We start from the raw sequence: 72,089 nt of genomic DNA, 5'->3' as shown, positions 1-72,089 counted from the left end.
ATGAAACTGTTTACTATATCTTGACAATAGAATTCTGGACTCTCTGCCATTGTCCATGCCCACAATGATGGACATATGACTGTGTATGAAGAACTATACTTTGGTAATGATATAGAGGAACTAGGTGGGGAGGGGGGGGAATTGGGGCTGGGATAAGGGAAATACCAGGAGCCTATGGAACTGTATCATAAATAATAAGAATAAAATGTAAATAAATAAAATCTTTTTAAAAAAGGAAGTAAAGCAAAGCTTCAAAGGACACGGATTCTCCTTGTTCAACCCCAGCTCAGCTTTGAGGGTGTCACTGCCATTGCTCAAAGCCAACCCGCTGCTGGCTGTCACTTAGAACCCACCCAGCTCTGGCCAGCACACTCATACCATCTTCCAAAAAAAACCATACAACTTTATTTACTCTAAAGGAACATCAGAATACAAAGAGCAAGAGCAAATTAGTAGTAATTAGTAATAATAATGATAATAAAATGTAAAAAAAAGTATTTTAAATTATTTTACTTGAAATATTTTATAGTAGGGGCTGGCAAATTTATTCTACTGACTAATCCTTCACCCCCACACACTGGCATCCCATAATGACACCCACATCTTGGCTGTTCCACTTTCCTTTCAGCTCCTTGATTGTGGCCTGGGAAAGCAGTTGAGGACATCCCAAAGCCTTGGGATCCTGCATCTGTTTGGGATACATGAAAGACGCCCCTGGCACCTGGCTTTGGACAGGCTTGGTTCCAGCTGTTGCAGCCATTTGGAAAGTGAATCAGCAGATGGAAGATCTTTCTCTCTGTCTCTCTATCTCTGTAAATCCACCTTTCCAATAAAAATAAATAACTCTTAAAATATACTTTATAATAATCCTAATTTTTATAGGATACAGTAGTGGTAAAACAATTAACTAACCATCTTTTAGTGTGACATGTCCAGCTCCTATGGTTTCCACATCATGGATTTTGGATACAATTTATTCCAGCTGCAGATTCCTTTCCATTTCTCCCCTGGATTATCCATGAGCTTGCACAGCTGTCACAAGCTACTTCCTCTGCAGCTTCACATTCTCCTGTTACAGACTCTGGATAGCAGTGCTTCCAGAATCTAGTATTCCCACTTCAATAACTCCCAATTTACATCTCTATCAGCTTACAGGGAACTTAATACCTTAGTCTCTACAGGATCGCCCAGAATCAAGCTTAAGCCAACCACCACATTTGATTACCTTAGCTCTACTCACTGAATTAGAAGAAGCATAAAGATGAGCCTAGAAAGTTAAGAAATGTTTGGTTGTCTAACATGTACTAACAACTAAATAGATTGTTCACGACAGGTAAGCAGTGTGTTTTCCTCCATTTCATAACTTTTTCACCAAGTACTTGTGGGATTGCATGTGGTCCGGACTAAAATGCAGTCCTTAGTAAGTATTATAAAGGAGAGAGCATTTGGTGCAGTGGTTATTTCATCTTCTCTGGAGCTTATGTTGGAGTCCCTGGATTTGAATCTTAGCTCTGCTCCCAGTTCCAAATTTCTGCACTCTGGGGTGCTGCAGATGCTATCTCAAGTACACCAGTCCTGGAATGAGTGCTATGGTTCTTGCTTCAGCCTGGCTCTGTCTTAGCAGCTATGGGCATCTGAGGCATGAACCAGAGGAGAAAGACTACTGTCTGCTGGCCCTGTCTCTCTCTTTTACAAATAATGATAAGACAAATTTTACAAGGGTCATCCTGAGGGGGAAAAATGTGATATTGGGAAGGCAGATTTATAGAGAAGGAGAGACAGAGAGAAAGATCTTCCATCTCCTTGTTCACTCCCCAAATGGCTACAATGATTGAAGCTGAGCTAATCTGAAGCCAGGATGTTGGAGATTCTTCCAGATCTCCCATGTGAGTGCAGGGTATGAAGACTTTGAGTTATTGTCCACTGTTTTCCTAAGCCACAATCAGGAGCTGCAAAGGAAGTGGAGCAGCCTGTACAGGAACCGGCACCCATATGTGATGCTGACCCCCAAGGTTGAGGATAAACCAGTTGAGCCATCACATTGAAAATCTGCTCCAATTGCTTAATACTGGAGCTCAGTAATTAAGACATTGATTAAATATTTCTCTAATATTTTTCTTGTTATCTTTCTTTGAAACAAAATGTACATTAGCCTGACATCATGACATTTCCCTTCAAGTAATTAGTAACCCTACAAATCTATCAAAACACATCAAATAAAATTCCATGAAGATCAAAGTAATCCAATTTGAATAAATCATTGCAAGAATTCCTGTCTTTAAAAAAAAACTTTTGTCAGTTTTGATTATTTTAAATAAGTACAAGTTTCTTGATAATTCTCTAATTAAAAATTGTGTACTTAAATGCAAATGGGAGTTTCACTTGCTCACATAAAGTATTGGTGGAGATGATGCTTTGGGGTATCCATGATTAAGTCATCGCTATGCAGCTTCTGCCTGGTGCTCTTGTGCAATGACCATGAGAGGATCCAGCTGCTATAAATATATTTTAAAGCAAGTGGGCAAGAATTTGGCACAGTGAGTTAAGCCACTGCTTGAGATGCCCACTTTCCATACATGAGTGTCTGATGAGAATCCCAGCTACTCTGTTTCCAATACAACTTCATGCTTAAGCACATTCTCGCAGGAAGCAAATGATAGTCCAAGCACTTGAGACCCTGTCCTCCACGTGGAAGACCCAGATGGAATCCCAGGCTCATGGCTTCAGCCTGTCTCCATCTTACAGGTGAAAGATCTCTCTCTCTCTCTCTCTCTCTCTCTCTCTCTCTCTCTCTCTCTCTCTCTGCATGTGTGTATTTATATGTGTTTCTTGGAGTATTTTTTAAATAAAATTTTAAAATAAGTAAATAAATAGTTATAATCAGACTAACTTAAAATTACCATTACATAATGTTCCAGTAAATGCATTTCTGCTGAAAATCCTACTGAGTCTGATCTTCAAATCATCCATTCTGCATATCACACAGTTTAAGCAGACACCATCCACTCCTGCTCTGGCTTACCTAGCCTTCAGAAATCGTTAGAGTTATAAAATTGCTATTTTGTGACACTACATTTTTAAGAGTTGGTTTTGCAGCATGGTAATGAATTCTGTTTATTATACAATGGTAGATCTTAATTTTTTTTCTCTGGTATGCTTCAATAATTTTGTGTCTGGATACACTTTTTATTATATTGGGGATTTTAAGTCTTCTTGAATCTTTAATTAATATCCTAAATAGTTCTGGAAAACCCAGCCATTGTTATTTCATCATATCCCGCTCTGTCTTACATATCTGTAGATCTACAATTAAACATGCTAAGCATTTTCACTGTGTCTTACTTACTCTTCTGAGCTATGTCATACTACATAATTTCTTCAGGTCATCATCCAGTTGACATATTCACTCTTCAACTTAGTCTCCCATTAAATTAACTATATTTTTAAAATGTGTTACAGCTTGATGTTCAGTTTAGACATTTCCAAGCTTAGACCTATTAATATTTTTCTGAACATAATAGGCACAGCTGATTTGCAGTTCATGTCTTCTAACTTTTTTCGCTGAGATCATGGCAGGTCCATTATTGCAGTGTGTTAATCTGGTTCTCACTCATGCCATACTGCTCCACCTACCCTTAGTCATTTTGATAACATGTTGTATGTTTTGTTGAAAACGTTGTTTGTTTAAATAATGCTTGGCCATTGGTCATAAAACCTTTCCTTAGATAAAATTTGTGCTAGATAAATGAAACATCTTTTAAACATGAGATTTTAGTAATTTCATTTTATATTTCACTTGGTTTTTAAAAACATTTTATTTGAAAATTAGTGCAAACTATCTACCACATTATTGTTTAAAACATAAATTCAAGGTCAGGCCAACTAACAGAGATCAACATTTTTGCAACTTTAAGATACATATAAAGTCAAGTATCATATGTCCCCTCTGATACAAGACAACTTTCATGCAAAATGCAAGATCAGCCTTGGGACCATGCACCTGCATGGGAGAACTGGATGAAGCTCCTGGTTCCTAGCTTTGGATCAGCATAGCACCAGCCATTGCAGTCACTTGGGACATGAATCACTGGATGGAAGATCTTCCTCTCTGTCTCTCCTACTCTCTGTGTATCTGATTTGGCAATAAAAATAAATAAATCTTTAAAAAAAAAAAGAGCTGCTGTCACTTATTATTAGTTATGTAACTATTTTGTCACTTCATAGTTCAAATTCCAAAGTTTGGAAGTTTAAAAATAATTACATTTAAAATTACTTGCCACATGTTAGACATTAAATGATAACTATATATTCCTCCATAGTAACATCTTAAAAATATATTTAAGCTCTAACTTAAGACTTTCTCCAGGCATAAGTGCAATGACTTGAGGCATAACTGGTCTAGGGAAAAAAGATGCTTTTAAAAGAAACAACACTATTGCATAAATGTTGGAAAAAATAGAAAAGTAAATTCACTTACGTCTTCTCATTCCATTTTCAGAAAATCGATGCTCTTGGTCAGGAACAATGAACCATTTGATCACACCATTCCAAAGCTGAGACAAACATACTTGGTATAATTAACTAATAAATTTTATTCGTTTGTAATAACAAAGGGAAAATGAATTCTTCCCATAGCCTCAAAGTAGGTCATTCAACGATTCTTTTTAATACAAATGTGGTAAGCATAATCAATAAAGTTTTACTGAGAAGACACAAATGTCAAAATACAAAGATAATTCCCCCATATTTCTACTCTGACCAGTGCAGACACAATCATTAATAATTATTTGTGAAAATAGGCTCCACAAACAGATCTTCCCAGAACATTTGTTCATCCCAGCAGAGCCGTACACCAGTGTATGTCTAACACTGCTGCAAATAATCACTCAGCATCCGTATCACAAACTTAAAAACAGAATCTGCTTTCAATACTGAAACATATGCTTTCAAATCCGCCTGGGACGATGCCCACGACTGCCTGCACTCTGAATTCAAGGAGAATGCTGCTATCATATACATTGGAAGTTAGTCGTATAGGCTTGGGAAACTCCTCGGTTGTGTGTGTTCACAATGTCAACTCCAGAATTTCCACGGAGTAGGGCCAGTGTAGTTATTAATGGGGATTATTAAAGTAGATACAATGGGAATCTGTTGGGTTTGAACGTGCTTTAGCCTCCTCTTGCCCACACTCTCCTACCGCTCTTTCGTGAAGCACACAGCATCCTGATGAGGGTCTCTACCTAGCACTAGTACCTGCTCTTAGCAGCGGTTTCATCTCTCATACATGATTTCAATGAAGGAGAAAAATATGTTAGAACTGAATCCTGTCATCTGTTGATCCCTTTCCTGGCAATAAAAGAGAAATTGTGGTTGGTTTGTGTGGGCATCTGTTCAGATTTTGTTATGCAGAGAAATAATATAAAGATAGTTCTATCCAGAAGAACAGAAAGTGCTAACTTTGACAATCCCATGCAAAATATCCTTTAAAGTCACTATGTGGCTGGCCCAATATGCGTGCTGTGACCTTGGCTTTTTGAGACCTGAAGTGTGAATGCCACATTAATTGTTATGCACTAAGAAGCATGATTGTACTGGAAATATTAAAAGTGTAGCAAGGTTCCCGCTCCCTAGAAAATCATTCTTGCAGGCAAATAACTGAAATACCTACTGATCAGAGCAATGTTCACACAGTAACACAGGTTTTTTAACCATCTTTCTCTGACAACATGTTCAATTTTCCAAGAAAACAAGGCATTTCAAACTTGAAATTTGTTCCAATTTATATTAAATCTCTCTTTATTGTATTTTCAAAATCATGAAGTAATCGAATTTTAGAATTGCAAGAAAGTTAGATACCTTTCTGTAACAAAAGCAACTTGCACTGATTCAGATATTACCTCAGACACGCCATCTGTCTTGTTCTAACCTACTTTCAATGACAACATTTTATAAACTGCAAAACCAAATTTATGCAGAAGAAATTACACCAAGTAGATTTAGAAAAGGGGAGTATTTAATGAACACTTTAATTTTCCTCCTTGAATAGGCACTTAAAACTCAAGGTGCAACGTGTTAATATTCAAATATAACATTAAAATTATATATAAGTATTAGATAAAATCAGCGATCAAAAACATCTGTGTGCCTCTTCTAGAAAAGTGTTTGCATCTTCAAGATCCTGGTTTCTGTGGCTCCCACAAACCAGTCAAGACACCCAAAAAGTAAGAATTCTAAGCAGACAAAAAAAAATGAAAATGCTAATTTCCTTTGTCTTGGTCACGGCCCTGGTTTGGCTGGAGTCACTGCTGCCTAGACACCTGATTGCATTGTGCAGTGAAACTTCGACTACATCCGTGCTGTCCAGCATGGTGATGGCTACTGCTCTATCTGTGGCTTGCAATAGCTGCAGTGCAGCCACTCTGAGGAACTGAAGTCTTAGTTTAGCTATTCAGTCAGTGCTAATAAGATTGAAACCTGAATTAATGAATGTACTTGAACAAATAGAGATTTGAAGCATGTTTTTGATTCAAAGTCAAATCAACACTTTAAAAAAAATTTTTTTATTAATTACATTGTATTATGTGACACAGATTTATAGCCTCTGGGATTTCTTCACTCTTCCCAAAACCCTCCCCCTGTGGTGGATTCCTCCACCGTGTTGCATTACCACAGTTCAAGTTCAGTTGAGATTCTTTCATTGCAAGCATTTACCAAGCAGAGAGTCCAGCATCTTATTGTCCAGATAAGTTCAGCGGCTTCTTGGGGAGACCATCTCTGTTCTGAAGGTAGAGCCAGCAGAGTATCATCCCGATCAATTAAAAGCCCCGACATTACATCAGTAACAATTTATAATGTTATAGAAATTAATTGACAAAATATTGAGTAATCAATATGTTTAAAAAATGCAAGTTCTTAACCACATCCTGTGACTACTTCATTGACATTTCAATTTTAGTTTATATACAGCCGGGTTCTATACATTTTAAAATGGCTATAGATTACTGTTCAGCTGTCTTATGTCTATTTTCATTATAATATTTAGTATTTTATAGCGTTAAAGCATAATTTTGCTGAACTTGGCATTTTTTTGGGTAGTCTAGACTGGCTTATAATTCTAACAAGACATATGTCAACAGTTTAGGTGCAGAACAGTTTTAGGAGGGATGTGCAGAGAAACCTTCAATACCCTATTGAGGAGTAACTAATATTTCATGTCTTCCTCACACCTTCTAGGGTGATGGAAGATTTCTCCGCTCTCCCACCCATTATGGAATAACATAGGGTATTAAAAGTATATTAGGTTTTATAATTCTTTGTGTAGATCATAAGCAGTCTGACTCATTGATTGTTGGTTTGTTGCAACTCAACTCTTAAAAAAATGTAGCCTTCATCATTGTGGATGCAACTATTAAGGGTAAATGATTATTTAAAACATATATACATATATACATATATCTATATATGTTTAGTTATTGGATAACTTTTGAATAAAGTTTAAATAATTTGAATGTAAGAATCTAATTTTGTAACTGGAAAGCTTATGAATCCTAAGTACAAATCAAGTATTATGCTATTTCAAATAATTTAGGAAAACTAAAAAAAGTTTGTTTTGATGAGAAAAACCTTTGACACCCATATATACAAGGGGCATACAAAAACTGACCATGGAAATTAGTATTGCAAAAACTGTGCACAGATGTCAAAATTTTCAATTCACTTTTGTCCTAAATATTTCGAAATTCTACCATATTAAAGTCTGCCTCATTGCTACTCCACTATAAAAAAAATGTGCTCATTAACATTTTCTTCTGGAGAGAGGGTTCATGGAAAGTTCAGTCTATGGAACTCTCTGTGTGATGAACTAATTTTACAAAGTAGTGACACCACACAGCTGTGGCTGGGAAATGCAGGGGCCTGAGGGAATATCTGTTCGATGCTTGTGAAACCTTGACCTCAGGACAGCCTGTCTTCTCTTCCCCAGTCAAGCCATCATCCATCAGAACCACGCTGATCTAGGACACAGTGACCATGGGGATGAGCCTTGATGTGAAGTGGTATATGAGCCTTCCAGAGGACACAGCTGCCCTAAGGGGTCAACTAGTCCTGTAGCAGGCTTTGCACAAGTGAGAAATATATCTGTTTTGCCAGCATTCTGAGACATGAGAGATTTTATTTCTTTTAAAACCATACTCTTCTCTATTTTGATTGACTACTAGGTTATATTTGATACATGTTTTCCACGTGCCTCCCAGGGAGATGACTTCATGCTCTCGGTGCCTTTCATAATACCCATGTTTTGACTAAAGTAATTAGCTATTTCTGATTTACATAGGCAATCACTTCCAGAAATGATGAGAAAATTATCTCAACACCAAAGCATATATAAAACTGGATAACCAAAAAAAAAAAAAAAAAATACGGATCCATTTGGAGTAACTGTCTTCTACCGTGCTACCTAATGGAGTCACTTCAGGAACAGTTCTTTCAAGTTCCTCTAATCTGAAATCTCACACCTCACCTGCAAATACCAAATTGTCTGGTCCAAGGGAGGACCAAGATATAAATATTTTTCTAAGATCCTTAGTTTCAACCTCAATGGATTTGACAGCTGATTTGAACTCCTGGGCACAATGAAGTCTTAAAATTAAACATAACATTCATCTAGGCTTCCAGTTAACCAAATGGAGCCAAACGGATGTGCTTTTCTCCTTCCTGAAATTATCATAATATTTTACATGATTTCTGTAATGCTACTCCTTGATGATCCTCATGCATTCACCTGACCAGAAAATTACATTTCAGTGATTATATTAAACAGTAAGCTACCTGTATTGGACTAGTGTCTGTAAATCACCTGAACTTAAGGAGATTCTCTTCTATAATCTGAATGAGCCTTAATTGATCAGTTACAGGATCTTAGCAGAGGAGTCATTGTGGCTTTAGCTCGATCCTGCTCCTGGCCTGGCTTCGCCCAGCCCTGCCATTGGGACCATTTGGGGGAACAGGTGGTAGAGCTACCAAGCTACCAACCAGCAGCTGGTAGATCTCTCTTTTTCTGCTCTCCCTCTTTCTCTCTCTTCTGTTTCTCCCTCTCTCTCAGTAACTCTGTAACTCAAAGACAAATAAATGTGTTTTTTAAAGAAAGGTAAATCAGAGAGCATAGAATAGCCATTTGAAAAAAAATGCTATTGAATTTACAATGAAACTAAACAATACTTATATGCAAAGACAGGAAAATTTTTGTTATAAAGTGAACTTGAAGCATGGAGATTGGGGCAGAAAATAAATAATAGCAAATGGTATATTCAGACAAATTGTATATACTGGATTGAACACAGTATTCACATCAGCAAATGGAGAAAAATAAATTGAAAAAATAGACCATAGAACAGGTCAACCAACCATCTCAGCTATATCTTGGCAGCGAAATACAGGGCAAACAGAGACTCTATGATGGACTATGGCAATCAGTGGATTCTTGGATGCTTGGAGTAGCAAAATTGGCAGCGATTCATAACTGTTGAAATATCAAAACCATTTGAGCAAGACCCTCAGAGCATACCCTACATCCGGGACCTGGGGAAGGTGGGAAATTGGTTGGGCCTTCTCCCTAAATACCCCCCTTTAATAAAAAAAAAAAAATTAGAAAAAATAGACCATAACCAGATTTTGCATAATTAAATGCAGAACTTTTTCACTGAGCTGCTGTCTCCATCTCCTTCCCCTCCCTCTTTAACACCTACCATCCTTTCTCTCTTTTTCTTGAAATGTAATTTATTTGGATGCTAGTTTTTTAAAATAAGACTCCTCTGGTTAAACGAAAGTAGAGGAAATAGGCTCTATGTGTCCATCGTCTCATTTACTCGGCTGTAATCAACAGCTGACGTGTCCCCCTCAAAAAAAAAAAAAGTTTGAAAACCAGTGTCAACCTAATAAAGCACATCGGTATTCAGTCATTTATTCATTTAGTTCACAAATCAACCAAACACTAACCACCTATAATTCTCTAACTTCCACATTCTGAAGCAGATCAGACTTAAAACAAAAAAGAAGAAAAAAAGAAAGAGAAAAAGACATGTCTCCTGGTATTGGAACTGGTTTGAAAGGCGATGATTACTCTGCCAAAAATGCAGATTGCTCTCAACATATCCAGGGTTTTGAGCCTCCTTCCAAGAACTTTCAAATCGATCTCAGAGACAATGAACCCCTGATAAAGGAGACAAACTTTTGTAAGAAATACAAAAATAAAAATAAACAGTGGATGCAAGATTAAATACTTGCAAGATTTTTTTCTGTAACCTCATCTCTCCTCTGTGAACTTATGACAGAGCCCTGGTGAGAGAAGGCAAAAATAAAAGTGTTCCATCATAAAATTCTGTGTGAAACATCAATGCAATAGCAAAGCTACCTCATCGCCTATGCAGCGTTATCGCATTGCAGGCGGGACGCCACAAGGCCCTTGGAGTGGAAGGGATTCTAAAAATGGAAAGTGAAAAGAGGTCATCTGTCAGAAGGAAAAAAAGTGGGGGCACAGTGGCTAGAGGCAAGAGCACTTCTCACCTCGCCTGTTGGAAGGAAGCAAGACGGTTGTCAGAGCCGTAACAGACCAAGCAGAATCCAAACTCTACTGCTTGGTTCATCTTGCATAACAAACTACATTTCCCTACACACACCCCCAACCTCTTCATGTCAATGTCCTGGGCTCTTTCTTTCCAAATGTCTCTTCATCATCATCCTAAAGGGTTTCTCCTCAGCAAGCTCTCTACAAGACTGAGTCTCCTCTTCGCTGTTTTTCCCTGTGTATCTCTTCTTTACTCATTGCCATGCCCATTTCATATGGATCAGCTAAGACAGACACAACAGTGACAGGACCAACCATGAACTCTGCAAAAGTACCAGTTTGGGTAAGGCTCTTAGAAAGCTGAGAGCCTCAAACTTGTTCAATGTTGTTGTCTGTTTTAGGGCATGCTGACCCTCAGTGACTTTCGCTTTGTCTGTTGAGATGTTACTGCTTTTAGAATTAACAGATTGCTACCATCGACCACCCTGCTGTTGTACACGTAGCATGATTTTCACCTTGCTCTAATGCATATAGTGCATTATTATATATAGTGCTATATATAGTGCTATATATTATTATATATAGTGGTATATTCACTTTAAGTATAGAATCTATCTACTTTCTTTTCCCTTGCTGCACTATGCTGTGAGATAATTGCCACCCTGCTCCACAATAAATTCATTCTCCTTGAAAGGTTGAAGACTCTGAGTTCTGATTTACAACACCCATTTCTTACTGTGAGCCAAGAGAACCTTCCCACCATGCTTTGCTCTTGGTCTCTCTGCAGACGGCCAAGCCAGGCCACTCTTAAAATGTGCCTTCAAAACACCTGCATTGCCCATCCAAATGCTACAGCAGAGAACCACACAGTTAAAATGCTAGTGGATAAAATAAATCTATGGTGCTTTGTCTCAGCTGGCCCTTTGATACTGCTCAAACCTTTTCAGTATCCAGCATTGCTAGCAAATGACCCTTGGAGACCACCACTTATCTGAGTCTAGGTGTTGTCACTGGTCTGATGCTAAGGCCAGGCCTTAGTGTTCTGCAATTGAATGTGACTTAACAGAACACCAGCACAAGCAAGATTATTGCATGACTGTGATGAAGAAGATCAAAAAGTAAAAGCAGTCCACAGACACAGGAACTAAGGCAAGAATTGTCCAGGTCATAAAAATGACCAAGCATCCCTGCGTTGCCTTCCTAATGTGACGGCTGAGGTCCTTTACCAAGTACTCTATTCTTGTTCATTAGTCTGCTTTTTTTAACTTGTTTTTTTTTATATTTTTAAAAATTTTTGAATTTTATGGTACAATTCCAGAGGGTCTGGGATTTTCCAGCCCCCTCCATGCTACGCCCCGAATGATATTCCCCAAGTTATTACACTAGTATAGTCCTTCATAAGCAGTCATAAGTCCATCAGTCTGTTATTTAAGTGTACCCCAAGATTTCTGATACAGACAATGTCAGACATCCAGCATCCCATTGTTTAGACATGTCCAACAGTTTCATTGGGAGTCCATCTTTGATTTGGAAGTAGGGATGCATACTGCATTGTATCTTCACATCTGAATATGATAGTCTCTATTACGCCACCACTATACATTCCCTCAAATGAGAGGCCATGAAACAAAGTCAACAACAGGTATGAAGTTAAAATTAAAATGTACACCACTATGGAGTCCAAAAAATGTGCCACTGAATAACCACCACACGGGTGAAGAAAACATAAGAGCCTCTTGGATAAAATGATGCCACCATGCAACCAAAGGGTCAGTGATGATTTCAACAAGAGAAAAGAGGTTATTTGGAAGAAATAAAAATGAAAATAAAACATCAAAACATGTGTAATGCAGTGAAATCAGTATGGAAAGGGTTAGTGATCTTACAATTTGCATAAAGGCTGCCTTATATCAGAGAGAATATATGGTATTTGTTCTTTGGGGATTGACTTATTTCACTAAGCATAATGATCTCTAGTTAGGACCATCTAGTTACAAATGGCATAATTTTTTACAGGTTGAGTAATATTCCATGGAGTATACGTACCACAGTTTCTTTATCTATTCCTCTTTGGACAGGCATCTGGGTTGTTTCCATGATTTTGCTATTGTAGATTGTGTAGCTGTATATATAGAATTATAGATCGATCCCCTTTCTATATGTGGGTTTTCATTTCCTTCAGATGTATTGCTAGGAGCAGGATACTGGGTCATATGGCAGGTTTATTTGCAATTCTCTAAGTACTCTCCATACTGATTTCCACAGTGGTTGTACTAGCCTACACTCCCACCAGCAATGAGGAGGATGCCTTTTGTCCTACATCCACATCAGCAGGTGTTTTTAGTTGAGTTCTGAATGTAGGCCAATCTCACTGGAGTTAGGTGGCACCTCAACGTGGTTTTCATTTGTATTTCCCTCATTGTTAGCGAGCCTGAGCATCTTTTCATATGTCTATTAACCATTTGAATCAATTCTTTTGAAAAAATGTCTGTTCATTTCCTTCACCCATTTCTACACAGGTTTATTTTTTTATTCTTTTACTACCCCTGAGTTTCTGAAGTTCTTTGTAAATTCTGGATATTAGTCTCCTATCACTTGTGTAGTGTGCAAATATTTTCTCCCATTCTGTTGGTTACTTCTCCACTTTGTTCGTTGTTCTCTTTGCTATACAGAAGCTTTTTAGTTTCATACAGGCCTATTTGTTTATTTCGTCTTTGGCTGCCTGTGCTTTTGGCATCTTTTCCAAGAAGCCTTTCCCTGTTCCTATATCTTGGATAGTGCTTCCTATGTTTTCCTTTAATAGTTTGATGGTGTCTGGGTGTAGATTTAGGTCCTTGACCCATGTAGAGCTATGGTCTCAGAGCATGAGCTGTTTCTCCTTTTAATGTCAACCTGCCCGTCTCCTCTTTAGCTACCTACTCTGACCTTCAACACATAGTCCTGGTAAATGTTATTTCCCCCCAATTCTTTAACATCCCTTTGCGCACTTGGATCATAACCTCAGTCCAAATTCAGGTGTTAACTTCTTTCTTTCTAAATGCAAACTATAGCTACCACCAATGAACCCATGTTTCCTTCACTGTTTCCATTTGCAATCCAAGTTTAGGAAACCCTAATTCACATTGGCAAGAAAACATGAATCAAAGGAATGCATTAACGTAAATTTAGAAAACTATCTTTGTCCCGGTATAGGGGTGGAAGACACTTGGAGAAGATTTCAAGAAAACAACACTGTCTGGAGTAAATCCTAAAGTCCTGGGTGGGTAGTAGGAAGAATTGTAAAGGAATTTTAGAAGAGATAAGTAAAAGTAAAATGCTAGACAAAATCATGGCACAGTTTTTGAAACCGATAAAATAGTAGGCTATCTGTGGTATTAGTATGCCACGTTGTCATAGCAAAATCATCATGGGCTTTATGGCTTCAACAGCAGGAACATTTTCTCACAGTTCTGAGGCGGAAGTTCATGCTCGAGGTCCTCACAGGTTCCATGCTCTGTAAGGTCTCGCTCCTTGGCTGGTGTATGGGCTCCTGCTGTGTCCTCACAGGGTCTCCCAGTGCACACACACCTGCCTGGTGTCTCTTCTAAGGACTCAGACTGGAGTATGATCCATTTTGGATGTCTCAGTCTATTTTTTACCTCAGCAAAGGCCTTCTCTTCCTGTTTTTTACCACAAAATGCTGTGTGTCAGGACTTCTTCCATTTCTGGCCCCTTGTTTCAAGCCTAAATTAAAAGATCCTACAGATGTTTAATATATTCTATGGAAAAAATTATATAACCAATGTTAAAAGAAGCTTTTATTATATCCTATAAGCATTAGCTTATATCCTGTAAGCAGCTGTTGTTCATCCAAATAGAGGCCACCTGCATTTCTCAAGGGAGTCAGGAAAACCTGAGAGTGGCTCAGAGAAGCGCATGACAGGAGGGAAGGCTGAGCCATGCCCTTTTGGCAAAGGGCCTTCAGAAGAACAAGGAGCTGCCCCTTCCCAAGGTTCAGTTCAAGTAAGCTCAGTTCCCATATTCCAGGCCAGCCCTGATGCAGCCTGGGGATGCACACGCTTAATGGAGAAAGAAAAGGTCAGGGCACTCACTGATTGTCAAGCTTACTACAGGCATTGAACCAATATTTTGTCAGGTTTGTTAGCTCGCTTCATTCTATCATTAGGTCTTCATTTTTTACAGGAGTGAGCAGACTCCAAAAGGTCCAGTGAATTGTTTACAAGCAACAGCTCAGCAAGACAAACATTGTCACGGTCTTTTCAACACACCAGGTGAGATGAGTTTTCTTTCCCAGGCTCACTTATGGTAAAATAAACATCAGCTTTGGATTTACTTCTGCCATCTGCTCTCTATAGCAGACAGTAGGCTGCAACAATGGGGCATGAACCATCGTCAATGATCCAATGAGGTCAAGCCCGGGCAGAGACTCTCTGCCTGCATACAAACAGCAATGTTTGAAGTTGAGTTGGATGCAATTGTTTTTATAGAACAGAAATTACATTTAATTCAACCTAACTGTTTGCTCATAGTAATAAGCCAAAAGCTCTAAAACTGTCATGACAACTACTTTCTGTTGGAGATTTTCTGGCCCAAAAAAGTATTGTGTATGTCTTTTAGCCCCAGGCATACCTAGAACTCAAGTTTCTTCTTGCCTGGGGAAATAGGCTCAAAATCATGTACTATTCCAAGAATGCATACTCCTCTGGGAAAACAGAGAAAAATCATATTGAAATTGAGCAGAAATTCAGGCATTCTCCCCAATAACTCTTATATCCATATTTAAAGATAGGAGTGCAGTGTGTCCTAGGAAATGATACAATTGACAAATGTGCATATGAACAATGAAACTCTAATCAAGAAAGTTCCAAGAGGACATTCACGGGTTTGGCAAAAAAAAACATGGGTTTTGGCCTAAAACACTAGAGGTGCCCCTGGGAAGTGACCATGTCTTTCCTGTAGGCTCAGAGCTTTCACTGTCACGGCAATTACAAATCAATTTCTGCCTGTCATCTCCCCAGTGCACGTGTCACTAAAGCTTAATAAGTACTATCAGGACACCCTACAGAATATTTCCACCTTTAAAGTATTTTATAAGTATTTAGTATATTTCCTCTAGGTTTTTTTTAAATCAAAATACCATCTTAAGTACCGAGTTTCAAAAAGAACTTTGAGACTTCACTTAAAAATGATATTTATGTTGATCTCATTACAACAATTTCTCTTCCTCAACAAGTTAGAAGAGACTTTTAAACTTTCCCCTAGGTTCAGAACTTCTTAAAAGGGAAAGGGTGCTAAAAATTGGGTTGATCCAACATCACCATGTGCTTATTAAATTGAACAAAAATCATATGCATATCCCTGCATTACATAAGAATTCCTGAGATAGCATCAGCTGGCAGAAGCTGGCACTGGGGGCTAGTTCTGTCAAGTCAAACCACAGAACTATCTGGAGAGAGCCCAATCCAGGAGTGGGAGAGGCCTGGGAGGGAATTAGTGGGCTCCTCCCTCTCAAGTTACCACTTCCATGAGAGGGCATAAACTTGGACAGGGGCTGCGGTGGAATGGGGTGTGGGACAGACTGGACTACTGCTACACATACTGGCAAACCAGGGTAGGGGGCCTGGTGGGGTTATTGCGGGTCACTCCAACTAGGCTGCAGCTCCCACTGGTTTATGCAAGGGCCGAGTATGTGCTGGGCAGAACCAGGCTGGACTGCAACACCCATTGGTTCCAGTGGAAGTCAGGACTCAAAGCAGAACCAACCCAGCAATTGCAACCACCAGCTGATTGGGGTGATGGACTGTACCAGGTCCTATGCTTGGAAGTACATGCAAGAATCTGGTTTGAGAACACCTCAGACAAAGTTTCTTTGGAGATTTCCCCAATCAAAATACTGGACTCAGAACCCTAAACAAGAGAGAAGACAGAACAGGTCAACCAACCATCTCAGCTATATGTTGGCAGCGAAATACTGGGCAAACAGAGACTCTATGATGGACTATGGCAATCAGTGGATTCTTCAAGGACCTCATAGTGCTTGGAGTGGCAAGACTGGCAGCGATTCATAACTGTTGAAATATCAAAACCACTTAAGCAAGAACCTCAGAGCATACCCTACATCTGGGACCTGGAAAGGGTGGGAAATTGGGTGGGCCTTTCTCCCTTAATACCCCCCTTTAAACATGAAGGAAACAATATGGAAAAAATACTAGTCTTACCCACTTTCCTGTAGCCCTTGAACCTTTTAACCCTAATTAACTATGTAAAGATTGTCAAAAGAAAAAAAAAGAAAAAAAAAGAATTCCTGAAATATAACTGAATGTTAGATTGATAGACCATGTGAGTACACAATAAATCACAACATAGTGTTTTCAACAGAGACCCAGAAAAAATATAGAACCATCTCCCTCACCGTGTTAGTGTGGGTCTTCACATGTTGTTGGGAAAATGTCATTTCCCTAGAGCTGCCAAGGCAGTCCTAAGCTCTAAGCTGCTCCACAGTCTTACATGCTGGTCTGTGTCCCCACACAACCCTGCTCTGTAAAACAGGAAAGGATTCAAAGTTTACTCTATTTCTATTGGCCTTTAGCAACTCTGAGCAAAGAAGATAAACACTGTCCCCAGCTGAGCTAAAAGAGCAAATAAAAGTATGCAAGCTTAGACACTTATAAAACACTGCCACATCTTAAATTTTTTTTAGCTTTCATTTATGAGTGCAATGAAAGACATACTCTTTATTGCTCCATAAGATATTTGAACATCTGTCCCAAGGTGACAAACATTTTTATGTTTTGAGATAATATAGTCAGAAATATAATAGGAAATGTAGTATGACAACTGATGGTTTTGCTCTGACCTGGGTCAGTTGGGCAGCACCCCTTCAGCTTCATCATGACCTGCTCCATATTACAAGAAGTATATAGTACAGAAATTATTTATAAAACTAGAGTGTTTCCAGAGTAAGGCAAGCAGGTGGTAGGGGAGAAAGAGGCAAAAAGTCAAACATGTGTTAACTCCAAATGTGTGTGATCCATGTTGAATTAGGGTTCTAACAGCTTGTATCATCCTTCCTGTTAAGCAAACTTATTTGCGCAAGCATTTTAAAAGCTGTAAAATATATAAATAGTTGCATTTTTCTATTTTAGAAAGAATTTGATAAGGCAGAAGAAGGAAGCTAAGGCAATTAACTAAAGCTTATTTCAGTTTGCAAAGCCAGAATGATAATCAGATGCTGCCTTACTTATTAAAGTAACAGTAAGACTGGACAGCTGGGGTTTAATTTTTTAGTTGAGGAAGGTGGTTGTGATTTGGTAAGTAGGTAGAGAAAAGAAAGGAGGAAAAGTGAATGATGATTCCATTGTTAACAGGAATCATACCAGTACGATGCTTGGGCACATGATAAGAGCAGGAAAGGTGATGGACAGTTCTCTTCTGGATTTGACAAGGTTTAGAGAGGACAGAGAAGTAGGTGAAGAACGTTGTGGTCCTGCAATCAGCAGGGGCGTGCAGAAGGACAGGAGGCGACAGGCTGTGGGTGCACAGTGGGAAGCCTGCAGACCCCACACGCTCAAGTCATCATACCTCTGGACAAACATCCACCTTGGGTGCTGGTTTTGCTTTAGTGATGAATTCTATTAGCTGTGGCCAGAATCATTCTGGTACATAGTATATCCAAATAAAATGCAACTGCAACATAGAGCAGTTCTGCTAAGACAGTTAGAATGACTGCAAATATTCCAAGTCAGTTCACAGTTCTTCACATTTGAGATCTTTACTGTTTAATATATTAGCATGGTCTACTTAAAATTTTACCTTCAAATAGTAAAAGCAAAATTGTTTGAGTAGCATTGAGCAAGAGAAAGAAATAGAAATAGTGCTGATATTTAATAAAAGTCAGATTTATAGATAGAAGCAAAAACAAACAAAAAAAATCTTCTGTCTACTGGCTCACTCCCCAATTGGCCACAATGGCCAGAGCTGAGCCAATCCAAAGCCAGGAGCCAGGAGCTTCTTCCAGCTCTCCCATGTGGAAGCAGAGTCCCAAGGCTTTGGACCATTCTCTTCTATTGCTTTCCCAGGCCACAAGTGGGGAGCTGGATGGGAAATGGAGCAGCCAAGACATAAACTGGCACCCATATGGAATCCCAGAGCAAGAGAAGAGAGAATTTAGCCAGTGAGCCACTGCACTGGCCCTAGCTGGTAATATAAACTCATTGATGATGCCTTTAAAAAGCAAAGTAGGACACACATATACAATGGAAAGATTTGGTTTAAAATCATTTAACCAAAAATTATACCATGATCTATTACAGTTTTAGATGTGAGTTGTTAGAAAAAATATTTTATTTTCAAAAGGATGTTACACTTTTATAAAGCCTAGTAAAATGATTTATATCTCAGTTCCTCTGTTCAACAAAGATTTATTTTTTAAGAGTTATTTAGGTAAAAGGGAGTGTGGGAGAGATGGAGCAGATATGGGAAAGCTAGAGGAGAACAATCTCTCACCCTCTGACTCATTCCCCAAATCATCAGAGCCAGTCCAGGCCAAAGTCAGAAGCAACTGAGATCAGTCCTCATCATCTTTATTAGACTCCTTAAAGTTTGTAAAAAAACACAATACGGAAAAGACAGTCTCTTCAAGAAATTATATGATGATGTGCATCTACATGAAAAACGATAAAGTTTAAGTATTTCATACAGAAAAACAAAAATCACTTAAAAGTATATTCAGGAGTTAAATGCCTTAAAATAACCCAGAACAAAACAGGGAGAAAGCTCTGTGGTGTTGCTCTTAGCCTTGATTTTCTTTTGCTGTGTTGCCAAAGTACAGCAAAAACAAAATTAATCGAATGCATCAAGCTTAAAGGTTTCTGGCCTGCAAAGGAAACAGTCAACGGAAACACTTTCAAATCTTAAAAACTGTAAGAAACTCATAACCTAAAAGAGCAAAAACCCAACTTAAAAATAGGCAAAGGATCCGAATAGACATTTTTTTTTATAGAAGACCTAGAAATGGTCAACAAGCAGATGAAAAGGTGCTCAGCATCACTATCGGAGAAGTGCAAGCAAACAGCACAAATTGTCCCACACCTGTTAGGATAAAGGATGTCTAACACTGGTGAGAGGTAAGGCTTGTGCAGCCATTATGAAAAAGAGATTGCCTTAAAAATTATAAATATAACCACCATAAGGACTGGTAACTGCACTCTTTGGCACATATGCAAAGGAGAGAAATCACTGCTGTAAAGAGATATCATATTCATTTGCAGCACTATTCTCAATTGCCAATATATGGGTGCCTAAAGTGTCCCTTCTTCCAATGGATAAGAAAATGTAGAAATAAAGAGATATAAACAAAATATAAGGAATGCATAAGGAAATAAAGGGAACATGTCTATTCTGTATTATATACTCTTAATATCCAAAGAAAATGAATGCATGTATCAGATATGTAGAAACATATTTGAACATATGTGTATGTATAGCAGATTGTATATGCAGGGATATACTTGAAAGTTTATTGCAAATATAAGTCTAAACATACAAGGGGAAAATAGAAATTTATTTTAAAAATAAAAGGTTTATTTTGCTGCAAAAGTTTTGAAATTTGGAAATTCCATCTGGTGCTTTTCTTTTTCCTTTTTTGTAAAATATATTTTTTCCATGAGCTTCTTGAAGACCCTGTAAAGTACAGATTTTTACAGCAAAATACACTTTGACTCTCATATTCCATGAAGCTCATGGAATACCTTATATATAATATCTGTTTCCTCCTGTGGTGCCATCATCGGTGGCAAATTTCTGTTCATTGTGCATTTCTCACCACCATGAGTCCTGGAACTCTACCTGGGTAAAAAGGACCAAGACCTTGATCCATTATCTGGTGCCTGGAGAGTTATTGCAGAGACTCAAACCAGGCTTCAGCTACGGAATGTGAGCGTCTGAGCAGCACCTGCACCTGCAGCACCGCCATGAACTAACAGCTCATTCAAGAACACTAATAACTACCCCAGCAGTACTCGGGTTTGCATTTGATCATTTTTCTTTCACAGGTCAATTATTTTCCACCCAGATTCTTTTTTGTTTGCCTATTCTGCTTAACTTTTCCTTGTAAATATTCTTATTTTTTCAGATCCATTATCAATTCATTTTGTTCTCTTTATATCACCCAAAAATCATGCCTCCTAAATACACAATGTACAACTCACAAGAAAATTTCCCCAAAGATTTTTATTTAACAGGAATTGTGACAATCATCTTCAAAGTAGAATCTAGGACACACATAGTTGCACCACTTCATTCATGAACATCATGATGACATTAAATATAAAACACGACAAATAAATAGCAATGTTTATTCAACAGTCATTTCCTGTAATGTCCCATCAAATACTATAATGTAATTTCATCCATTTTAGTGATCGTGTCTGTAAGGTTAAGAATAGACTGTGTAAGTAGTTGACTTGTAATTAAGAAAAAAGAGCATATGAAGTATCAAAATACTTGCTTGCTGTCTATGAAGCCCAAGTTCTCTGTCAGCACTGTTAGCAAGCTCGCTCAACCACGGTCCTTCCGGTCAACGCCATATTCTACAAGTATTATCCTTGCTGCCTAACAAAACAAATTTCAGAGAGTTAACTTTGCTTGCCTTTATCTTCCTGCAAGCTGAGATACTTTCTGAGTTACAGATGATCAGCACAGGGCTAGACGCTGCCAACCTTAGCACCTAAGTGCAAAGGTCCAGCCCTCCGGGCCATCTGTGAAACAGTGGTCATTTTTCTTTCACATCAGCCAGTTGTAAATGTTTTTTTTTTTTTAAATTGGAAACAGTCATTTATTTATCTATTAACTTATTTAACAAAAATATTCTGGACTCCTTTAGGCATCAGATAGCATATTTTCACCAAGTTTTAAATTAAAATATGTAAACAGGAAGAGATTATAAACATTCTTTGTGTGAGTATACACACATGCATGAATGTAATTACATTCATGTAAATGTTTTTAATTGTGAGAAATGTTGTAGCTGAGAGAAAGACAAATTATACTTTTTTTTAATGTGAAATTATACTGGCCACTTTTGTGTTTTGTCGGCTTGCAATTCTAAACCCAACATCACTCAACCCACTAAACATGGTGCACAGTTAAGTCTCAGTGGATTCTCCCCCAGTGAATAGGGCGAATAAATTCAACTACAGCGATTGCTCAGCTGATGCCAGGACAGAGGCGTCACCCCATTCTATTAAGCTCTGTCATCTGATTAGCCCTGTTTAACACATTGGCGCTTTCAGTTTATTCAATACAAATCAATGGCATCTTTTTAAAGATTTTTTTCAACTTTCATTTGAAAAGCAGAGTTACAAACAAACAAACAAAAAAGAAGGGAAAGACAGATCTTCCATCCACTGGTTCACTTTCCAAATGGTTACAATGGCTGAAGCTGAGCCAGTCTGAAGCCAGAAGCTTCAGTCAGATCTCCCACATGAAGGCAACGACCCCAGGACTTGGGCCATCCTCCGCTGCTCCCATGACCGGGAGCTGGATCATAAATGGAGTAACCAGGACTCAAACCGGTGCCCATAGGGATGCTAGCACAGCAGGAAACGGCTTAGCCTATTTTGTCACATTGCCAGCCTCAAATATCAACAATGTCTTAAAAGAGCTTAGGCACTGTAGTGCCAGCTCTACAACAAGGCACAGGCAACTTATATCCCTCCCCTAAGTCCTGCAGCCTCTTAAAAAGATTGGTTCAGGAAAGAGGCATTATTGTGCTAATGGGCCAACAATGAGATATCAAAAGTATTATCTTCTCTGGAGAAAATTTCATGAACTCAAAGTTCATGAACCCTCACTCAAGTGGCAATAGGGGGGTGATGGTCAACTCTTTTCAGTATTTCTATGGGAATTCTGACAGGTAATTTAACAGGAGAGTACCGTCTAAGGAGTTGATTTCTCCCATACCTGTGATAACAATGTTTCCTTGGTAATTGAAAGCACAGGAGAAGATCTCATCAGTATGGCCCTCAAGAACTTGCAGACACTGGCCAGTTTGAGCATCCCAGATTCTAGCTGTCTTGTCAGAGCTGCCAGTTAGAAGACGGTTTCCCTGTGGGTTGAAAGAAATCTGCAAAAGAAAGTAGAAAAATGACCTCAGGTTGATGCAATAAACATCAGCACATTTTCATCAGCCAATGTGCAGGTGTAATTAAGGACCTGTCGCCTCCCCAGCCTAGCATTTATTATTACATGGAACAGTTTGTTCAATACAAGGGAGATATGACAGGGACTAGTGCCCCAAAATTCAAATACAGATTGAAGAGTTTCCATCCCTAGTCTATGCAATTCCCAAGGATAGAAGACAGAAGCATCATTTGATTTCTTCCCCACTTAGCTCTTCCCCAAAGACTGTGTTGCCGTTCCCTGTGTAGATAGTAAGGGTTCTGATGTGATGGTCAGTGGTTATGTAACCGGATCCTGAGGAACATGGTCCAATGTCCTCCAGCCAGCTCTCCACATCCTATTTTGTCACCCCAGGGCATTGCTATGCCCCACAGCCTAGGACAAAGATGCGGGGTGCATTACTGCAGCTACTGACTGGCCATAGGGCAGCAACCAGCAGCAGGTGCTAAGGTTTAGACATCTGAAGTTATCAAAGTCACATTTTTCAGGAAAGGAGAAGATTTAATCCCAGCTATGAGCCTAAGGAACAGGGTTGAGCTGCAGGTGCAGAGTCAAGAGGTTCCAGCCTGCTCTGCAACTGTCTAAAGGCACTTCTAAAACCCTGCTCTGTGAATGAGCTTTCGGGCATAGCTTATGCATAATCCTAAGGCAGAGCTTTGTGGTTTCAAGAGTTAAATACTTCCAGGAAATACTCTGTCACTTGTATTTAGCTTACAGAACCCTTGATAATTGCCACACAAAATGTTTTGGATTATGTAAACCTGTGTGCTTATTAAACTCAAGAAAAAAACTTCATCAGCTCCCTAAGTCATTGGGTATGTGTTCCTAACTCAAGTCTAGCTACAGTTGACGAGAATACTATTTTGTACTCTCTAAAAGGTTTGAAATGATTTACTATGCTGAATTTGAAGATATTCTTAAAAAGTTTTTAGATGATTTATTTCTGAAAGACTAAGATAATTGAACAACTTGTGTGACCTCCGTTCCAACAGACATATTTACGTTAAGCATACTTTTTGGTTTTCTCTTTTTGAAGGTAAGCAAACTGCTGCAAATGAGAAAGCAACTCACCTTTGAAATTTCACCTTCGTGGCCTTCCAGTTTAGCAATGAACTTTCTTGTGGCTGTATTGTAAACTCTTGCTGTTCCTTTTTAAGAAAAATGAAAAATGAGAATTTGTATTCATTTATCTGAGATAATCTTGAATGATCTTAGTATCTGTATTCTGACACATAAGCTCTGTGATAAGTTTATCTTCTTTCCTGTAGCAATAGCCAACCCAGAAACTCCTCAAAAGGCAAGCAGGTCATACCACCAAAGAGCGTGTGTAAAACCTTCTGTGGCTCTGAGCTTATTAAAAGAGAAAATGGGTGAAAGCCAGCATTGTGGAATAGTGCATAAAGCTGCCGCCTGCAATGCTAGATTAAACAGGTGCACAAGCTCATGTCAGGGTTACTCCATTTTCAATTCAGCTCCTGGCTCATGGCCTGGAAAAAGCAGCAGAATGTGGCTTGAGTAGTTGGGTTTGTAATTTACATGCTGCAGACTAGAAGTAGCTCCTGGCTTCCAGCTTCCAACTGCTCCTTCGCTGACTGATGTAGCCATCTAGAAAACGAACCTATGAATGGAACATCTTCTTTCTCTCTCTCTCTCCTCCACAACTTTGACTTTAACATAAAATGATTACATCCTTTAAAAATGACAGTGTGTTCCAAAATAAGGGGAGATGAAACAATAATGTAGGGAAAAAAAAACTTTTGTAAGGAGAAACAATGGAACCATCAGTTTTATGAGGCAGGTAATCAAACAAGGACAAAAGAAAAAAAAACTGCCAGAAACAGCAACAATGCATAAAGGGTCTTCAGTGATGAGACACTAGAGTATCATTCATGTTCACTAGCAATAGAGCACACATACTGTAGAGAACCACATATATAACAGTCAAGAGCAGGATGCAGAATGAGTGCACACAGTCAGCAAGGTGATGACACAGACATTGTGCAGTCATGAACTGTCATCAAGCAGGTGATAAACACATGTTCTGATAAACGGTTGAGAAATGAAGTGGATATATTGCAGCATTTCATCTGAAATATCTAGAATGGTCACCAAAATGGCATTTTGCAAAGGGCATGAAGAAGACTTTGTGTAATACAACCAGTTTCAAAAAGATGAAGATGTAAAGTAATCTACAATCTTCAGACAAGAGGTGAAAACTGTTATCATATGTGCTACTGTGACTAAATCGTGTCCTTTCAAAATTTATAGATTCTAATTCTTATTCCTAGTACATAAGAGGCTGACTAAAAGAGATGCACAGTATAATATCATAAAAGGTTATCATGATGATGGTCCTTTATTTAACATCATAAAATGTTATCAAAGACTTGCACACATAGTAACAAATTAACACAAGTGTATATAAATGAGGTAAAACAGACACTGCATAATTTTACACATATCTTTCAGTGAAATGATACCGATACAGCAAGGCAAGTTTACTAGTGAGGTGATTCATAAATTGTGTGCAATATCTAGTTATCAAGAATATAATGCCAGCATGGTATACATCATATGTATGACAGTCAAGGTTACGATGCAGACAAGATGTAACATGCTACATGGTCTTTAAAAAGATGATGCAACTTTAGTGAATTACCGTGCATATAAGACAACCATATGTACTTTGTCATCAGAGAAATGAGGCATGTTAATATAGTATCTTATGATGTAGAGGTGATGTAGGCATTATACTTTGATATCTTGGTAAACAGATAACATAGACAGTGAACTGTCATATACACTCACCAAGGATATAATATAGATAAGCCCTAGTATCAAAAAATGGTTGAGAAGAAACAGAAACAGCTGTGGGGCTGACTCATGGGTCTCTCTAGTGGGTACCAGGATTCAAGATATGACATCCATGCTGAGAAGAAATTTGGGACACAGGGGATACAAAAGTGAGGTAAACTAATGTGCACATTACTAAATTTTTCTGGGGAAACTTACACCAATTTTTGCAAAATAAGCAGGCTGGTAAAAGTTACAAATTAACTAAACAATACCATACAAGCTGCTCCAACAATAGATCACAAGGGATTTGGAAAACAATCACCAGGTCTCAGGCAACAGGATAAGTAAACATGAGTTACAGGAACCAATACCAATGAACAAACAGATCTAACTAGAAAAGGAATCTAACAGAACTTTGTTTGTACTTAGGTATGTTCAGGCCAAGTTAGGAAGAGGAAGATGATCATGAAGATGCCTCACACCTCTCCAGGCACACTTTGTCAAGAAGGTGACACACAATCTCAGCAGGAAGCTTGCTTCCTGCAAAAGTCTCAGTCTTCCAAGAATGTCTGAGATTCAGGGTTCTCGACATTTGGTAGTCTGGCTTTTGGGGAGGGCAGTCTTTCAACAGGGCTGGAGGAGAACAGTGAACTATACATACACTAAGCTAGGAGCAAGTTCATTTCTGGCTCAATGCATTGCACTGCTCCCACAGACAGACAGTACTAACTTGGAATTCTACAGGTTCCACCAAAAATAGACCCAGGTGGCACCCAGACCTAACAGCCAGCAAGCCCAGAACCCTACCAGTGCCATATCAGGCACCATTTTGTGTAATGAGGGAAAAGCTGTAGGGTAGGGGAATAGTGCAAACTGTGCAGGTGCTGAGTCAGGAGAGAACTCATATCTGGCCCAATGCATTGCCCTGCTCTCTCAGGGAAAATACTACCAACTAGGAAAATACTATCAACTAGACATCCTGTGGGTTCCACCCAAAATAGGTGCAAATATCCCTCAGACCTAATGGTCAGCAAGACCAGCACCACTGACAATCTACAAGCTGTTTCTCTCTAATCTCAGACACAGCTCAAAATGGAGATGTGAGAAAGGTCTGTGTAGGCAATGGTACAGCCACAGCACAGAATCACAGGGAGTAGAGAGAGGTGAGCCAGGAATGGGTCCACGGAGACCCTGGTGGAAGCCTAGCGCAAGATCCCAACACAAACTCACTGAATGAAGTAACACAAGTGATTGCAAACAAAGAACTGGGTACCAAATGCACTCAGTAAAATCAACCTGTAGACCAGTGGGCAACGCAGCTTAGAAACCAGCCCTTAAAACAGGAATCCGCTAACCAGAAGTACAATGACCAAGAGCAAAAGAGACAGAGGCACAATGAATATCAATAATACCTCCCCTGCAAAGGAGCAAAAAGCCTTTGTCAACCTCGGAGTTAACTGAAGAATACATTGAGGTAAGGGGAATTTTAAAAACTTGTTATAAAGCTCGTTAACAAGAAGCACATAAAGGAGTTCAAGGAATTTAAGAAATTTGTCACACAGTAAATAGCAACAATGAGACAAAATCAAGCAGAATTGTTAGAAATGAAGGGCACAATGGGGCACATTAAAAATTCGATGGAAAACCTCAGTAATAGAATGATCAAGGCAGAAGAATCTCAGAATTGGATGACATTTCCTTCAACAATAGGGAAACAATCAGAAAGCTGCAAGTAGAATAAGTCAAGCTAATAAAAGCATTCAAGAATTAAGGGACACTATTAAAAGGCCAAACATATGAGTTATGGAAAGTTCAGAAGGCACTGAAAAAGAAGCTGGGTTTAAAGATGTATTCAATGAAATCAAAGGAAACTTTTCCTAATTTGGAGAAAGAACTGGGAAATACAGTACAAGAGGTTGCACAGAATTCCCCTTAGAGTTGATCAAAAGTGATCTTCACCCCAAAACATGATAATCAACTTCTCATCAGTTGAACACAGAGAAAATGTCCTTAAATATGCATGTGAAAAAATCGGTTCTAAAAGGAAAAAAACATCAGGCCAAATAACATACCAGCAAAGCTTTCTTTTGTCTTTGTAAAAGAAATTAAATTGTTCCACAGTAAAGCAGAGCTCAAAGAATCTCCTTTCCCAGACCTGTCCTATAAATGATACATTAAGATGTTCTATTGACAGAGAAAAGGAATGGCACATACCAAATCAAAGGCAAATGTGGAGAACATCCCAGTAAAATGACAGCAGAAGACTAAAACCACTGCTAAAACGACAGGACCAAATTACTACCCATCCATATTACCCACGAATATAAACGGTTTAAACTCGTCAATCAAATGTCACAAATTAGTGGACTGCATCAAAAAAGAAAAACCATTTGTCTGTTGCCTACGGGAGACACATCTTGCCAACAAAGATATGCAGAAACCGAAAGTAAAAGAAAGAAAAAGATATTCCACGCTATTGGAAGGGAAAATGCAAGCTGGCGTATCCATTCTTACATCTGATAATATACACTTTGACGTGAAAATATTAAGAGAGATGAAGGACACCACATAATGATCACACGAACGATTTACCAAGAGATCACTTCACTCGTTTCTTACGATGTTTTCCTTTTCATTTCTAATTTTGCTTATTTTTCTTTCTTTTCATGGCTAGCCTGGCTGAAAGTTTGCATCGCATCTTAAAAAAAAAATGGGTTTTTTAGTTTCAATTCCATTTATTTTTGCTGTGAATTTTATTTTTGCTTCCTATTCATTTTTAATAAGTTCTTGAGATGCATGATTAGGTCATTTATTTGAAATATTTCCATTTCTTAAGCACCTGATGTTGCAAATGTCCTTCTCAATACTGTTTTTGCTACATCTCATGGGTTTTGATATTTTCACTTTTATTTTCATTTCTTCAAAAAGTTATTATTTAATTAATTTCCTCAGTGACACATAGGCCACACAGTAGCATCATTTTCTTCAAGAAAGTTTTTGATTTTCTTTATTTCTTCAATAACACATTGGTCATTCAGTAGCATGTTATTTAACTTTGTGTTGTTGTAAATTTTCTATTTTTCTTCCTGTTATTTTGTGGCTTTTCATTGAAGAGGATGTACAGTAACTGTATAATGGAGGCTCTCATATCCAATGTGAGGATGCAATGTAGTTTCTATCTTGACTTCCAAATCAAAGATGGACTCCCAATGAAAACAGGAGGTTGGAGACTCTGCTATTGCCCATACCTACAATGTCAGAATGTTCTTAAACAACACAATGATGGACCTATGACTGTCTGTGAAGGATTATGCTATAATAATAATAAAGGAGAAGCCAATACTGGGTGGAGGGAATTGAAAAGGACAGAAAGGAAATCCCAGAGCCTATGAAAGAGCAACATAACATAATAATAAAGATATGCAAAAAGTTTCTTAAATCTTTTTTCCCAATGAAAAAAATAAATCTTAAACAAAATAAAAGTGGTTACCCAAACAGTGACTTAAGCATTGTGAAAAATTTCTTATGTGGTTATCAGAACATGATATAGGTGTACAACAGTGACATGTGTGGCCATCATGAAGAAGTGATGTATGCTGTTTCCATCATGTGGATAGCCATACATGTTCATCAAGCAAAGAGTAGGACTCCCCTGTGAACTAAATGCAGAAACAGGTTTCCTACCATCAGCTGAAGAAGTTGCAAAAAATTTTCCAGTATAATCAAAGCAGCTGTCCAATATTTCATCATCATGGCCTGTTATGGTTGCTACACACTTCCCGTTGGTAGCATCCCACAGCTGTAATTTAAAAAAAAAAAAACACACACGCATTAAAATAAAACATTATCTCCTATCTAAAATATGAGCATGGTCAGTCTTTCATGCCTTCCCTTGGCTGGTTAAATAACTACCTCAATGTCACGTACAGAAACTTTTATGTTAATTCACAGACTGACTGTTTCAGTCAGAAGATTAAAGACAGACATTTTCTAAAACATTAGGAAAAGAAAACTCTCCATGTATAAGTTTTCACTGATTGGAATCTAAGTGTATAATTTATAGGAAGGACATCAAATGATAAGGATCAAGTTCTAAAATGACAATGTCAGAAAACGAAAAGTATATAAGAGCAACGCTTTCAACATATGATAAAATTATAACTTAAGAGTATAAACTTAGTGACTATTTTTTTTCTTATTTTTAAAAGTATTTGTTAACAGGTAACACTTATATAGCTATATGAAACACAGTGCAATAGTTAAACACTTCATGGTGCATAATCAGGCATTCAGTATACAAACTTCTCCATCCTTTCTCCATGCCTGGACATTACCAGATCCTCCCTGCAATTCTTCATATACCACATAACACATGATTGTGATCTGTAGTCGCCCTACTCTACCATGGAACAGCAGAAGCCATTACTTTTACCTAATTCTATTATGGTGCCCACAACCCATTTTCTTTCCATTCCCTCTATCCCCACCATGTCCAACATTTAGGAATCACTTGTGTTTTTAATCATAGATATGTGTCATACCATGTTTTGAAGCACTATTCGCAACAGTCAAGAAACATAATCAACCTATACATCCATCAATGAATGAATGAAGAAAATGTGAAAATACACACATCAGACACACACACACACACACACACACACACACACACACACACACACGTAAATACATTGGAATATCATTTGGCCATGAAAAAGAATGAGGGGCTTGCATGTGTCACAGTGGATTAGACCACCATTTGCAAGACTGACATCCCATATCAGAGTAATGACTCAAATCCCACTTGTTATACTGTGAATCCAGCTCTCCGCTAACGTGTCTGGGAAAGCAGTAGAAGATGGCCCAAGTGCTTAGTTCCTTGCCACTCATGTGAAATAACCAGATGAAGTCCCTTGCTGCTAGTTGTTAGCTTTAGCTTGGCCCAGCTACAGCTATTGCAGCCACTTGGGAAGTAAGCTGGGAGAAAGACACATTCTCTCTCACCCCCCTTCTCTCTTCTCTCTGCCTTTCAAATAAACAATAAATCTTTCACAATGAAATCTTGCCAGTTAACAGAATGGATGCAACTTGAAACCACTACGTTAAATAAAATGAAGTTGGGTACCAAAAGACAAAAAGCTACATGCTCATTTTCATGTGTGGAAGCCAATTTAAAGTACAAAAGCTTTCAGTCAGGGAAACTCTGTGGCTGAGATAGATTTTGGGCCACTCCAGTAAAAGCCCACTAAATGAATCGCAGTGACACTGAACAAAAATAACGTGTATTTTTTAATGAAATATGTGTCACAACAGGAATTATCATATTACTTCATAATTCAGTCAAGGTTAAAAAAAAGTTTTAAAATTTAAAAGCATTAGAATTTATCACTCACAAAATGCTGTCTTAATTTACGGCTCCTTTGAAATAGGTTGATGTTACAGCAAGTATCAGCTTTAGCATAAAGTGCAAACGATACCGAGGTAAAGATACTCCTTGAACTCACCATGCAGGTTTTGTCCATTGAGCCAGTTAATATCAAAGAGCAATCCCAGTTGAACAAGGCACTGCTAATCTCGGCACAATGGCCAATTAAGGTATACACTTTCCTGCGAAAATGAAAACAAGTAAAAGTGGAAGACGTCCTTATTCTGCAATAAAGTCAATTCCATCTGTATGTGACAATCTAAACTTGCTTTTTATGAAATAATAGCTTTGTTGATTTAAAAATATATATATATATATGACTCCATGGTAGTCCAAAAGGAAGCTACTAACTTCATTTCAATATTAGGATATTTAACTTTTTAAACAATCGAATATAACCTTACCTAGACAATACCTCAAAAACAGACGGATAGCGAGCAAAAAGACTGTGAATTAATTTCCAGAAGTTCTCAACCCAGATGAACAGACCCTTTACTACTCAGGAATTACTCTTTAAAAAGCTAAAATCCCTTCTCTCTTTTTTTTCACTTATTGTCGCATATCTCCCAGTTGATATTGTTCATAAGTAGTCCTTGTATCAAAAGGTAGACAAATCCAGGGGTAGTTTTCCAACACAAATATTCTAATGTAGTTACCATCTTAGCAACTAGGACCAAAAATGTATTAGGAAGAAAATTTAATTTCTTGGGCTAAATTAAATTTGGTGAATTAACTAGGAGTTCTATTTACTCATGAAATGCATTGCCTGCCAAGATGACAAACCACTGAAATTTGATTATGTACTACAGGGAATCAATCACAACTACATGGCCAGACTAACGTCAACTTCTTCCTTTTTTTTTTTTTCTTTGTCCCTCATTATTTTCTCTTAATTATGAGAAAGCATGTGTTTTGTTAATCAAAAATACTATTAACATTGAATTAGGTTACTTTTCTCAATGTGTTCATTAGCTATGGAGTCCTACACAGTTAACAGATATTAAGATAAAACCAATCAAGGTCATAGTGCCTCCTTAACCCATGATTCAGGTTTTGAAATTTCTTAAGAAATGTGAATTACTTTCCAGTCTCAGCATCCCACACTGCCACGGTGTGATCAAAAGAGCCTGTGATGATTCTGTTTCCTGAAGTGTTAAAGGACAAGGAAATGATTTCAGCAGAATGTCCCTAGAAGGGGGAAAAAAGAGCGTGCATTGTCATATACACCTTTGAAGGGCACATCTCCTACGAGTTCACACTACCATAGCCTGAAAAAGGAATGACAGAGAAACAGTCTGTGGGGAGAAACAACGAACCAGCAGTTGGCTCAGGTAGGAGCAGAGAAGATGGCAACTGGCACAAAGCTAAAGGGCTTGCTTTATTGAAAGGCAGAGAGAGGAGGAAAGATAAAGAGAGAGGAAGGGAGAGAGAAGGAGAGAAAGAATTTTCCATCTGCTGGTTCATTCCCCAAATGGCCAAAAGGCCTGAGAATAAATCTACCCTAATCTCTCTTGTGGATGGCAAGAACCCGAGTACTTGGGTCAGCATCTACTACTTTCCCAGACATATTACCAGCGAGACGCATCATCAGCAAAGCATTCAGGACTCAAATTTGGAACCCCGATATTGGATTTAGATGTTGCCAGCAGCATCTTAACCTGTTATGCCACAATACCAGGTTCATAAGTTTTCTTTTGGGTAAAGAAAATGTTCTAGGGGACAGGGTTTGGCATAGTAGTCTGGACAGCTCAAAAAGCGCATGCTTGCTTCCCAAATCAGAGTGTCTGTATTTGAGTCCTGGCTCTTGATTCCAGGGTCCTTTTACTGCACACCCTGGGACACCGGAAGGAGATGGCTCACACAGTTGGGTTTCCACCACCCGTGTGGGAGAACAAACTGGAGTTCTTGAGCAGTTGCAGGCACACTTATTCTCTCTCCCTACCTACCTTTCAAATACGTTAAGCAAATGAAAGGAATTTTTTTAAAAGAAAAATGTTCTGGAACTAAATTCAGAGATGGTTACACCATTCTCTAAGTTTATCTAAGATTTTGGATTGGAGCCTACACAGCAGCACCAAGCCATTGCCTGAAGTGCCGGCATCCTATGTGAGTGCTGGCTCCAGCTGGTCCCCAGCTGCACCACATTCAATCCAGCTCCCTGCTAATGTAAACATCAGAAGATGGTCCAAATGCTTGGGCCTCTGCTCCCACATGGAAGACCCAGACGAAACGCTTCACTCTGCTCACTTTTAGTTTCATAAAACTCTTTTTAAAAGAAGGAAGATGATACAGATAAGAAAATAGATGGACTCTTCCACATTGTCTCAAAAGTGCTATTCTTACACTAACTGGCGATGGGCAATAAACATATACAAAATAAAGCTAGAAGCTTTGAAAAATGCAAATTCTGAAGGTAATTAGACATGACACCGGGAGTTCAGCCTGACCCACCATGGTCCGTTGCTGATGAGTCAAGCTGTGGGAGAGAATAGAATGCCCTTCTGGGTGATAAATCCTCTGACTCTGCTAAGAGGACTCTGCCTACGCAATCTCTCTGATTTTCCTAATTAGTTAGTAAATTCACACAATTGCATTTTAAAATAGAACAAAGATTTAGGAAAGTCCATGTATACGTGTTTGGTTACAGATGAAAAAATGTGGCCTGGGTCTGCACATCAGCATTCTGAACACACCAGACCAAGGTACCACGCAGCTGCAGACCAAGTCCAGAGTCAGGCTGCTGCACGCAGGGCTCTCAGCAGTCAGTGAGAGGAGTGGTTTTAGGTGAGAGTGTGAGCGCTAGTGGAGGCTTCTATCTCCACATTTGCCCAAGAGAATGCGGTAACTAGAAAAAGTGTCCCAGGAAACGCTGGGGACTGAGATGAGAAGCACTAAAATTCATAAAGCCAGATATACAGCTTTTAAAAAGAAATACCATAGTGATGCTTTTAAAGCTTTGGGGCTATCTAATCTCTTTTATTTAATTGGCTTTCTAGCTCAAGACTTTTGAAATAGCCAACCGCCTGCCTGGAACACTCTATAACTATAGCTTGAAAGACAGTTACTCAAAAAAAAAATCTATTTTATAGTTCATTAAAAATTGCACATAAAGGTGAACATACACAAAAGGCTTGTTAACCTACAGTTAGAGTGAACACTTCTTCTCCATTCTGGATGTTCCACAACTTGGCTGTTGTATCCATGCTTCCAGTAGCCACCAACGTGCTTTGCGGGTTAAATGACAAGCACACCTAAATTAAGTGGGATCAAAGAAAGCACAGGAAGATAGATCTTCAAGTTGTTGATTTTATATGGGCAAGATTAAAGATGCAATGATCTTAGCAGATTACGTTCAATTCTTTACACAAATACACAGCCAAATATCAAGCATGAAGAATTCCATTGTCCTCAGGGTGAATCCTGAAGCACTTGCTTGCCCCTGCTCTTCTGCATGACATAGCTCGGGGTGATCACCAGTTCTCGACTGCCCTCGCTCCGCCTCTCCTCCACACGCTTGCCAAGGGCTGCTCTCCCTGCCAATGTGGGAAGTCTCTGCTCAGCACCACCCCCGGCCAAGCAGATCTGCCCTCATAAACTCCCTCACGTCATTAAGATCAATGCAGCACGCCTTTGAAGGCACACATCGTTACTTCTACTGCATTCTTACTAAATCACGGGGTCCCTGGAGGACATGAACAGTGTCCAACTCTGGGCACCCAAGTTTGGAGCGAGTGTTTCTCTTGTGCTCAATAAATACTAAAGAATGTCCTAGGAGCTAAGTGTCAAGAAAAATCCTTTCAAAATCCCAAAGGATGCAGAAAGGTGACTGCTGGGTCCCTTTGAGCTTGGGAAAGCTGCTCTCCATGGCTCAATATCTTTAACTATACGACAAGGGAAAGTCAACCTTTAACCTTACTGTGAGGCACAACTGAGTTAGCACATGTGTAGGGCTTAGCACATTGCTTCTTGAGCCAGAAGGGCCTAAAGGCCATTTCTCATGGCATTTGCTGGGAGGATTAGCCTTCAATTTGAAAAATGAATATTTAAAAATTCATTCCAAAAACTAAACAGCTCATTTAAGAATTATGCCTTGTTCATCGGGGCAACAATCTTCGCACTAATTGTCTCAACACAGAATTCAAGGGTGAAGGTTTCCCAATAATGAAACCTATTTAGAGCATCAGTCTTTTCTTGGAGGGGTGGGGGGCAAATGTCAGTTCTCATCCAAAAATAACCAGCCTAAATATCTCACCTAATGGACTTCATTTTTAAAAAGCTATTTTAATATCCATAATCAGTGAATTAGTGCTTTAATGGAAAAATAATTTTAAATGTAATATGTATTTTAAATTTATCACCTGGATATTTCTTAAGTCAATGTATGGTATTTGAAAACTATTAAAAATTAGCTAGCTTTGGAATCCATCAACTGAAGCCAGTAAGATATACTCAGACGAAAAATACTAAAGCTGAATTTGAGCCTAATGGAAGACAGAATGCGTTCAAATTTTTTTCTTTAAAAATAAACAAAAAGCATACTCACAATTTCTGCTGTATGCCCGCGAAAAGTATGGTAACATTTTCCTGTCTCAACACTCCACAGTTTGCAAGTCTTATCAAAGGATCCAGTGGCAATTTTGTCACTATGATGTAAAAAATGTGGATTTTAAAAACATACTCAGCTATTTTATATGACACACTAAGATATTAAATAGGGATCTTTTAAAAATTGCTTCATTTTAGGGAGCTGGCACAATAGCTCAACTATCTAATCCTCTTGCTACAAGTGCCAATATCCCATATAGGCACATTCGTGTCCTGGCTGCTCCATTTCCAATCCAGCTCCCTGTTTCTGGTACGGGAAATCAGAGGAGGATGACCCACGTCCTTGGGACCATGAACCTGCCTAGGAAACCCAAAAGAGGCTCCTGACTCCTCATTTCAAATCATCTCAGCTCTGGTCATTGTCACCATTTGTGGAGTGAACTAGCAGGTGGAAAAATCTTTCTGTCTCTGCTTCTTTTTGCAGATGTGCCTTTTAAATAAAAACTAATAAGTATTTTTTTAAAACTGTCACGACTCTTTTAAAATCATAAAGAATTGTTCATTTGTTTTAAGGGATCACAAGAAAAAGTGCTGTTAGGCAAAATTACTGCCAACCTCCAAGGATTTAAAGATGAGTCTTTTTAGTATTCAGTCTTGGAATTAAAGTCATTTCTTTTATCCCAACCCATACATATCTGTCATTGCAAGTCGTCAAACTATTCAAGCAGTTGCATTTTTCATGTAGAGTGTAAATTCATCATTTAAAAGTGTCAGCAGGGCTTGATGGCGTGGTCTAGTGGCTAAAGTCCTCGCCTTGAACACGCCAGGAACCCATATCGGCGCCGGTTCTGATCCCGGCAGCTCCACTTCCCTTCCAGCTCCCTGCTTAGTGCCCCACGGACTTGCAGAATGTGCTTCTAGTTTCGGTGACACTTCCCAGGCCACCCACACTGAAGACACGCAGCACGTTCCTGATGCTCCGTGAACAGCTTGTCTCGGTAGCATCTACCAGACCAACTCAAAGCTTCCTAGTTCAAGTCAGGTTTGCCACCAGTTCTCCCTGGGCATCCAATCAAGAGTGTTCTGCATGAGCTGCCGTCTCCAGCTGCTTCTGCTCATGAGGAGCTCAAAGCCCTGGGAGTTGTTGATCAGTTCATGTTCCATCATTCTTGCCACCCAAACACATCAGTTTCAAACCTCTATTATTATTTCTTGATCAATTTCTGTTCTATCCATAATACACCACATTATAAAAGATGTTACTGATGTCAAGTTTTTGTGAATTATCCATTGATGCAAAGCTTACTCCCTTGATCTAGTTTATAAATTTTTATTAATATGAAGAGACCGGATTTCATAGGAACAGATTGCTTAGACATCATTCTTAGAAGATATCTGGGACCAACCAACTCTGACACACGCTGGATTAAGCCATGCTGCCTGCAGCACCAGCAGCCCACGGATGCTGGCTCAAGTCCTAGCAAGTCCCAAGTGCTCCACTTCCAATCCAGGAACTGTTAATGTGCCTGGGAAAGCAGCAGAGGACAGCCCAGGTCCTTGGTTCCCTGAACCTACACGAGAGACCCAGAAAAAGCTCCCGACTTCAGCCTGATCCAACCCCGGCTGCCCGGCTGTTGCTAACATGTAGGTGAACCAGCACAGTGAAAGAGCAGACATCCTTCCTCCTCTCTCTCCTTTCTCTCTCACCGTGTCTTTTAAATAAATTAAAAATCAAAATTCCTTTTTAAAAAAGCTAATCTTCCTCCTTTCCCTTTTCTCCTCCCTCAATTAACCACCTCATTCCTTTTTTCTTTAATTTTTACAAAAGCTCCATTTTAGTTCACTCTACAATCACAGGTTTAATGCACCACTAATAATGATATTCAACAAATAATAAAATAAAAAGACCTTAAGGTTCCTCTCTCTTTTCCCTCACTCATTCGCTCTCTGTTGTGCACACACACACTCTCACTCACACTCACACACACTCACTCACACACTCACACACACATACTCACACTCTCACACACTCACACACACTCTCACTCACACTCACACACACACACTCACACACTCTCACTCACACTCACACACACTCTCACACTCACACATACTCTCACACACTCACACTCTCACTCACACACTCTCACACACTCACACACACTCTCACCCAATACACTCACACACTCACACACTCTCACTCACACACTCACACACACTCTCACACTCACACATGCACACTCTCACACACACACACTCACACTCTCACCCAACACACTCACACACACACTCTCACACGCTCACACACTCATACACACTCTCACTCAACACACTCACACACACTCTCACACTCACACACGCTCTCACACACTCACACTCTTACTCACACACTCTCACACACTCTCACACACTCACACACACTCTCACTCACACTCACACACACACTCTCTCACACACACACTCCCTCTCATCCTCTCAAGGCTGTTGTGACTCCACTCCACAGAAACAGAGTCCTGAACCAAGGGCAATGAAAGCACTGCTTTTGTGCATTCGTGAATCGTCATTTTGAGGTAACTAATTGGACAAGAGGGTTTTTCATCAAGAGCTCCAGGTAGAATCCAATCAGAGCCAAGGAAAATTCCCCAGCTCTCCAGTTCCATATGAGAAAAAAAACTATTTTCAGATAGACACTCAAATATCCCCAGTCTATTAAGTAGACTATCAACAGATGTGGCGTTTTATTGCGATCCGATCCCCAAAGTAGCACTGTACTGTAATCAAAGCAGGAATTACACCAGAAGTAAAATGGGATCATTTATGATTTCAGCGATGGTTTTACACAAGTTGCTTCAAAAAGGTAACATAAAAATTGTCATATTCTATGATATTAAAATACATAGACCACAGATAATTTTTCTGCAACTTAATTGGAATAATTAGTCATTCTAATGTGCCAATTAAGCTTCTTTATGCCATTACCATGACTGTGTTTGGGAAAACCTATTACATTTACAAATGATACCAGAAACCTAACCATCTTTTTAGAAATTGAAGAATAAAGTTTCAACTCTGATCGCATCAGTTTTTTCTCAATGCCTCTTCTTTCTGCCATCATCTGAGTGATTTCGTTATCGCATGGGGTGTCATCTTATCAGCCCCCTCACCTCACTACACCTGTCTCTTCCCATCCCTACACCCTCTGCCCCCTTCTCTATGTCAGAACAAGCCTTCTAAATAGAGATACTGTACAGCAAGTTTTAAATAAGACATGCCATGCAGTCTATATCAGACACACTCTCCAGGGGCACTGGCCCGGTTCTGTGCACATCATCAGAAACTCCTGGTCAGAGAACTCCCAGAGACCAACAGGAGTGTTGGCTGACTTTGATCACAGCACTGTGTGTTCCTGGGAAGATCCTTCAAGTTCCTTTGTGTTCTTCCTAGGAGAACAGAAATATCTGCCCAAAGGAGTTTGGAAGTCTTGCTAAGCCCATGCCAGATGCTCAACCCACTTTAGTCTTCGGGCCCCTTCCCCACCTTCCCCTGTAGACGAAGAGTTGAGTATGTGAATTGCTGCAGGGATAAGCAAAAGGACTCACACACCCGTAGGGGTTGTTGAATGCTATGGCGTAAACCACATTCTTATGGCCCTCCATTGTGTGCAGTTCCACTCCAGACGCGGTGTCCCAGAGCTTGCACGTCCGATCGTAGCTCCCAGTGATGAAGCTAATACAAGGAACGCAAGCAGGGCAAGGTGAGAACAGCAGTGGAAATCCCACCTTCTACCTGCAGGACAGTGATTCCATCTTTCAGTTCTCATGACGTAAATCACATATTCTGAATAAACAGTTGAGGGTAGCATCAATCATCTGACATAGAAATATACCAGTTGCATCTCAAACCCTAACAAGAATCCCAAATAAAGAATAATCTTGCTAGGAAGAACGGTTTGCCTTCCAGTAACATATACATATGGATTACTGATTTTTTTCTAAGCTCTAGTACGCATCTCAATCAAAAGCATCATTCTCCCGGTAGTCAGAACATAAAACCTCAGTATCACCTTTTCCCTTTTGTTCACATTTCCCACGCAACCCATCGGTAACCGCCCTCACTACAGTCTCATGACACATTTTAATGGGGCCACTTCTCACCCGGCCCATGGCTTTCATTTCTTGCCTGAAAACAAAATAAATAAATAAAACCGTCTTCTAGTGGATCTTGGCTCGTACAAAGTCATTAAAATCCATTTTCCTCATAGAAATCGGAGAAACCACTTGAATCTTTCTCAGACAGCTTCCTGAATCTCTGGGGGAGAATTCTGAGCCCCTGAGGGCTGCAGGCGCTGGATGTCCCTGTGGTCACTGGGTGACCCAGCATCGGATGTCCCTGCGGTGGCTGGGTGACACAGCATCTTCCCATAGCACACTCCAACCAGCACATCCCGCTTCTGGGCCTCTCCAAGAACAAGAGTGGCATCTCACCCTCATGTTTCCAGCCATCCAACAACTTACCCCCTGGGACCTCGTTCAGTATATCAGTAAGTCATTCACATTACTCTTACCATGGGAGGAGTTAGCATACTGGACCTAATATTTTAAATAAAGGTGTCAGCAGAATCCTAGCCATTCTTAAAGTCTTCAACTATAAATGAGACTATCTAAATTTTATTTCATTTTGATCGATACCTTATAAACACTTGTATCAATGGTGTAGAGTATAATGCTTCAACACACAGATATATCGCAATGGTTAAATCACGGTGGTGGACACATCCACAGCCTCAAGCAATTTTCATTTCTTGATCATTCGAAACTCCTCTCTTCTAGCTATCTTGCAATGTACAGTAGGTTATAGAGTATTTAATCACCTTACTATGAACACAACATCAGGACTCACTCCTCCTTGGAGAGGAAAGCCCTGGATTGGGGACTGGTCTCTCCCCATCCACACACCCTCTACTTACATGCTGCTCTCAACCCCTACACGGTAATTCTCCTGGATAGCACACATGACTGAGATCTAGCAGCATTTGTCCAATGCCCTTTCAATATTTTGTTATGCAAATGTCTTGGAAATATTAAGATATCTTTTAAGATATTCCGCTGGGCCCAGTGTGATACCCTAGCGGCTAAATCCTTGCCTTGCACATGCCAGGATGCCATCAGGACATCGACTTGTATCTTGGCTTCTCTACTTTCCCCTCCAGCTCCCTGCTTGTGCCCTGGGAAAGCAGTGGAGGATGGTTCAAAGCCTTGGGACCCTGCACCTGTGCGGGAGACCCAGAAGAGGCTCCTGGCTTCTGGCTCCTGGCTTTGGATTAGATCAGATCAGATCAGCTCTGGCCATTGTGGCCATTTGGAGAGCAAACCAGTAGACAGAAGATCTTTCTCTCTGTCACTCTTTCTCTCTGTAGATCTGCCTTTCTAATAAAAATAAAAATTAAAAAAACATATTCCCCTAACAGATTTAAAAGAAAACATTATTAAAAAGGCAGTCTAAATGTTAAGTGGTAACAGCAAAAGATGAAAGTGAATTCTGAATCCTAAATACCCTTGCAAAGAGAAACTGATAAGCCATCGTATTTTTACTATCTTATAGGCATTTTTCATCTTTCATTGTATGGATGTAGACAATATTGGAAACTGTAACATTATGGATATTGCTATGGGTTGCACGGTGTCACCTCTCCCACCCAAACACGCACACACACACACACACACACACACACACACACACACACACTTGCGTGTTGAAGTTACTGCAGGAGCTCAGAACCTGGTGAAGTCATTACACATGCAATTCATCAAGATGAGGTCATCAAGGAGTAAGATGGACCTCTTATAAAGGGAAGTGTGGACACAGTCACACACAAGAGCTCGTGTGGGAGGGGGGTCCTTCAACACACCCATGGCCACCAGTAAGCCACCAGAGGAAGGAGAGGGCTGGGGAAGGCTCTTCCCCAAGCCCCCAAGACTGAACAACTCCGCTGACAGCTTTAACTTAAAGTGCTGTGGGAAAATAAACTGGTGTTGCTCGTGCCACTTGGGGTGTGGGCTTTAGTCCAGCAGCCGTCGCTAACCAGTGCGGATCCACCAATGTGGCAGGTCTTCAGTTCAACACCAGGCTTCTTCCCTCATGTTTCCCATGCAACTTCTGAGCCGATCACAGCCATGCTCCAAACGCTGGCTCAAAGGTTCTGCTCAGTACCCAGCAAAGCACCAAGCCGCAAACACCTTCTCTGAACCGACTGACCGTAAGCAATCCGCTGCTGTCCCTGTCTGACTGAGCAGAGTGCAATTCTCTCCACCGGTCCTGTGCCTGAGTCCAGCTACTTGTCAGCAGGAATGCTCACTGAGCTCCCCGTGAGCCTCTGCCCACAATGGCACACAGGCTGCAGGGAACCGAGCTTAGAACAGCTTGTGCGTTCCCCGGTACTCGGCAGAGTCCTAACTCAGAGAAACAAGCACCATGTCTTTAAACTGCAGCTTCGACAAACACACATTTTATCTCTTGGTTTCTAAAACATAAACAGAGGCGCTTACCAGGAGCCTGACTTGTTAAGGGCGACATTTGTCAGTGGCAGTATATGGGCTCTGAGAACCTTCAGGGAAAGGAAACAGTGTTTTAGATTCAAAGCAAAGTGAGTGTAACACGGTAACTCGGATTTCTAGCCAATGAAGTCTTAATTATGCATAATAAGTGGGCAATATCCAGTATCCAAACAAATGAGAACAAACACCATTCCTTTTATGATCAAGACAACCTGTCTGCTGGTTAGCAATAACTACAAAGCAATATTTTTTTTTCTCATCAATTTACCTTTAAGGTGAATCATGGCTACTAAACAGGTTACCAAATAGCGACCAGTTCGTAACATTTTTCTCTAACATGTAGCATAAAGTGCTGCATGCATGTAAGAAAAGTATATAAAGTTAACTTACTAAATATAGTTCAGAGGTCTTAACGTGAATCAAAGTTCCTTTGAGAACGTGCCATCTTTTCCTGCATTGTCCAACTCAATAAATACTTATGGGATTTATTTACATAAAGTGCACAATCTATGAATGAAATGATCAGACTGGCTGAGACAGCCCAGTTCATGTCTGCTGCCAGAATAGGACAGAGTTCTCTTCCTCCATCAGAAATTTTCCCTGGGAGTGAAATTCACAAGACCACGACTTATCCCACGTTTGTAGTTAAACAGTGCCACCTGCTGGACACAAATAACCTCACCCAGAAAACAATGAGGGCCTGGCTACTTTGTACACCACAGAATAGATTATGCATAAATAATAGTTGCGTGCTATTACAGTAATTACATACCAATTATGAAAATAAAAAGGCACAATAAATTCTAGAAAAAGACACTGAGTATTTAACAAAGAAAAAATAGTAGTTGCTCTTGAAGTACTGAATGACACTTGTTGATTTTCAACTCAAGCATCAAAAACTTCAAAGAAAACAAACAACATATTTCATCACACTAAAATCATATTTGCCACATAAATATATAAGTAGTGAAATACAGAGTAAATTACAAGGAAGCAGAAAACACGAAGTGTAGCTATGCTATGAAATCTGACTTTCCAACGCTACTTTAGCTCTAGTTTTCATGAAAGGTTATTAATAGCATTACAAATTTATCTTTATAAAGATAAGCTAAATGTATTGAAAACGTTTATTTGAAATTCATTTAGCAATGACAGAGACTTGGTAAGTCTGTAATGACAAAGAATTCACCCACGTTTCATGGAAACCCAGTTTTAGGGGACGGGGAATCTGCTGCTCATCAGGGGATTCGCTTCACGGGCAGCCGTCTTACCTTAAAGAGCTGGAAGCTGTGGTTGCTGTGCTGCCCCAGCTTCTCCTGCAGCCTCCGTATTAACAGGGTGACCTGCTCCACCTTGGACGCCGTGACCAGGGGCTCCGCCTTCTGGATGTCTTCCACCAGAGCCCTGACGTCAGTGCTGAAATTCACCCGAAAAAAAAAAAAAAGTTACTCTTCTCCCATGCAGGTGCAAGGCGTGAAGAAGCACAAGCTGCTTTGTGACAGGTGGAAAACACCACCGCATTCCCCACCAGCATCAGCCACAGCCTGGGCAGCACACAGCTGGGGCTGCCACGTGTGGCCAGCCAAGACGGAGCCACAGCTGGGGAAAGGTGCGGCTGGGCTGCCACGGAACTGCCTGCCGCTGTGGTGGGAGCGTGGGGGTCCTTCCGCAGCATCGTCAGTGCAGTCGGTGTGACTAAGTCAGGAGACACGGGCCCTAAGTCCTGAGAGGGCCAGCAAGGTTCCTGCACGCACGGCTGGCATCTTAGAGAAAAAGTACTGAGTGCGCCTGGTACCCCATTTTCCACTTTACACGTGTCTTCTGCTGTGCAGTGCTGGACCACCTGGGGGATGTACCACTTTCATCGTGCCTGTTTCGGAAATGCCAAAACTGAGGTCCAGGAAGTTGAAGCTCTAAATACTTCCAGGGAAAGAAAAACACACACGCAAATAAATGTTTAAAGAACTCTGATGTGACGGGGCACTGTGGCACAGGGAGCTAAGGAGCTGCCTGCATCCCGTATCAAAGTGTTGATTTGCATCTCAGTGACTTATGCCTTGGTTATTCAGCTTACAGGTCCCTGTTAATGCTCCCTGGGAAGCAGTGGATGACGGGAAACCTCTGGAATTAAGCTGTAACCAGCTGTAACCCTGCGAGAAAGATCCGGGAACTTAGGGCTGAGATCCTGCGGCACTTATAACAGGAAAACGTGGGCAAGGAACTTCCTGATCCTCAAGCTTTGGTCGTAGATCAAAGAGAGGTGCTTTTCTCAGTTTCTTTCATGCGGATGCTGCTTAATTATTAGTAGCCTGTTCGTTGGTTGACCTCCCTTGCTGGTGTACCTGCATATCACATCCTATTGCAGAGCCCTCCTCCTTACGCCTGCGCGACCCTCAGTCTTTCAAGCCTTTTGCTGGTAGTCAAGTTTGGCTATGGACCGTCAGTCAGTAATCCGTGTGTGTGACAATCGACTCCGTGCACCGAGTCCCCTTGCCGCAGGACGGTGAACAGGGGATGACTCAAGCTCTTGAGCCTCTGCCACCCAGGCGGGAGAGCCAGAAGCAGTTTCTAGCACCTGACTTTAGGCTGGCCCAGCTCCGACTGCTGCAATCATTTGGGGAATGAACAGTAGATGCAAGTCCCTCCCTCTTCCTCTCCCCCTCTGCCATTTTCATATACACTTTTTTTTTAAGTTTCTAACTCCTATCACAGAATTGGTATTATTATTATTTTCATCCACAGACAACAGCTTCCCCTTCTCTGAGGCTGGGCTACCTTGAGCACGTAATCTCTCCTCGAGGGAGGGGATCTGGGTGTGGTGACCTCAGCGGGGATTTCCTCTGGGCTCACAGCACGTCCAGAGACACAGATGTGTCTTCCTCCTCTCACTAGGAGGAGCATGTGCTGTCACATGAATGAGCTGCAAAGGAATTCATAGGCTCAGGCATGGGGTTGAAATCCAACAACGGGTTTTCTTCAAAGATGTTAAAGTTATTACCAATCAGGCAAGTCTGAGGAAGGGGCCCGGGGAAGGGGAGCCCGGGGGAATCCTGCAGGATGCTGGACAAAATCGGGGAAATCGGGGGACCAAGGAAGGACACTCTGGGAAAGCTGAGGAAAACTGAACCCAGCATGGTTAACAGGGAACAGTCACTATAAGCCCTGCTGTGTTGATCCTCACAAACCTTACTGTAGGGGCATGGGAGATGTGGGAACTCTGTCTCCACATTTCTAAAACCATTCTACACGATAGGTTTAAAATACAATAGGCATAGCAGGCTAATCCTCTGCCTATGGCACCATATCCCATACGGGTGCTGGTTCAAGCCCTGGCTGTTGTACTTTAAAGCCATCTCCCTGGTAATGGTCTCGGAAAGCAGCAGACACTGCCTCAAGGCCTTGGAACCCTGCACCTGCATGGGAGACCTGGAAGAAGCTCCTGACCCCTGGCTTTGGTCAACTCCTCTCCAGCCATTGCAACCATGTGTGGAGTGAACCAGCAGATAGATTTCTCTCCCTCTCCTCTCTTTCTCAGTTACTTCTTTTCTCTGTAAATCTGCCTAACAAATAAAGATAAATAAATCTTTTCACATGGTATTTAAATCATGCCTGTTTATAGAAAAGCATAGGCCGACGATCTGTGCTCTGCCTCATGCTGTCCACTAGCAAGATCCTCAAGTTTAGCTCGGCACAACAGGAGATAGTTCATCAAGGAACGACTTTCGAAATTAAAGGATGCCAACCGTGGTGGGGCAGGTTAAGCTGCCACGGAGGAAAGCTGTATCCCACATCAGCGGGCCGGCTACTCCATGCTTCCCATCCAGCACCCCACCACTGCATCAAAGACACAGAATCAGCAGGCTGAGTACCTGGTCTCCTGGAGGGTGTGGGCGGTGCTGCGTCTGGTTCCGGTGCGGCCCGACACAGCTATCGGGAGGATGCTTGTCATTGCTTCACCCTCCCCTTGCCTTTTCAATAAATCAATCTTCAAAAACACGTGACGTACACATTGCCAGTTGCACGTGACTCATCCGCATTTCACGTTCCATTTCAAGGTTCTCCAATAAAATTTTAGTTGTGGAACCAACTTACCTAGCGTCTAGATCAAGCAAATCTATGGATTTCATTTTTAACTCTCCATTTTTTTCATACTCCAACATGATTCCTGTGGAATAAACAAACATAATGAACATTTATGATGAAAGCCCATGCCAAAATTAATCTATTAATTGAAAAGTAATTGAAAGTTAGAGTTACAGAGAGATGAGAGAGAGAGATCTTCTGTATGCTGGCTCATTCCCAATGGCTGTAACAGCCAGAGCTAGGCTGTTTCAAAGCTGGGAGTCTGGAGGTTCTTCCAGGTTTCCCATGAGGACCCGAGGCCTTCAGCCATCCTCCACTGCTTTCCCAGGCCACTAGCAGGGGAGCTGGATGGGAAATGGAGCAGCCAGGAGGAGCTGGAGCCGACGTGGGGATGCCAGTGCCATGGGTAGAGATGTAGATTGTTACGCCATGGTGCCAACCGCTATTCTCACTTTCTAAACATCTGCTTTTCAGACATAAAATAAAGGCAGTGGTGTCGAGCTCCAAAACAGGACTGACCGTGCAGGCCGACTTTCCCTGCTCTTTCTCTGGAAACGTAGACAGAAAGCCACTTCAGACTTGTTCAGTTCTGTTGCTAACCAGAAAAAAATAGCTTATCTGATAACAGAATGTTCAATCGTTTTTTTAGAAAAAGTTTTTTTGAAAGTCAGATATACAGAGGGGAGGAGAGATAGAGAGGAAGATCTTCAGTCCACTGATTCATTCCCCAAGTGGGAGTTTTGTTTTTGGAGTACTGAGATTATCATTGTCATTATTGATTTTTTTTCCCTATTTTTGGTACCCCAGGCAGTGGGATGGTTTTTCCATATGTAAATGTTTTATTGTTCTCTGTGTATGCTGTATTTCTTTAAAAGTATATACAACATTCTGGGCCTGGTGCAGTAGCCTAGCAGCTAAAGTCTTTGCCTTGCATGAGCCAGGATCCCATATGGATGCTGGTTCTAATCCCAGCAGCTCCACTTCCCATCCAGCTCCCTGCTTGTGACCTGGGAAAGCAGTCAAGGACAGTTCAAAGCCTTGGGACCCTGCACCTGCATGGGAGACCTGGAAAAAGCTGTGGGCTCCTGGCTTCAGACTGGCTCAGCTCCTGCTTTTGTGGCCATATTTCACACTAAGAGAAGATAGTGACTACTATAAAGATTTTGTATATGATTTTTAAAAACCACTGACTGCGGTCAGGATTTTACCACTGCTCATGATACTGACATCCCATATGAGATCTGTTCCAGCTGCTCTGCCTCTATTCCAACTCCCTGCTAAGGAGCCTACAAAAGCAAGGACGGACGGCCCTAGGGCTTGGCACCTGCCATGCACGTGCGAGATCAGGTGGAGTTTCTACCTGGCCCAGCTCCTGCAGTGGCAGCTATCTGGGGTCAGTGAGTAAGGAAATACATAGCATAAAGGAAGCAGTAATACACTTGTGTATAATTGAGAGAAAGATTGGGAAGAACAGGCATCTGACAGCACACACAGCAGAATGCAGCATTTTAGTATAGTGGTTAAGGTGTCTGCGTCCCATATTAGAGTCACTGAATTTGATACATTGTTCCTGCTTCTGACTTCAGCTTTCTGATGATGCAAACCCCGGGGAGGAGGCGATAAAGGCTCAAGTAACTGGGTTCCTGTCACCCACTGGAGGCCTGGAATGAATTCCTGCCTCACTGCTTTGGCCCATCCCAGCTCCAGCCATCTTGGGCATTTGGATAGTGAACCAGAAGAAGGTAGTACTTTCCTCACTCACTCTTTCCTGGTCTCGTCATCTATTAAAAATAAATAAATGAATAAAACTTGATTGGGAAGCAATTTAACATTGTTCTCATAAAATTAATGGTGTTCAAAGCCTTTTAGCTGACTAGCAAAAACGAGTTGAGTTCTAGAAAATCCTAAATCTGAAACAAGCAGATTTGACTGATTCAACTGTAACACCATGTTCAATCTGCCATGACTGCTGAGCTGTGATATGAGTAAGAGGCATGGACAAGGGCGATGAGGAATGCTAAGTGGGCTGCTTCAGGCCCTGCCTGAGACCCCAGCTGTGTGTATCCAAGCTCCGGTCTGAATCTTGGCTTCTCTCTGTTTCTGATCCAGCTTCTCGCTGACACACCTAAGGAGGCAGCGGACGACAGCTCCGTGTTTGCCTTCCTGACACCCGTGCCAGAATTTCTGACTTCTGCCCAGTCCTGCCTGTTGCACATATTTGGGAAGTAAAGCATCAGTGATCAATTTCTCCCTCTCCCTGCCTCCTTCTCCCCCACACTTTTGAATAAGCAAATCTTTAAACATATACATATAAACAGACAATAGATGCACACGGCCATAGTGTTCATGTCTTTCTTCAGTGATAGATACAGGCATTGTCATGCTTTTCATCTTCTGTTGGTCGTATGATTCCCAAAAAGGTTAGGTACAAAGCCTCTGTCCCCAGAGCTCTGACGATATTAAAAAGTATTAGTGTCTAAAGTGCTCAGTGTATCCATCAGTTTATTTAGTTCCGAAGGAAAAAAAAAAAAAGACTGCACACAAAGACTGCTGTCATCCGGTGTCAGATGAAAAGCATGGGCTCAACACCCACTCTCCCTAAGGTGAGGCATTTCTGAATTAATGAAGGGATTAAGATAAAGAGCGAATGCCTGGTGGTGTGGTTAGCCGTATCGATGCTCCACATGTGTAGTTCGCCAGGAATTTAGGCAGAGAGAGGAAGGAGTTACTGAGTGCTAAAGAGAGAATGCCTCTGAGTGGGAGGACCCAAATTGGACAAATGTTCTTTATAAGCAGAAGAGCTCACGGCAGCACTGGCATTATTCAGCCGTGAAGGCTTGTTTTGCTACTTGATAATGTAATTGAAGCACCAGCTGCTCTTCAGTGTGACCTTAGAAACATGCATATAATATGGCTCACCAAAGGTTGGAATTGAGAAATAAAACAGCTAAGCACATGAAGTCATGTGGCGCCACTGTAAGATAATCATTCATTAATATTTAATGTCATGGCTCATTAATTGCTATAATTGTAGATGTGAATCCAAAGAATTCTTGGAATCTAAGAGTGCTCTGAGAGCCTCTTCCTCGCAGAGCTGAAGCAGATGTCAGGACACACGTTTTGGACCTTCTCACCTTTCAGGAGAAATCCTAGGCACTCTATCATTCATTCTCCCATTCAACTCATCCAAACTCCGTGCTGTAAGACTGAGACACAGGGACTAACAAGGGAAGCAAAATCTCCTCCTTTGCTGACTGCTGTTTCAGAGCATGAAACATGATACCAGCAAAGAGAACAGGAGTATGTGGTGTGTTGAATTGAGATCACCTGAGAGGGAGAACAAAAAAAGATCAAGGCACAAGGGTTGTAATACATTTTGAGAAGATGAACATTCTAGAAATGAGCTAAAGAACAATTAAACAATTAAACTGTGTAAATGCCCAGGGAAAGGTTGCTCCAGACACAAAGACTGACAGTGGCAAAGACTGTAAGGAAGGGCACTTTATCCCATCCACATCAACAATATTGTCAGAGGGGGCAGAAGGAATACTCAAGGCCGGAGATCCTTGGGACCACAGTCCTCTTACCGTCAATGAAATGAAGGGCCCCTGGAGGAGTTGATGGGAAGACTGGTACGGTCAGGGCGACAGTCTTTAAATATCGATTTTCATATTTTTATTTGAAATGTAAAGTTTCAGAGATAGAGATGTCTTCCATGCTATGGATCACTCACCAATGGCTGCAGTGGAAAGCTGGGCCAGGAGCTTCTCCTGGGTCTCCCATGTCAGTACAAGGGTCCAAAAACTTGAGTGATCCTCTACTGCTTTCCCAGCCCACATCAGGGAGCTGGGTCAGAAATGAAGCAGGTGGAACACGAAGCGGAGCTCATGTAGGAGCCCAGCACCACAGGCAGAGGCTTAGCCTACTAGCCCATGGTGCTGGCCCATTACAGTGAATTCTAACAGAGTCAGCCTTCTGCTGTTCTGAGAACAGAGTAAAAATGGGAATTTAGGACCAGGCTTGATAACCTAGTGGTTCAACTCCTTACCTTGAACACGCCAGGATCCCATATGGATGCTGGTGGCTGTACTTCCCAATCAGCTCCCTGCTTGTGGCCTGGGAAAGCAGTCGAGGACAGCCCAAAGCTCTGTGACCCTGAACCTACGTGGGAGACCTGGAAGAAGCTCCTGGCTTCAGATTGGCTCAGTTCCAGCCATTGCGGCTGCTTGGGGAATAAACCATCAGATGGAAGATCCACCTCTCTCTCTCTCCTCCTTTCTGTATATCTGACTTTCCAATAAAGGTAATAAATCTTCAAGAAAAACAAAACAAACAAAGAACCCAGAACTTAGTAATAGGGACAATAATGACAGAAATGTGAAGAGAAGTTGTTGGTTCCTTCATACGTTTTTTAAGTAGAACTGACAGAATTTGTCATTTGACCCAATGTCAAGTGCAAAAAACGAAACTGAGTCCAAAATTTTGGTGTGAGCAAGTATAGAAACAGGACTTGACGTAGCTGGTGAGAGGAAGACCAAAAGAGTCTCCCAGTGGGAGCATCCCAGTGGGCGCATGATGAAGGTGAAAGGCACGTGGCTTCTTAAGGCTTGAGAAGAATAAGATCATAGCACACACAGGAGGATGCGTAAGAATCAGCATCTTTCTCCCTCTTTCCTTCTCATAAAAAAAAAAAATGCCAACACTAAAAAAAAACAACTGTAATACAGTTAGATTCAGTTATGCTGATCCTAAATTCCTCATTCTTAAACTCTACAACCAAAGAAGAATTCATTGTGGAAGCATTCATGGGAACCAGACAGTGTGTGAGCATAGGGAAGAGGAAGTTGTTAGCACCCAAAAAGAACAGGCTACTAATCTTATTACAATTTTCCAACTGGTCCCAGCACAATAGTGAGGCTAAACCCTCGTTTTGCATCTGCCTGGACCAATGTGGGAGACCCAGAGGAAGTTCTTGTCTCCTGACTTTGGATCAGCTCAGCTGTGGCCGTTGTGGCCACTTGGGGATTGACCTAGCAGATGGAAGATCTTTCTGACTCTCCTTCACTCTGTAAATCTGCCTTTATAACAACAACAACAACAAAAAATCAAGATAAACAAATCTTTAAAATTTTGCAGTCACTCTGTGACACTTCGACAACCTTCCAGGCTCTGCGAGAAAGTAAGTGTCCCGTCTGGGAAAGTTCACTCTTTAGGGAAAGCTGCTACCCAGGCTCCCCCTTTTCGTGAGGTTGAAGCAGCATGATGGGAACGTTTTCACATTTATTATCAAAAACTCCCTTGCCAGGGTTGACCTGTTTCATCACACATTCACTCCTAAGTCGAAGGCCTTTGACACGGCAGCGAAGAGGTGCCGATGCCCCACGAAGTGTCTGAAAGGGGCAGCTATTTAGATATTTAAAACATGACGAATAAGTAGAGTGTCAGATGATGACAATTATGTGCAAAACAAAAAGTGGCACGCAATAAAAATCGGTGAGGGACACTTGGGATGAAGGGTAATGGAACAAGAGAGACTGACCCAGAAACCCAATGAAGATAGACGCTATCCACTCCAAGGTCTATTGGAAGCCGAATCCAGAAAAGAAGACAAGGAGTGTGAGGACTTCCCTGAAGTCTTGAAAGAACAGCAAAAGAAGAAAGAACCACTTCCATTGAGCGTAGAAGTGTGAGTTCCTGGAAGCGAACACCACACCAAGCTTGCTGTGCAGATCCCCTCGCAAGCACACGGGAAACTACTGAAGATGCAGAACTCGGCCCCTGCTGCATGCTGCCGGCAGGCCGATGGTAGGGCATGTAGTTGAAAGCTGAGAATCCACTTCACGAGCTGCTGAAGTGTTCCAGCAAGAGGTGGTGCGGTGAGATGGAGGTTTAGCCAGGGAGCACAGCTGGGAGCAATGCTGGCTCAAGACATCTGAGTCACGGACAAAGTCACATGAAGTCACAGGCTGAGAAGTAGAGCTGAGACTGCCTGCTGATGAGCTGGAATAAGGCAGTGCAGAGAGAAACCATGCATGGTCATGACAGAGAAATGAGACATGAACCGTGAGGTTTCTGCCAAAAAAAAATTGAATGGGTGGTGATGCGTAGTCTCCAAATGAGGCACAGGCTGAGGAAATCACAGAACCAGGTTGGGACTGCAAAGCAGGAATTTCTTTTTACCTTTTTGTTTCCGAATAGTACTAAATTCACGTAACAAAAACTGCAGGGTTGTAGAAAAGTGTCCAGTATATCCCACATCCACTTCTTTTTTGTTAACATATTAGTATATTTGCTACAATACATCAATCACACCCACCTTCCCTATTTTTAATTCAAATTCCCTGTATCCCTCCCACCCTTCTAAGACTCTTATAATTAACATTCTCTGCTCACACTGAAGTGCGTTTTCAACTCCCACGTATCAAGAACATATGGGATTTTCTTTTTTATCTTTTCATGTCTGACTTATTTCTCTTAATGTGATGCCCTCTAGTTTTATCCATTTTGCTGCAAATGAGAGAATGTCAGAGTTTTATGGATAAATGGTCAGTGTTTTCATTGTGTACAAATACACCAGATTTCTCGACCCATTTATCTGATGATAGACACTTTAGTTGATATGATATCTTGGCTATTTACAGGTTCTTAAAGATATGTTTATTAACTAAAAGGCAGAGTTATAGAGAGAAGTCTTCCATTAACTGAGTTATTCCCCAGATGTATGCAAGAGCTAGGGCTAGGTAAGTCAACAAAGCCAGATGTCAAGACCTCCACCCAGGTCTTGCATGTGTGTCCTTGGGCCCTCCTCTGCTTTCCCAGGCACATTGTTAGCATGCAGCGAGGTCAGAAGTGGAGCAACTGGGGCTCACAATGAGATGCCAGTGTCACAGGCAGTGATTTGCTCCACTGTGTCACAATGCTGACCCCATACCTTCTCTATTGGGCATAGAGCTACAATAAACATGGTAAAGTGGGTATCTGTTGGCTACAAAGCAACAGTAATTAAAAGTGCATAAAACCAACATGTAAACGAATGGAACAAAGCATACAGCTCAGAAATCAATCTACACACATACAGGCAACTGATTCTTGACAAAGGTGCCAGAACATACGTTAGAGAGAGTAGGGTCTTTTCAGGAAATGCTGCTGGCAAAACTGACTATACATAGGTACAAGAGTAAAGCTGGGTCCTGCATCTCAGCAAACACAGAAACCAGCTCAAGATGGATCAAGACTTAAATATTACACTTGCAACCATGAAATTGCTGGAAGGAAACACAGGGAAAACACTTCAAGACATTGGCATTGGCAATGAGTTTATTTTTGTTTGTTTTGATAATACCTCAACAGCAATGGCAAAAATGGTAAAACTACACAAACAGGATTTTATCAAATTCAGAAGCTTCTATACAACGAGAACTGGGAGATCATATCTACAAGCCACTTGTCTGACGAAGAATTCATATCCAGAGTATATCAGGAACATAAAAACTCAGGGTAAAAATACAACTTGTTAAGAAGTGTGCAAATGACCTAAATAGAATATTCTCAAAAGAATAAAACAAATCAGCAACAAACATATGAAAAAAAAATTCAATATCGCTACCTCCAGGGAATACTCAAAAACCACCTGAACCCTTTCATAATGGCTGGCCTGTTATCAAAAAGACTGAAAGTAACAGGGGGAAGGGGAGAGAAGAAAGGGAACTCTCAACACGTTGTTGGTGGGAAGGTGGGAATGCAAATGAATTGCGGCCACTATGAACACCAGTTTGGAAATTTCTGTGTTATTAGGAATAACATTTTTATGCACTCCCATAGATTTCAGCAGTTCCTCTCCTAGGTATACATCCAAAACACAAGACTATTTGAAGATGGGAGAATGTTGAAATTATATTGGGCACCTCATAGTGATAGATGGAGGCTTTGCTAAGAAAAATTAGACATTCAGTGTTAAGTTCAAATCCCACCCTTCCTGTGTCTATTCTAAATCAAACTGATCCTTCACGGCCACTCCCCTTCGAAATCTTTGCGACGCGTCAGCCCCAAACCATCCGTTTGACAAATCACCCGTTGCTTTGTGAGTAGTTTTCAACTGTTTTTAATTATAAATCAAGATCTGTGTCTCTCCTATGAAACAGAATGACAAGACAAGGATATCTTCCTCGGCGACCACAGCATTTCGGGACCCATTTCCTATGATTTAACTCACTGGGATCAAGCATTTACGGATCTCTACAAAGTCCTGGGGTGCAAAGCACAAAGCTGCTGACGCACGTGTCCTCAATGAAAGTGGGCAGGCTGACCAGCACAGCGCGGCAAGCAGCCAGCCACACGCTGGACCCAATACCCCAGGACATCTCCACAGCTACCTGTTCCTTGGCCCTTTTTTTCATGCCTGTGTTATCAGGAAGCATACACATTTAACAATTTAGATTTTTGTTCAGGAAGGAAAAAAGAAGAAGAAGAAGAAGAAACTAAACGACACACACACAAACTTTTAAAAGTTTTGAGCAACAACAGTCAAGCATCCATCCGAAGGAGTGAGAGCTGACTCGGGAAGGACAGGGTCACCTAGTCCGAGACCCCGCCGGCCCCCAGCGCCCCCGCGTCCTCCTGGGCCTCTGCACTTGGTCCAGAGCCCGGGTGCAGCAGGGCGCCCAGCATACCTGGCGGGTAATACCGCAGCAGGAGGCTCTTCAGCTTCATCTCCTCGCTCTGGGATCCCCAGCCGGCAGCCTTGGTCGCCATGGAAACGGACAAACAGCGCCTGAGTGCGGAGACGAATGCGCAGGCGCCTCCGAGCTTTTCTTGCAGGTGGATTCTCCAGGCAGGACTCCCGGGCTGCTGAGAACCAGTGGGGCGGCTGGGGCCTGCCCCGGGCTCCATGGCGCGAGGAGAGGGGCGTCCTCACGGCGCCTGGGGTGAGCAAGGACCGCAGTGCCTGGGGTCTTCGGTGAGGGTGGCCTCACAGCAGCGAAGCATGGGTCTTGGCCCCCAGCTGCGTGCCGGAGCGCTGTACTTTCCCAACAGTAAAGAGGACGTGAGGAAGGGGGGAGGTAACTCCGGTTCTAGGTCACCACTCGGGGTCCCTCCCAGGACTCAGTCCACTCTGTCTCCTCACAAAGGAACCTCAGCGTCATCACCTCCACCTCCTGACGCGTGCCACGCGCTGTGCGACATGGTTCAACATACAGAAGAGAGGGAATTGTTGGAAGTTTTAAGCAGTGCTTGTGCTTAGGTTCATATGTCACTTACAATGTGGACTTTGGGGCCCGGTGCGGTAGCCTACCAACTAAAGTCCTCTTATTGAACACGCCAGGATCCCGTAACATAGCTGACTAGTATCCCAGCGGCCATGATCCCATATGGGCACAGATTTGTGTCTTGGCTGCTCCACCTTCCATCCAGCTCCCTGCCTGAGGCCTGGGAAAGCAGTCAAGGATGGCCCAAAGCCTTGGCATCCCGCACCCAAGAGGTTGATCTGGAAGAAGCTCCTGGCTCCTGGCTTTGGATCAGCTCAGCTCTGGCCGTTGTAGCCACTTGGGGAGTGAATCAGTGGATGGAAGATCTTCCTTTCTGTCACTTCTGTATATCTGATTTTCCAATAAAAAATTTTTTAAGAAAATAAAATATGTGCTTTTGCAAATTAGCAACTGTACAGTGGAGAAATCTGTTGGACTCCGCCTTAGCATGTGACCAAAGGTAATATCACCAATATTAGGGAAAACTGACACCTGGCAGCTGTAACTGCAACACATGAAGAGAATACAGCCCAAAAAGTGGTGTTCCCCGGGCACTGGGGATGCACGTATAACTCACTGGGTGGGACACAAAGATTAGTTACTCCTCACTAGGGTATTGAAGATTTCTCTGCACACCCCTCCTAAAACTGTTCACCTAAACTGTTGACATATGTCTTGTTGGAGTTATAGAGTTAGACTACCCGAAAAACAGCCAGGTTCTGCAAAATCATGCTCCAACGCTATAAACTGCTAAATACTAAAATTAAGATAGACATGAGACAGCTGAATAGTAATCTGTAGCCATTTTGAGGTGTATGGAACCCAGTTGTATATAAACTAATAATTGAAATGTCAATGTAGAAGTCATAGGATATGGTTCAGAACTTGCACTCTTTTCTCTCTCTCTCTCTCTCTCTCTCTTTGAACATGGTGGTTACTCAATACCATGTCAACTATTTCATTACATCATAAATTGTTACTGATGCAATGTCGGGGCTTTAAATTGATCGGGATGATACTCTGTTGGCTCTACCTTCAGACCAGAGATGGTCTCCCCAAGAAACTGCTGAACTTATCTGGACAATAAGATGCTGGACTCTATGCTTTGTAGACGCTTGCAATGAACGAATCTCAACTGAATTTGAACTGTGGTAATGCAACAAGGTGGAGGAATCCACCACGGGGGGTGGTTGGGAAGGGGAGGGGGAAGTCCCACTGCCTATAAAACTGTGTCACATAATGTAATGTAATCAATTAAAAAAAACAAGTGTTGTTTCCATTTCTAATTGGGAGGAAATAGAACAGCAAATCCAACTGAGGAAACGATTAAAACACAACTGTCAAGACCAAGAAAGAAAGAAATGGTAGACTGGGGATTTAGTTATTCCAGATTAATGGACATTAAAAATATAGAATGACTTAATACTCTATGTGATCTTGGATCTTGGAACAGGAAAACTATAAAGACCTCATCAGGTCACTGGGTGAAATCTGACTAGGGATTGTGGCCTAGAAAAGGTAGGATATGGCATTGAAACGGTGGCATTAAAGAAGAATCATCCACCTGCAGGACGGACATCCATCACAGGCGCCCAGCTGCTCCAATTCAGACACAGGGGAGGATGGCTCAGGTCCTGGGAGCCATGCACTTACCTGTGGGACTAGCCCTGGCTTTGGGTTGCCTCTGCTCTGGCACTTGTGGCCATTTGGGGAGTGAACCAGAGGATGGCAGAACTCTCTCTCCCTTTCCTTCTCTTTCTGTTAAATATGCCTTTCAAATAAAAAATTTAAAAAGGAAAAAAAAATAGTAGGTTATGATGCTATATTTCTTGATGTTGATCATTGTACTGTGCTTGCGTAAGACAATGACTTTCTCTTGGGAAAAGCGCCCTGATTTTATTCCTTCATTAAAAGGGTCTGTGTACTTGTGATAATCCCTCCAATGAGCCTGAAGAATATTACATGTGGATAGGTGTGTGTGTGCATGCAGGTGCACACATGCATGTCTATTAAGACAGGTCAAGACACTTGAGAAAATCATGTGTTGAATCCAGGCAACCAGTTCCTTTCCTTTCCTGCCACTTCTCTGTCCAGTTTGAAGTTATTGCAAAATAAGAAGGGGCCTAGGTTTCCTGCAGGCCAAACCAGGATGCTGAGGATAAAGATGAAAAAGAAGACGTAGCTCCTCAGACAACTTCAATTTCACTCCCTGCTTCATCCTTAATCTTCTTTCTAAGATTTATTTTTATTGAACAGTCATATATACAGAGAGGAGCAGAGACAGAGAGGAAGATCTTTCATCCACTGACTCACTTCGCAAGTGGCCACAATGGATGGAGCTGAGCTGATCCAAAGCCAGGAACCCAGAGCCTCTTCCAGATTCTGGGTGCAGGGTCCCAAGGCTTTGAGCCATCCTTGACTGCTTTCCCAGGCCACAAGCCGGGAGCTGGATGGGAAGCTGGGCTGCTGGGATTAGAATCAGCACCCACATAGGATCCTGGCATGTGTAAGGCAAGAACTTAACCCAGTAGGCACTGCGCCAGGCCCTCTCTTAATCTTATCTCTCTCCTCGCCTCTCCATGGGATGAGGGTCCTTATCACTGCCGTCTACTCATCATCCGTGTGTTTCCAATGTGCCTGCCCTGCAGTTCTTCTGTTTCAGGTACAGGCTGTGCATGGTTTCTGAAACAAACAGTACAGGGGTATCCATTTGCTGCTCGAAATGGATTGCAGCTCCACTTTTACAGCATCTCCCTTAGCTCAAGCAGCGATAGATCATGATTGGCAACCATATTCCTGTCATTGTCAAGAGCCTCTTTTCCACAAAGCAGACGTTGGAGGTGAGCGCCAGTATTCCCAGCTGTCAAGTCCAGCAGGAGTCAGCACCCCTCACCTATGTCTGCCTGAGAAGACCAGGAATGAGATCCATTTACAGGTTCTGAAGTCTAACAGTTTCTTCTGAATTCTGGTTTCAGGCATGCAGGACTCGTAGCATCCTAATTGGTGGCCCAGAGCCTTCGTCAGGAACCAACCTTGCTCACTGCCTCGCCCCTCTCTAGGAAAATGATGGATCCAGGGGGGAGCAAGTGAAGTGCCTGAGTGCAAGACAATTTCTCTTTCAGTTTTGGCCTAAACTGAGGTTAAAACTGTGCTTCATTGACTCATAGTTTACTCATTCCCAGAAGCTGCCGCATGATTCTCTGTCAGCCTGTTTTGCTGTAAGTCAGCGGCAGTGCAGCGCCAAGAGTTAAGCAAGATGAGCAGAAGTCTACAAAAACAGGACTCCTACGTTCCGCAGGTGACGGGTGCTCTGTCGGTGTGTGGCTGACCGTGACGTGACCCCTGCACAGGATCGCGTTAGAGAATCCCTGAGAGTCCTGGAGTAATTTCAATCTGGCAGTTGTACTTTATATGAACATTGACTCACTAGAGCAATTCTTAACACGCATGTAGACCTGTGCATATCCGTAATATGTGATATTTGATAAAGTATACATTACTAGTTATTCTAATTAATATCATCAGTATAGAAGCTAAATTATTTAATTCATTAAGATGTAACTGCTTTCTCCATGGGCCCTAACAGATTTATATTTTTAAAGAAATGGATGTGGTATCAAAAAGAATGAAATTCTACAGTTTGTAACAAAATTCTCCTCCAAAGTTATTCAACTGCAACTAGAGACAGTTGTGCTCAATGAAATAAGCCAATCCCAACAGGACAAATATCACATGTTCTCTCTGACGAGAGAGGGCTGCTAAGGCAGCCCTCATGCAAAATACAAGTTGAATAGATATATAGGTTTATATACCTAGAATAACTATATAATGGAGACCAGTATACCGAGAAGTGAAGACACATTGCAGGATGCAGCTCCACTCCCAAATAAAAGATGGACTCCCAATGAAACTGTCAAATACATCCTCACAACAGGACACTACTTCCTACCATTGTATACCTACAATATCAGGCTATACTTAAGCAGCAGAACGATGGACTTGAGACTATTATTGAAGCACTATATTATTGTCAAAATATGGGAGAAAACGATGGGAGAGGGTAGAAGGAGAAATTCCTGAACCTATGGAACCGTGTCATGAAAAATACAAAGACAAATAATTCTCATGAGATTTTAGGAGGGAGGAGAGTATTCTATGTCTTAATAAGCCAGAAGTCACCCAAATAAGAGCAACACAGAAAGCCCACACATGTACTAGGCATGAGCAGATGTACCCACAGTGGTCATGTTGCTACCTGCCATGAGTAGAACTCAGTAGATCTTTGGTCAATTGCCTGAGGATTTGGAAGATCCATTTGGGACAGAAAGTAGCCAGTTACAAGCAGGACTAGAGGTTAGGCTGAGAGAGCTGAATATACCAGCTCTGTATAAAGAATTTTGTGGCAATAATGGACAAGACTTTTTCCAGCAATGCTGAGTCTTTCTCATCATTGGAAGAGCTTGGTAGGGCAGTGGCCGGTCATCGGGATTACTGTAGAACACTACCCAGCTGAGTGACGAGATTAAATACTCAGACATTTCCATGCATCGGCATGTCTGTGTTTTCACACAGTGGAAACAGTGGGAAACAGCTGGAAAAGAGAAGCTGCAGTCCAGCTATGCACCTGCGACCTGAAGGCACATCATTTCTCCTCCAAAGTTATTCAACTGCAAATGATTTTCTCCCATTCCATTCAGCTTTTACATACCATAGCTTGCTTGTTCTGGCCCTTGTCATCCCTGCCACCTGATAAGCCTCCCACATCAGCTATTCTGAAGCCTTATCTAGCCAGAAACACCTTGTCCATATGCATACTTAATTTGATTTCACACATCTAGATGTGGTGGTGTGACAGTCACACCACCACAGATTCTGAAATGTCCCTACGCCACAACTCCTGCTTCACAGCCCCAGGCAGGTGAGCACATCTAATTACCTTTAGGTACACTCGGTGACTCTAGCGATTTCTTCATCATTTCATCTTTGAAACTCCAATACACCCACAACTGTTTGCTCTTTCATTTCTTCTTTCTCTGATGAGAATTAATTCTCTTTTTCGTTTTTTTTTTTTTCTTTTGTAGTAGCCCTGACTACAGCCGTCTTCTTGTGCCTGTTATCCAGATAATCGAATGGGCCCTTATCAAATCTTTAACCACACAGGTCCCCATCTTCTCTCATCTTAACTAGTGTATTGCCTCTGCTTTTCATTCAGTCTTCCAGGCACTAGAGGATCCAGTGTCTGTAAAACCATGTTACAGATTCAAACTTAAGTGCAGGAAAAAGTTCTGACATTCTTTTTTCACCAGGATTCCAGGAAAACCTCATGTTCAGAAGCTAAAGTAATAACAGGAGAGAATCTAAAATACTTCACTAACGCTGAAGATCAATGTTTTCTCTGGAACTGTTGCTGATGCACACCACTAAGACACTGGCCAATACACACTTTCTTTGTGTTCCGCTTTGGGAAGTTACCAGGACTTTGGACAACCTACCAAATCCACAAACACTACAGGAACTGTTTCCAGCGTGCTGTGAATTGTCTGGCATCGAACACAGTTGTGACTTCTCCAAGGCGCTTGTGCACTGGTCAGAAGCAACATCCATGTCTGCATTCTCTGAAGTTGTTCTCATTTCTATGCAATTCTCAAAAATATCCAGAAAGAAACAGAAATTTCCAATAGGGTTAATTCTAAATTCTAGAAAGATCTTACACAATTGCCACTTTCTGGATTGGTGAAGAACCAAACTTTGAATGCCCACTGCTGGCTGTACTTAATCCCATGGTCCCACTTGCAGTTTCAACTCCTTGCTCAGCCTGTTAACTGCCTCTGTGCCCTGAATGAAGCAATGTGCTCAGATGCCACTGTCTCCTTCCTCAGTCACCAGATGGACTACTTACTGGACACCACTTCTAGAGTCTCCTCTCTTCCACCTCATGGGACTGTTACAGAACGTTTAGCTCTTGCCAAGGCTTCATGCCCCATGAAGAAGGTTTGCCCCATGCTAACCTTCATGCCTCCAGGGAACAACAGGGAGTTTCTCCAGTCGAAACTGGGCTGCTGTTTCTACTCAGTTTCCACCCACTTCTGCATCAAAGATTCTTAGTGGAGATTTCCGGATTACAGCATCACCTCTGGGAAGCGGAGTGTCATCCTTCTTTGTTCCAGGTTTCCAAAATTCCAAGGAAACTCTTGCCCAGATTCCTACATGCAGCTATCATGAATCATCTGCCTCCCATTTTCCTGTCCTTAGCTAAGTGGGCCATTTCCTGCATTTGCTGTTGGTAGTGACACCAGTGATGGGGGAGAGGACCGTTTAGAAACAGTATGTGTTGCCCTTTGCCTTGCCTGAAGCAATGGTCCTGGCCAGGCTTACGTATTATATACAGCTAGGTAAGCGTATGTAGTGGAGCTTTATACAGTGCCACCACTAGAAGAAGCAAGTATTTGGGCTGATTATGAAAAATTGCCACCTTGGGTGGATTTCAAAACTACTTTACACCAAAAATAACCTTATCTTTATCGCACTCAACTTTTTGAAGTGCTTTTATACTTGCAGAGTAGCTCGTTGGCAGTAGGGGGCAGCAGTGCACACACGCTATGGAGGAGCAATGCTACTCTGCTTTGGAAAACCAGAGATTAGGTCAGGCCCAGCCAATGGACAGCCGATGTCCTGTCTTACATGGACACAGGTTAATTCACTCAGCTTGATTCCATCTCTGATGGGTTCCCTAGCACCTGCTACAGACTTCTAGTACCCACAGGTGGCTTGACTCCCATGAAGCAGATGACTCCAGCTATCTTCCCTACCCTCCGGGCAGAAACAGTATCAAGAGGCGGACGCAGTGCTGCGTCTGGTAAATCCAGTCGGTTGATCACACAAGCAGAGGCTTTTCCTAAGTCAGGCTAAACCGAGTTCTTTGCATCTGCGCTCCCGGTGTCAAGGATGTTGAAAAGCAGGATGAAAACTATCAGAATGCCAGAAACCTTGTGATCCTGTAGCCACCAGCTGTGTGATGAAGCTCTGATCCGTGTTCCTGGTCATGGCAGATGTGGTCACGAATTTAATTGTCCAGCTTTATAGTAATTTTTTGATGGACCCAGCTGGAAGTTCCATTCAGAATCTGTTCTTCTAGCCCCACTACCAGTGATGAGGAAAACTTTAGATCGCTTGTCTCTGTCATTTAACACCAATGCTGGGCCTGGTGGCGCGGCCTAGCGGCTAAAGTCCTCGCCTTGAACACGCCAGGATCCCATATGGGTGCCAGTTCTAATCCCAGAAGCTCCACTTCCCATTCAGCTTCCCTGCTTGTGGCCTGGGAAAGCAGTCAAGGATAGCCCAAAGCCTTGGGACCCTGAGGCTCTGGGTTCCTGGCTTTGGATCAGCTCAGCTCCATCCATTGAGGTCACTTGCGGAGTGAGTCAGTGGACGGAAGATCTTCCCCTCTGTCTCTCCTCCTCTCTGTATATCTGACTTTCCAATAAAAATAAAATAAATCTTAAAAAAAAAAAAAAAAACCACTGCTGAGCTTTGCTACTTACTAACTGATAGAGAAGCGAGGAGTGGTAATTCAGCAGGATGGGAACCTGGGAGTGGCTACTGCCATGTTTAGGTCAATGACCCTTACAAGCAGATATGGAGGGTCATTAGGACACAGTCACCCAAATCATGGTCCCAGTCCAGAGGAGGTCACAGTAATTCTCACACCAGTGATGGCACGAAGAGGAAGTAGCAGGTTACCTCGGGATGACCCATGGGTGCTAGTGAGGGAAATCTATGCCTATGGCACGCAATGGCCCACCACTGTGTGGGTGTCTCTGGGAGACCAGTAATCGCAGGTTTGTAGGGATTTATCCTGCAAGGAGAAAAGATGCTGCATTCTGTATCCTATCTCATTTAGAGACAAAAGACTAGAAACTTTAAGGCCACTTTAGGTTTACAGCCTCAATCATTTATTTTGGAAGTTTGGCATGACCTGTTGCACCCTAAGCAGGGAGAGCTTTGAGTGGGATCTGGTTGGAACAGGTCCTGAAACTCCAAATCAGCAGAATGAGCAAAGTTTATATCCCCAGTGTGCCTACCTTGATGCAATATCTTTTTCTGTGTCCACACCTATGTCCACTTGGGGACTTTCCACTGCCTGATTCAAGTAAGAAAAAATTCAAACATAGTTGACACAGTGTCTTTACAAGCTGTAGGTGGAATGCCGCAAAGTTACAGCCCCAGGGGGAAATGACCAGAAAGAATAATATTGGAGAATGGAAAACCACGGTTAGAGCTGAAGTTAGAACATCCCATGTCAAACTCCACTTTGCTTTAAAAGGAAGAGACGTCTTAGAGTGGGGACCAAGCTTTTCAAAAGTTTCAAAAAATGCTCATGGGCTTGAAAGGAGAGAAACCAGAACTTGATATCAAGGAACCTGGAAAAGAGGAAAATACAGGTGTTTCTCTGTATAATATAAGGCAAAACTGTGGCCACCACAGGTAAATCAATAACGAAGTGAGAAAGGAACCCACTGGAGCTGTCAGCCTCTCCCCACCAGCTGGGGCTCACAAATGAAGAGGATTTAGAGTCAGGGGTGAAAAGAAGGCATGACCCTGATAGGATTCTTTCTCAGTGCGACTGGCCAGTCTATTGCCACTGAGCTGGACCAGCAATATGTCCATCCTCATGGCACCTAAACAATATTGCTTCTCAATAAAGAATTCACATCCAGGCGCAAACATTAAGGCAATCAAAATGATCCCTGCTTTTCCACATACCTCACCACCTGGAAGTAGCTGGCCCACAGGGCATTTCATTCCTGGGCCAGATGAAAGACGAGACTCTATTTTAGTTTCAGAATGGATGATTCCTGATGCTTACTGGGTGCTGAAGTCTTGGTTATCACCTAAATAAAGACCCTTCAGGAGCCGGCTAAAGGTAAAAGGGTCATGGAATTGGCAAGGGTGCCATAAGTGCCAACAGAGCTCATGAAAAATGGCGAAACTAAGCATACTGCTATAACTTACCCATTTCTTCTTCTCTCCATACTGTACCCAGTTTTATTTCTCTTGTTTCTCCTTACTATTTTACATAGGACTTGGTAGTGATTCCTAACTTTGTAACTTTGTCCATGGAATACAAGCTAACAGTTCAGCATTGTGAATACACTATTAAGGAGAAAGTCCAACCTTCAAATATGAGAGCTGCAACTGGGAATATGTGTGTGTGTGTGGTGGGTGGGTGGGGGTTCCATATTAAGGGAAAAGTATAAAGTGTTCTCATTGACATGAGAGATAATCTCAAAAGTGGAGAATTTTTTTCCTGCTGTGACTGTCATTTGAACATTAGGCTCTGGGGACAAGAGAAAGCATGAGTGCTAAGTGACTGAAAATGTGAAATATTCTTCATCAATCTGTTCTAATGCCCTTGGACAATCTCTTAGTGCATATTTGGGGGCTAGAAACCCCAAAACTACCTTTCCCAGACATTCCTCTGGCTCATATTTCCAAGCAGCCTTGCCACCAAGCCCTCTGAGTTAAGTGAAAGAACAGAAAAAAGATAGTAGCACTCAGATTTGGGCTATAATGGAATGTTCACAGATGTCCAGGTCAAAACATTGGCAGTATGAATCCCTACTCTGCTACTGAGTCCTGGGAAAAGAGACACAATTTTGTGTGTAAGACAATATTTATTTTTAGTTGAAAGGCAGAGAGGAGAGACAGAGAGGTCTTTCATCTGCTGGTTCACTCTTAAATGGCTGCAAAAGCTAGAACTAAATCAATCTGAAGTCAGGAGCCAGGAGCTTCTTCCAGCTGCCTTACATGCATGCAGGGGTCCAAGGACTTGAGCCATTCTCTCTTGCCTTCCCAGATCATAAGCAGGGACCTGAATCAGAAGTGGAGCAGCCAGGGCCAGAACTGGTACCCATAGGGGATGATGGTGCCACAGATGGAGGACTAGCTTGCTAAGCCACCAAGCCAGCTTCAGGATACATGATTTATTAATGTTTTCAGAGCTGATCTTCAGTGTGCCGTGTGTAAAATGCTACCTTGTACCAGAAAACCATCACAAGGAATAAGTGTAAACCACCTAGTATAGTACCTGGCAGGACCATGAAGTGCCAGATCTCTGCCTTTTCACAGTTGGCAGCTTTATTTGGCCATCAGACAACTGGTCATATCTTTTCCAGGGAAATAATGAGTTTTAAAAAAATGCGCAACATTGCAGGAACAATAACAATTAATGATATTATCTGGCAGGCATGGTGCCAGGGGAAATCTTACCCTAACTGGGCTCTGATTTCTTTCTGGAAGTAAAAAGTTACTAGGGCAAAAGACAATATCATGTAAGCTTCTGGACTAAATTGCTGTTTAACCAGGTACGTTAATTAACCATCTTCACATAGTTTACAGGTGACAGAATCCTGCTCGTACGCAGCCCCTCCTTCCTCTCTCATCTTGATTTGCTTCCCTCTCACAGCAAGAAGCCCATATAACACAGAACTATTACATTAGGTGACCTTTATTTAACAGTTCCCAAGTTCGAGTGCCTGAAATGTGTTGTTGCCTGCTCTCCATCTTCTATGACAATACAACTAGTTAATATCCTCTTTGTCAAAATTCACTCAGGTTCTTAACCTTCAGACGTGAAAAGAACAGAAATTCAAACTATTTCTTCACCGTGGAAATCACCGCTGATTAAACAATGAAGTGAACAACAGAACTTATCATCCCACTGAGTCTTTTCTAGAAATGTTTGGCACCTGATAATCCCAGGACAAGAAAGCTATTCATTATGCCATAACAAAATGCACCAAGCATGATGCGTTTCCTGGTATAACCTGCTCAGTACTTCCCATGTCTAAAGTAGAAGGAGGAAGTTCCTCTTTTGACAACTGGTTTGGAGAATAAACTGGACCTATGAATGTCTTTTCTCCTTGCCAAATTTCTGAGTTCACCACCATATCACTCAAGCTTAGCACAAACCCAATAAACTAGTTCAATGGTTGAACGATAGGGTTGCCATTAGCCTAGCAGCTAAGATAAGCATGTCAACACTGAAATTCCCGGGTTTCATTTCCAGCTCTAGTTCCTCATTTCCAGCATTGCAGATCCTGGAAAGAAGCAGTGGTAGATTCCTGCCTCCAGGATGGGAACTATGATTCATATTTCCACATCCCAACTTGAATGAACAGTCCTGGTTATTGCAGATATTTGAAGAGTGAGCCAGTAGATGGAAGTCGGCCTCTCTCTCTGTCATTACTAAATACATACTTTTGAAAACAATGATACTGAGAAATCGCCAGAAAATTCTCAAGCATCAGTCACAGACACCTTGAAAACTATAGCCTCTGTGGGCTCTGTATGGTGAATATTCAGCCTATCTTGGTTCTTTCCAATAATAAAGAAGACACTTTGGGGACCTGCACCATGACACAGTGAGTTAAGCCTCCACTTGCTGTGCCAGCATCCCATATGGGCACTAGTTCTTGTCTTGGCTGTTCCAGTATCGATCCAGCTGCCTACTAATGGGCCTGGGAAAGCAGCAAATGATGGTACAAAGTCCTTGGGCCCTGGCAAGAAGAAGTTCCACATTCTTCACTTCAGATCAGCCCAGCACCAGTTATTCAAGCCATTTAAGCAGTGAACAGATAGCAATTCCCTCTCTCTCTCTCTCTCTCTCTCTCTCTCTCTCTCCCCTTCCCTCCATCACTCTCTCTGTTTCTCCCTGTCTCTATGACTCTGACTTCCAAATAAATAAAGTGTGTTTTTTTAAAATACACTTTGGTAGTATGGCTTTTTGTTACAGCAATTAAGACACTGTTTGGGACACCCAGTACCTGTTGCAGTACCTAAGTTCAAGCTCTGAGTCTGTTTGAAATCCTTGCTTCCAGCTATGTGCATCTTTGGAGACACCAGGTGATGCTCAATACGTGGCTCCCTGCTACTCATGTGGGAGATATGAGAGATATAAACTGAGTTACTGACTGCTAGCTTTGACCTGGCAATGTGGGTATTGGGGGAAATGACCAGAGGGGACAGCTCTCCCTGTATCTTTTCTCTCCATCTCCTCTCTCTCTCTCTTTTTCTCCCCCTACCCACTTCTTTCAAATAAATCAGTAAGTACTTTTAAGAAAATACATTTCTCAAGACCCTTAGAGACAGCTTGTCTAACAGGATTAATCTTCCTGCCCCTATCCAACCCAACTCCTACAGGACAGTTTAATAGAAAACAGTTGCATGGGTCCTTCAAGGTCCCCTCAAACTTCAACTTAGCTGCTCACTTATTCTTATCCTGCCCATTGAATTTATCTATCATTCTTATTTTCAAAACATGTTTGTTATCTTGGTATTGTTCGATTGGGCATGGCGGAAGTGACTCCACCATCGTCCTGCTGAAGTGAAGGACACTTTCACCGAGGAGTGTTTGGAGCACTCAATCATGCTAACCTTGTCTCTGGGCAGAGGTGAACACCTGCATGAGGAGTACACCATGACACATGTAAGAGCAACTGAAGAATTGCTGCCTTCTCCCATCCCTTGTGTGTAACACGGATTAAAGCCCAGTGCTGTGTGCCTGGGCAGCCATTTCCCTTACAGGATCGCCCTGCCATGTGGGGATAGTCTCAGACCTTCCCCTACAAGCAAGCAGTCCATCAGACTCTCTCTCCCCTAATGAAACTGTTTGGCCTGAACTAAAAATCTGTGTCTGTCTCTCTCCCAATTGCCCCCTCAATCTAACATTTTAGTGTCTAACCCCACTTAACATTGGCAGAGTTATGCAGTCACTTCTGCCCAGCCCAACTTAAAAGGTGCCATCTGAAACAAAAAGCAAAGTGGTTACTGCCTCTCTCGTTCTAAAACTCACAAGGCTTTGCTTCGAAGACTCTGGACAGTTGCATGACAATAAGAGCTCACCACTGCTGAACACTTCATAGCTCACAGTTTTTACATCCTCCTCTGGTTCAAAGCTCCTGGAAACTGTCCAAATAGGAAGGGATGTTCAGTTTCCTCCAGCAGACAGCATGCACCTATACTCATTCCCTGCTTGGGATGCTGCCAAGGGCTCTTCTCCTTCAGCTTCTGCATCAGCAAAGTTCCCCTAGACTCACCCATGTCTGCCAACTTGCTGTGAACTCGCACATTCACCACCCTCTTCCAGATTCTCGCTCTACACACACACCACAGCCCTTTCTTATCCAAATTATTCTTCCTCCACACTGGCATTTTGGTTGAGGGCAAACCCTGAGCCAGGGTCTATCATGATTCAACCATACAAATCCAAACATCTGACTCAATCACTATTCCTCTCCCATACAATGAGGGTAATAATAGCATCAAACTCCTTGAGTCCCTGACAGATACTGGAATAAATTCAAACCCTACAACAGACCAATTATCCAGCATTGCCTAGGATACCTGAGGGATTTGGTCACATCACAGAGCAGCTGACTACCGGTTTCAAAGTGTGTGGGCTTCTGGAACAATACATACAGGTATGTGGATAGAAGCGTTCTTTCTCTGAAATCCTCTTCTGGTTGCACACTGGGATAATCCACTCTCTGTACCAGATACTCTCCATAGTCCCAGTGCCAACCCGATTGTCCAGGGTCCTGAACCACAAATAATGCTTATTTGTATAAGGGGCACCCAGGGCCGAGAACCACAGAGGAACAGTAATGCTCTCAATGAAGTTTGGCACATGACCACATGAGTGATATAAAAAATAAGTACAAATATCAAGGCTTTCCTCATAGAAACTCTGATCCTACAAAGGTGGACCAACGAGCTGGATATTTCTAGAGCAACATAGGGGATTTTGAGATCCTCTAGATAGCCACTCTCCAGCAAATATTTACCACATTGCAACATGCGATGAAAATCCATTGCTTCCCAAGGAAATCAGTGGTGTGCATACTGTCTGGGGCAAGGCCAGACTTCTTACATATGGACCAGATGCTGAGCCCTGGAAGCTGTGATATCCAGAAAGGAAAGGATGCTTTAATGCTTTTTCCTTCTTAATCATCAAGTCACAAACCTGATTAGCTCTCTTCATTAAGAACAGTGACCAATAAAACATGTAGCAGACATGGCTAAAGTCTTTACCCAGGGTATTTGAAGTAGCACATCCTTGAGAGAGTTATTTCTGGGGTGAACATTGTACACAAGGGTTAAGATGCCACTTGCCATGACCAAATCCTGTACTGGAGTCCTGGCTCCATTCCCAATCCAGTTTTCTGCTAAGTGCATGTACTGGGATGCAGAAGATTCCTTGAGTCCCAGCTACCCATCCATGTGGGAAACCCAGGAGTTTAGGGAGTTAAAAGCACCTAATTTTGCCTGGCCGATTACTGGCTATTGCAGGCATCTCAGCAGTAAGCTAGTGGATGAAAGTTCCTTCCTTCTCTCCATCTCTCACTTTGTCTCTATACATTTCTTCATATATACATGCATGTGTGTGCATTTTTTTAGGATTTATTTATTTTTATTGCAAAGTCAGATATACAGAAAGGAGGAGAGACAGAGAGGAAGATCTTCCATCCATTGATTCACTGCCCTAGTGACTGCAAGGGCTGGAGCTGAGCCAATCTGAAGCCAGGAATCCTGAGCCTCCTCCAGGTCTCCCACATGGGTGCAGGGTCCTAAGGCATTGGACCATCCTCGACTGCTTTTCAAGGCCACAAACAGGGAGCTGGATGGGAAGCTGGGCTGCAGGGTTTATAACTGGCACCCATATGGGATCCTGGCATGTTCAAGGCCACTGTGCTGGGACTCTGTGTGTGTGTTTTAAAACAGTTGTTAGTATTTCATAAACAAGGGCATGTGAGAACAGATTTTCAATAACTGATTGTATTGCATTATTTCACATTGAATTAAACATAGACATGCAAATTGACAAGCTTGTATAAATAAGAACGCATTCAAGTAAGATAAACTGTTACCCTGCTTGTTGTTTTTATCTATATGATTCTTAAACATATCCCCTCTTTTTAAAAGAGACATTTGTCAACCTAAGTTTACCTCTGTGTTTATGGAAAGGCAGATATGCAGAGAGAAGGAAAAACAGAGAGAAAGGTCCCCCATCTGCTGGTTTACTTCTCAAATGGCCACAACAGCCAGAGCTGAGCCGATCCGAAGCTAGGAACCCAAACTTTCTTCTTGGGTGTCCCATGCAGGTGCAGGGTCCCAAAGCTTTGGGCCATCTTCCACTGCTTTCCTAGGCCACAAACAGGGAGCTGGATGGGGAATGGAGCATCTGGGACATGAACAGCACCCATATGGAATGCTGGTGCTATAAGGTGAAGGATTAGCCATTGATCCATTGAGCAGACCCCATCTTCATGCTTCTGAGAGTGAGTTTTCAATTATTCTGAAATTATTCTTCTTAGATTCATGGTGTCAAAACACCTTTTCCGATGATATTATGTTAACTTTACCTGTTCATTTCTTTTTAATGACTTGCTTTGAAAATTAAAGGGCCACTACGCTTAACCTTTATAACTTTAAAAAAAAAAAAACTTAGGAGGCAAATAGTAAAATCTGCCTTTCAGAAAAGAGACAGACAGATGAGACCTCCCATCTGCTGGTCTACTCCCCAGTTGCCTGCAATAGCCAAGATTGGGCCAGCCACAGCTGGATGCCTAAGACTCAGTCAGTCTGCCCGGTGGACAGTGGGGACCGTTACCTGACCCGTCCCTGCTATTGGCTTGAGTCAGTACTAGCATGAAGGTAGAATCCGGCACCGAGCTGGGACTCAGGCACAGGTACTGTGAAGCAGGGTGACCCAACTGGCCTCTAAACCCCGGACGATTTGTCCACCCTAAGTTCCATAGCTTTTAGAAACTATTTTATTTTTAATTTTTCATGATACAGTTCCATAGGCTCAGGGATTCCCCCTTCTACCTGCCAGTGTATGAAATCCCAAAGTATTGGAAAATGGATGATGAGTGCAAAGTGCTTTCTGAAGTGTTTCACCAGTGCACAAGTACCTGAGCCTCCTCCGCACTTGCTAAATGAACACCTCCAGTCGTTAGCTGCATGCATAGCGAGATATGACAACAAAAGTGGAAGTATTGTGGCTCTAAAGGGGACTTTTCTTTTACTTAAATAATTCTAAAACTATTGCTATGCAACTGTGAAAACTGGAAAAAAAATTCATAAAGTATTTTTGAGACACAGGAAGTGGTGTCTTTAGACAGTAGTTTTTGGGAGTAATAAAATTTTAAAACTGAATGAAAGGTGGTGAATAGATGAACCAGCAGATGATAGACTGGCCGGACGATGACTGGGTATCTGATGGATGAAACGATGGAGATAGGATAGAAAGATTAGAAAGAATCAAAAAGGAACAACTCTGGGAGTGCACAGGTAGCATCAAGGACAAGACACGGAGAATCACTGTACACGTGCATTCAAGATGAGCACATCCTCAGCTTCCTCTTCCAAGAAGCTCCCAACGTCTTCAATGTCTGTGTGTCTGCGGTAGCACAGGGCCCATGTGGAGCGTAGCAGGCTATGCCCCTGCCTAGGATTCTGGCATTCGAATAGGTGCCCTTCCAGTCCCAGTTGTTCCATTTCTGCACTAGCTCTCTGCTAATAGACTAAGAAGGGACTGGAGCATGGCTGTGCTTGGGCTGCTGCATCCACACGGGAGACTCAGAAGACGCACCTGCTCTGCCTTCTGATTGGCTTCTCCTCTGTAACTCTGCCTTTCA

At 41.7% G+C, this 72,089-nt stretch overlaps 1 protein-coding gene across 2 annotated transcripts; it reads right to left on the bottom strand.

Annotated features, from left to right (window-relative positions):
• Nucleotides 1-20,832: 20,832 nt before the first annotated feature.
• DAW1 (dynein assembly factor with WD repeats 1) lies at nt 20,833-54,853 on the bottom strand. 2 transcript variants are annotated; one of them, XM_040982793.1, is made up of 13 exons: nt 54,814-54,853; nt 46,154-46,226; nt 43,333-43,477; nt 42,053-42,111; nt 39,111-39,233; nt 35,506-35,605; nt 34,106-34,213; nt 32,044-32,150; nt 31,042-31,144; nt 29,222-29,336; nt 23,813-23,889; nt 22,523-22,685; nt 20,833-21,172 (listed from the first exon to the last, which is right to left on the bottom strand). In XM_040982793.1, the coding sequence occupies exons 1-13, from the start codon at nt 54,851-54,853 to the stop codon at nt 21,138-21,140; spliced, it is 1,248 nt and encodes a 415-aa protein (XP_040838727.1). In that variant the 3' UTR covers nt 20,833-21,137. The 2 variants fall into 2 exon arrangements, with proteins under 2 accessions (XP_040838727.1, XP_040838728.1); XM_040982794.1 differs by lacking the exons at nt 32,044-32,150; nt 34,106-34,213; nt 35,506-35,605.
• Nucleotides 54,854-72,089: the final 17,236 nt, after the last annotated feature.

This window comes from Ochotona curzoniae, unplaced genomic scaffold, assembly GCF_017591425.1.
Source record: "Ochotona curzoniae isolate NIBS_2020 unplaced genomic scaffold, NIBS_Ocur_1.0 contig_3643, whole genome shotgun sequence".
NCBI lineage: Eukaryota > Metazoa > Chordata > Mammalia > Lagomorpha > Ochotonidae > Ochotona > Ochotona curzoniae.
Note: the sequence above shows the minus strand (reverse complement) of the source record. Positions and strands in the feature narration are given on the sequence as shown.

Excerpts from the sequence above, each read along its gene's own strand:
- DAW1 (XM_040982793.1), bottom strand. The coding sequence starts at position 54,853 with ATGAAGCTGAAGAGCCTCCTGCTGCGGTATTACCCGCCAG. Across the intron at positions 29,337-31,041 it reads CAATGGACAAAACCTGCATG|CTGTGGGATGCTACCAACGG; the intron begins GTGAGTTCAAGG and ends TTTAAATTACAG. Across the intron at positions 21,173-22,522 it reads AGGAAACATTGTTATCACAG|GCAGCAAGGATAATACTTGT; the intron begins GTATGGGAGAAA and ends TTGTTTTGTTAG.